The sequence below is a fragment of the Medicago sativa genome, chromosome 6 (genome assembly GCF_051527215.1).
Source record: "Medicago sativa cultivar Bolivia chromosome 6, Bolivia_mono, whole genome shotgun sequence".
Lineage (NCBI taxonomy): Eukaryota > Viridiplantae > Streptophyta > Magnoliopsida > Fabales > Fabaceae > Medicago > Medicago sativa.
In genome coordinates, this window is record NC_140754.1 from 54,127,337 (window position 1) to 54,199,425 (window position 72,089).

The 72,089-nt window shown below is 36.2% G+C and overlaps 1 protein-coding gene, 2 long non-coding RNA genes and 1 pseudogene across 3 annotated transcripts; 1 reads left to right on the top strand and 3 right to left on the bottom strand.

The window, feature by feature from the left end:
• Positions 1 to 564: 564 nt before the first annotated feature.
• On the bottom strand, positions 565 to 11,717 carry LOC146915699 (uncharacterized). Its single transcript, XR_015013417.1, has 2 exons — positions 11,603 to 11,717; positions 565 to 1,091 (listed from the first exon to the last, which is right to left on the bottom strand). It is a non-coding gene; the product is annotated as an uncharacterized LOC146915699 (long non-coding RNA).
• Positions 11,718 to 15,223: 3,506 nt separating this feature from the next.
• LOC146915700 (uncharacterized) lies at positions 15,224 to 22,212 on the bottom strand (annotated as a pseudogene).
• A 15,444-nt stretch (positions 22,213 to 37,656) lies between these two features.
• Positions 37,657 to 38,013, bottom strand: LOC146915701 (uncharacterized). The gene has a single exon (XM_085721416.1). The coding sequence runs from the start codon at positions 38,011 to 38,013 to the stop codon at positions 37,657 to 37,659; it is 357 nt and encodes a 118-aa protein (XP_085577542.1).
• A 5,675-nt stretch (positions 38,014 to 43,688) lies between these two features.
• Positions 43,689 to 45,389, top strand: LOC146915702 (uncharacterized). Its single transcript, XR_015013419.1, has 3 exons — positions 43,689 to 43,838; positions 44,941 to 45,039; positions 45,153 to 45,389. It is a non-coding gene; the product is annotated as an uncharacterized LOC146915702 (long non-coding RNA).
• Positions 45,390 to 72,089: the final 26,700 nt, after the last annotated feature.

The following is a 72,089-nucleotide window of genomic DNA, read 5'->3' on the forward strand; positions in this document are numbered from 1 at the left end:
TCAGTTTCAAAGGTGTGTTGGAATGTCTGCTGGCAGGTTGGTACAAATTGAATGTTGATTGTGCGCCCAAATAAGGGTGGAAGCTAGAGACTTTTGGCAGTGATTAGAGATGAAAACAGTAATGTTATGTCAGATAGTTGCTGTCAAAAACTGATTCAAAGTGAGTCGGACGAGGCAAAAGCTTTGGTGTTAATGGTTGGCTTACAATTTGAAAAGGAATTGTTTCTCTTAAACTTAATTGTGGAATCTGGTTTACTTAATACGATTAATGCCATTGCAGATCAATAGCAAAACCATTCTTATTTAGGTGTCACTTAATCGTGGAGTCTGGTTTTCATAGCTAATCACGTAGCACACTAATTAGCCAATTTTGCTACTTGCAATTATGATTTAGTTTGGATTGAGGAAACTCCTATTGGTATTTCTGTGCTCTAAGTTGATGCCAAAGCTTTGTTTAATGAATACTTTTATACATAAAGACAAAAAAAAAAACATTTGCATCTGGGCACACGAAAATTAAGACTGAAATTCATCCTACTTAAGGCATTTTTGAGTAGATAAATGTGCCATGGTTAAATTGACATTGTATGAGTTAGCATAGTAAATATCCCAGACTTTACCAGTTGGACTCTACTTACAATAGATAACAAAGAAGCCTTTCAAACTGACAGTTTTGCTTTGACTTTGGTAGCTATAAATTGCAGATGAATGACTTTAGGTTTCCCCTTGAAAATTGGACCTCCTAGGTTTGCAAAAGGCAAGGTACCAATTGCAAAACCTAGCAGATTAAGTATGTTTCGAAGTATAATAAAAGCTTGACAATAATTGATAACTTGTGGACTTTCTAGAACTGATAACTTGACCAAAACTATTAGCACATATATCTAGTAAAAACCTGCTTCAATGCTTCAAGATTGTCAAAAGTTTCCCCTAATTTGTGTACTCCTAGTCCTAGATTCTTATATGAGATAGACCATTCCTTCCTCCACTAGTTTGTTGATTCTTCTAATTAGAACCTCTTCTGCCAAGACAAATAAAAGAGGTGATAAAGGATCACCTTACCTGACACCTCTTGAACAAGCAAAATAACCCTGATACACACCATTGAACTTATGTCATATTGTAAAAAAAACCACTTTTAATAAATTATTTAATGAAAGAAATTTGTCTCATTCATGATTCTTATAATAAATCGTAACTAGTACTTCATCCATCCCAAATTATATACAAAAGATGTTGGAACAAAATGTGTTTAACAATAAACCTTAGAGAGTTTTGATGATAACAAGGTATTAAAAATTGTCAATTGGACTAGCTAATATTTGTTCCAGTGTACAGGACCACAGTCAAAAATTTACATCATATATGGGTTCTGAAGAACAAATGAGAGCTTAGAAATCAACAAAAAGGAAGCTTAAAGTGTCTGAAGAGAAGTGCTCCAGAAGACAAAAAGTGCTCCTGAAGACAAAGTGCTCCTGAAGCTGCGTTCATCAGAAGCTAGTTCAGAAGCGACTTCATTAGAAGCTGAAAATCACCAGAAGCTGAAAATCACCACTATCTCCACTACTCTGTAGTGTCCACTCTACAAGACAAGAAAAACAACTCCAAAATACAGCTCTGCCTGCAACAATGTTCCTTCATAATGGGAATGGATTTGAAATTGGTTCTTCATAGGACAACAACCAAATCCGGCAAAAGATCATTGGTGATTGATCAAAACTTCAAACAACTCTTTTTGATGTGCTGGCAATTTCACAACATCTCTTTCACACCTCTATATAAAGGAGTGAAGACTTAGAGATTGGTATTAGACTCAACTACAATTTACAAGTACCAAAACTCTGCTGAAATTGTTCTTCATTTCAAAAGCTCACTTAGAATTCCTGTTTTCAAGTTCATACCTTAGAAATTCTAAAGTGTTAAGAGTTTGTATTTGTTTTGTATTGTGAGCACCTCTGATTGTATATCAAGTGTTCAACTTCAAACATCTTTCTTTGTAATTTTGTTTGATAAGAAGTCTCTTGCAGTTGTGCTTGAGCATTAGAAGTCTCTTGATTGTGTTCAGGAGCATAAGAAGTCTCTTGCTTGTGTGCTTGATCAATTTAAAGTCTCTTGCTAGTTGTAGCAGTGAGCATTTGTAATTTGACATTACATTTTAGTGAACTCTCCTTGGAAGTGCAAGGGGGACTGGACTACTTCCGGCTTGTGGAAGGAACCAGTATAATTGCTTTGTGTCTTTCTTCCTTCTATCTCTCTGTTTTTATCCGCTGCATCTTTGTTTTGAATCCCACTTCAGAAGCAGTCTCACTTTGCTACTGATCAGTGTGTTTCAACTTAGGAGAAACGAAGAAATTTTAAAACACAATTCAACCCCCCCTTCTTGTGTTTTTCTCACCTTCAATTGGTATCTAGAGCCTTGGTCTGTTGTCTTAACACTTAACAGTGTAACAGAAAAAGATGAAGAACAATGTTGTTTAACATGTCTGGTGAATCTTCCAATCCTGGATCTGGTCACAATAATAACAATGCTGTTTCATATGACTATGGTGACAAGAAATCCAACTTTGGAAAGATTCCTAAGTTCAATGGAGATGCTGAAGAATATTCTTGGTGGAAAACCAACTTCTACAGCTATGTCATAGGTTTAGATGAAGAACTATATGGGACATACTTGAGGATGGTGTTGGTGACTTGGTTCTTGATGATGAAGGAGCTGCTATTGATAGAAAGAAACATACACCTGCCTTGAAGAAACTCTACAAGAAGCATCACATTATCAGAGGAGCACATGTCACTGCTATACCTAAAGCAGAGTACATAAAGATGAGTGACAAGTCCACTGCTATAGCAATGTTTGCTTCTCTCTGTTCTAACTATGAAGGAAACAAGAAGGTCAAAGAAGCAAAGTTCTTATGCTTGTACATCAGTATGAGTTATTCAAGATGAAGGATGATGAAACTATTGAGGAGATGTACTCAAGGTTTCAAACCTTAGTCTTTGGACTGTAAATACTGAAGAAGAGTTATGTTACTTCCGATCATGTCAGCAAGATACTAAGAAGCTTGCCTGCTAGATGGAGACCAAAGGTTACTGCCATTGAGGAAGCTAAAGATCTAAACACTTTAAGTGTTGAAGATCTTGTCAGTTCTCTCAAAGTTCATGAGATTAGTCTTAATGAAAATGAGCCTGCTAAGAAGAGTAAATATATTGCTCTACCATCTAAATGGAAGTCATCGAAATCTCTGAAGGTCATTGAATCTGAAGAAGAGTGATCTGATGGAGACTCCGGTGAAGATCCTGCAGAGAAGATGGCTATGCTTTCCAACAAGCTTGAGTATCTGGCAAGAAAGAATAGAAAGTTTCTAAGCAAGAAAGGTGGTTACAAGAGCTCCAAGAAAGAAGATCAGAAGGGTTGCTTCAACTGTAAGAAGTCTGGACATTTCATTGTTGATTGCCCTGATCTTCAGAAGGAGAAGTCAAAGGATAAGTCAAAGAAATCAAACTTCAACACAAGGAAATTCAGAAAGCAGATTAAGAAGAGTTTAATGGCAACCTGGGAAGACTTGGATAGTGAATCTGGGTCTGAAAAGGAAGAAGCTGATGAAGATGCTAAGGTGGTTGTTGGGTTAGTAGCTACTGAGACTTCAGAAGCAGATCCTGACTCAGACTCTGAAGATGAAAATGAGGTATATTCTAAAATTCCCAGAGAATAACTTGTTGAGTCACTTAAAGAACTCCTTACACATTTTGAAATGAGAACCAATGAGTTGAAAGATTTAAAAGAAAAATATGTTGATTTAATAAAACAACAAGAATTAACTCTATTGGATCTGAAAGCTTACGAAGAATGACTTATAGGCTTTGACTTCATTTGTAAAACTTATGAAGAAAAGCTAAAGTATCTTTGTCTGAAGCTACAAGAAAAGTGTAATGGAAAGTCTTTAAGCAAACATGAGATTGCTCTTGAAGATTTTATTATATCTGGTATTGACAGAAGCAAAGTTGTTTCAATGATTTACAGCATTTACAGAAACAATGGCAAAGGGATTGGATTTTCATGAGGGAAACCTAATGAAATCAGTCTCAAAGCATGATGTGAATGTATCAAGGAAGGATTGAAAACCTTCTTTGTACCTGAAGGTGCTAAGTTGGAAACTGCTGTTCAATCAGAACCTGAAGCTTCTAGCTCTAAGGCTAAGATTACTTCAAAGCCAAAGAACTCTAAGCCAACGGCTATGATTAACTCTGATTCTAAGACTTCAAAGATCAGGATTCTAAAGAGATCAGAACATGTTCCTCAGAGACTGGTGAAACCTGAATCTGAGGTCCTGAAGTCTAAGTTTCAGAAGAAGATAGTTACTGCTTCTGAAGTACCAAAACCAAAGGTTGTTAAATCTAAGGTAATGGTTAATCAGAAGCAACCAAACATACAGCACAAGGTACAAGAAGTGAAGAGTAAAACTTCTAGTACTAACCTGAAACGACCCACAAAACAATGGGTACCTAAATCTAAAAATGTCAATACTGCAGATATGTCTAAGAGCAAAGGAAAAGCAAAAATCATGGTACCTAGACAGCGGTTGCTCAAGGCATATGACAGGAGAGAAGTCTATGTTTCTCACCCTCACTATGAAAGAAGGAGGAAGTGTGAAGTTTGGAGACAACCAGTATGGCAAGATCATTGGTACAGGAACTATTGGTAACTCCTCTATCTCAATCAATAATGTGTGGTTGGTAGATGGTCTTGAACATAACCTTTTGAGCATTAGTCAATTTTGTGACAATGGTTATAATGTAATGTTTGAAAAGACCAACTGCACTGTAATCAACAAGGAAAACAAATCCATAGCATTCAAGGGAAAGAGAGTGGAAAATGTCTATAAAATCAATTTTTCTGAACTATTTGATCATAAGGTAATCTGTCTTCTGTCAGTGAATGATAAGAAATGGATGTGGCATAGAAGGTTGGGGCATGCTAACTGGAGATTAATCTCTAAGCTTAGTAAGTTACAACTTGTCAAAGGATTATCTGACATTGACTATCATTCAGATTCACGATGTGGTGCATGCCGGAAAGGAAAGATTGTGAAATCATCTTTTAAAACAAAAGACATTGTCTCCAGCTCCAGACCCTTGGAATTACTTCATATTGATTTATTTGGACTAGTTAGCACTGCATCCTTATATGGAAGTAAATATGGATTGGTTATTGTTGATGATTACAGCAGATGGACTTGGGTAAAATTCCTGAAAAGTAAGGATGTTGCTTGTGATGTATTCAGCAGCTTCTACACTCAAATACAGTCTGAAAAGGAAATGAAAATTTTAAAAGTCAGAAGTGATCATGGTGGAGAATTTGAAAATGAGCCATTTGAAAATTTTTGTGAAAAACTTGGAATTGTCCATGGATTCACTTCTCCTAGAACTCCACAACAAAATGGGGTTGTAGAGAGAAAGAATAGAACTTTACAAGAAATGGCTAGAACAATGATTCACGAAAACAATTTGGCTAAACATTTCTGGGCAGAAGCAGTGAATGCAGCATGTTATGTCCAAAATAGAATCTATATTAGACCTATCTTGGAGAAAACATCATATGAACTCTTTAAGGGAAGAAGACCCAATATCTCTTACTTTCATCAATTTGGATGTACATGTTACATTCTAAATAACAAGCTCTACCTAAAGAAATTTGATGCCAAGGCCCAAAGAGGAATCTTTTTAGGTTACTCTGAAAGGTCAAAGGCATATAGAGTGTATAATTTAGAAACACTATGTGTTGAAGAATCAATGCACGTTAAATTTGATGACAAAGAGCCTGGGAGTAAAACTCCAGAGCTAGATGAAAGTTTTGCAGAGATACAGGTTCCTAAAGATACTCCAGAACCTGATCAGATAGCTGAATCTGAAGATAGTCCAGAAGCTGAACCCACCTCAGAAGCACATGATGAAGCTCAAGATGGCTCTCAGTAAGATATCCAACCCAAGAATACATTCAAGCATAAGTCTTCACATCCTGAAGATCTAATCATTGGAAACAAAGATAGTCCTAGAAGAACAAGATCATATTTCAGACAAGAAGAGTCTATGATTGGATTGTTATCATAGACTCTTCTTGTCTGAAAGAGCAAGGTGAAGCACTTTCAGAAGAGTCTAGAACAAGATCATATTACAGTTGATGAAGCACTTTCAGATGATAGATGGATACTGGCTATGCAAGAAGAGCTTAATCAGTTTCAAAGGAATGATGTGTTGGATCTGGTACCCAAACCTCAGCATAAGAACATTATTGGAACAAAATGGGTATTCAGAAACAAACTAAATGAGCATGGTGAAGTAACCAGAAACAAAGCAAGACTTGTTGCACAAGGTTACAGTCAACAAGAAGGCATTGATTATACTAAAACATTTGCTCCAGTTGCAAGATTGGAAGCAATCAGGTTACTTCTTTCCTACGCAGTTAATCATGACATAATATTATATCAAATGGATGTCAAGAGTGCATTTCTAAATGGAGTCATTAAAGAAGAAGTGTTTGTTAAGAAACCTCCTGGTTTTGAGGATCTTAAGCATCCTGACCATCTTTTCAAACATAAGAAATCACTATATGCCTTAAAACAAGCTCCCAGAGCGTATGATAGACTTAGTAATTTCCTGATTAAAAATGATTTTAAAAGAGGCCAAGTTGACACAACACTCTTCGGAAGGACTCTTGAGAAAGATATTCTTGTTGTGCAAATATATGTTGATGATATAATATTTGGTTCTACTAATGCATCTCTCTGCAAGGAATTTTCTAAGTTAATGCAGGATGAATTTGAAATGATCATGATGGGAGAGCTGAAGTTCTTCCTGGACATTCAAATCAATCAAAGTAAGGATGGAGTCTATGTTCATCAAACAAAGTACACTAAGGAGCTTCTGAAGAAGTTCAAGCTAGAAGATTGTAAAGTGACGAACACTCCAATGCATCCAACCTGCACCTTAAGCAAAGAAGATACTGGATCATCAGTTGATCAGAAGCTGTACAGAGGTATGATTGGTTCCTTGTTATTCCTCACTGCATCTAGCCAGATATTTTATTCAGTGTATGCCTGTGTGCAAGATTCCAATCAGATCCTAGAGAATCTCATATGACTGTTGTGAAGAGAATCTTCAGGTATCTGAAAGGAACAACTAATCTTGGACTCCTCTATAGGAAATGCTTAGATTATAAGTTGGTTGGATTCTGCGATACTGATTATGTTGGTGATAGGATTGAAAGAAAGTCAACCAATGGCATTTGTCAATTTCTGGGTGATAATCTTATATCCTAGGCTAGCAAAAGACAAGCAACTATTGCTATGTCTACAGCAGAAGCAGAATACATTTCAGCTGCATGTTGCTGTACACAACTACTTTGGATGAAACATCAGTTGGAAGACTATCAGATTATTGCTAACAGTATTCCCATTTATTGTGATAATACTGCTGTTATTTGTTTGTCTAAAAATCCAATTTAGCATTCAAGAGCTAAGCATATTGAAATCAAACACGATTTTATCAGAGACTATGTTCAAAAAGGAATTTTAGATATACAATTCATTGATACTGAGAATCATTGAGCTGATATATTTACTAAGCATTTAACTGTTGAAAGATTTGATTTTATGAAGAAAAATTTGAACATGCGCTTTGTGTCTGATTAAAAGCTTGCTTGCTACTGAATAGGATTTTAGGTTCTGAAGTCAGTTCAGAAGCCATGTTTCATCAGAAGCTCTTTATTGAGGTTCTGAGGAAAATGTGCTTCTGATGATGACGTCAGCATCTGAAGTCCAGAAGCTGGGTTTTGTGCTTCTGAATAATAGAGTTAGTGGAAACGCTGGAAGTTACTTTTTGGTAACTCCTGGCCCACTAACTTGGCAGTTACTCTGAGAAGTTCTGACGTGGCTTATTCGTATGTGGTGTATAACTTAAAAGGGAAATGATGATTATAAGCTTTGAATGTACTAAACACGCGCCCCCTTTGTCATTAATGATGTGTTTGTTTGTCATTTTCTGAATTGCAAACGTTTTAATCAAAACACTTAGTCAATTCACACACTACTCACTTCACTACAAACACTTTCCTCTTTCAACCTTTGTTGCGAAGTAAGTGCAAATCTTAAAACCTAGAACCCTAAAATCATCTAACTCACATCAAGATATACCAGAATCAACATCCAGCATGCAACAACAAGGTGCTCCTAAATCTACTTCTCAAGAGGCCCCTGCCTACAAAATCAGAGGAAGAACCATGGAATTAGAAGAGTGGCAGTTAAAGGTTCAAGTAGAGAATCTTGTGGACTTTGAATCTTTAGCTTTCCATGGGTGTGACATCAGAAGCTACTACGAAGCTCAAGGTCTTATGCGTTACTTCAATATGTTGAATGGACCAACATATGAAGCTCTTGTAAAGCATTTCTGGGTAAGAGCATCACTATATGATAAAACTGCTTCTGAAGCTGAAGAGAAACAGAAGGTATTACTTGATCCCTCTCTGGCTGGGAAGAGAAGAGCAGAAATGGGTTTGGAACCATACACTGGCATGGAGATTAGGTCAAGCGTCCTGGGAATACCAGTCTTTATTGCTGAATGGCAAATAACATCTGTACTCAGGTTAGATGCTTCTGGTAAATACTCAGGAGTGGATATTGCAAAAGCCAGAAATAGCCCCTGGAATGAAATAGTAAACCAGTCCATATTCAACTCCAACATTCCAGGAAAATATGATGAGTTAGATATCAAGAAGAAGCTGCTCCTGAAGATTCAGAATGAGAATTTTCTCCCAAAAGGTGGTGGCAATGATCAACCTTCATTGGGGCAGAAAGTTTTCCTTCATCACTTCATTCAGTAGGACAAGGTGAATGTTGCGAAATACTTCTTCAAGTATATGATTAAGGAGCTGAAGGAGAGTCAGCTGAAGAAAAGGGTCTGGGTTCCTTATGGAAGACTCATATCAGAAATCCTTCATCAAGGAGGGATTCTGAGCTTAATCAGTAGTGTTGAAGCTTTCTCAGACCAGCAGCTTGACACTAAGACTGGGAAGTTCATCAATGCTCATACTCTCAAGAACATGAAGCTGATCAGTGTTGTCACCAAGCTCAAGACTGACTTGAGTGAAACTAAAGCTCAATCTGATCTGACGAAGGACTTCCCACCCATCTGCAAGAAGGACCCCATTGAAGTTCAGATGCATTTGATCAGAGACCACTTTGAGACATATGGCAAGGTCATCAGGCTGGATGATGTACCTGAGGAAATGAATGGTGGTGCTCTGCCAGTTACTAAGGGCAGAAAATCCAAGAGGAAGGCAACTTCAAAGGAAGAATACTTGGATGTTGAGCAACCTTCCAAGAAGGCAAAGAAGGATAAAGCTTCTGAGAAGCTTAAGATTGGTGGTTCTGCAATACCATCAATTGAGGAAGAAGTTCAGGACCTGGACACTGATGCGGTCCTGAACAGGAAGACCAGAAGTGGTAAAGCAGCTGCCTCTACTCAAACTGCTTCTGAACTTTCCCCTGTACCTAAGAAAAAGAGGAAGCCTGCGTTGAGGAAGATTAATGAGTCACCCTATGTGACTGAGGAAGTTGAAGGAGTTGAAGCTGCATCTGGTTTGGTAACAAGAGTGTTGAAGAAGAAGAAAGCTGAGGAGGCTGCAACACTTCAGATGGCATTAGAAACTGCACAAGAGATTGAAGCTCCTGCAGCCAGTCTAGTTAGAGCAGATGTTACTGCTGATGCTGAAGAAGTTGTGAAAGCTGTTGAAGCTGTGCAATAGCTGGCCACTTCAGAAGCAGAGAACTTAATGATGATTGTGAGTGCTGCTGAACCTGAATCTGCTGAACCAGATGCTACATCAGGTAACCCTGGTTTTCCTACTACAACTGTTATTAATGTAGAATCATGATCATCCTCACCCTTCCAATCCACCACATCATCATCCACATCATCATCATCATCCACTGATTCTGATGATGTACCTCTAGATCAACGTTACCCAAAACTTACAAAAAGCCAACCAACATCAACCAAGATCTACAAAAAGCCCTCTCAGACAATCCCCTTTGAGCCTGTGTATCCTGCAATCGATGAGAGAATAGGTGAAATGTCTGAGAAGAAAAACAAAGTCTGTGAAAGACTACCCCTCAATCACCTTTTCCAACCTCAAGTCATTCAACCTCCGAACATGGTTCCTTCTGATGAGATCATTGAACCCTCATCATCCCAACCTGCCTTAACCAACCAAATAGAAGACACAACTGTCTTAGATAACCTGGTCAGTCACTACTCTGGTGAACTACCAAGTGTTGAGCCAACCTTAGAAAAACAGGCTCTGCAGTGTCCACGTTACAAGACAAGAAAAACAGCTCCAAATTACAGCTCTGCCTGCAACAATGTTCCTTCACAATGGGAATGGATTTGAAATTGGTTCTTCATATGACAACAACCAAATCAGGCAAAAGATCATTGGTGATTGATCAAAGCTTCAAACGAATCTTTTGATGTGCTGGAAATTTCACAACGTCTCTTTTACACCTCTATATAAAGGAGTGAAGGCTTAGAGATTGGTATTAGACTCAACTACAATTTACAAGTGCCAAAACTCTGCTGAAATTGTTCTGCATTTCAAAAGCTCACTTAGAATTTCTGTTTTCAAGTTCATACCTTAGAAATTCTAAAGTGTTAAGAGTCTGTATCTGTTTTGTATTGTGAGCACCTCTGATTGTATATCAAGTGTTCAACTTCAAACATCTTTCTTTGTAATTTTGTTTGATAAGAAGTCTCTTGCAGTTGTGCTTGAGCATTAGAAGTCTCTTGATTGTGTTCAGGAGCATAGGAAGTCTCTTGCTTGTGTGCTTGAGCAATTTGAAGTCTCTTGCTAGTTGTAGCAGTGAGCAGTTGTAATTTGACATTAACTTTTAGTGAACTATCCTTGGAAGTGCAAGGGGGACTGGACTACTTCCGGTTTGTGGAAGGAACCAGTATAATTGCTTTGTGTCTTTCTTCCTTCTCTCTCTGTTTTTATCCGCTGCATCTTAGTTTTGAATCCCACTTCAGAAGCAGTATCACTTTGCTTCTGATCAGTGTGTTTCAACTTAGGACAAACGAAGAAATTTTAAAACACAATTCAACCCCTCGTTCTTGTGTTTTTCTCACCTTAAAAAAAAAATCATTCTATTTACTAGAAACACAATATGTAACATAAGACCAGAAGCATATGATTAAGCAATAAAAATCGCTTATATTATATTTACAAGAAACATTTTAAGCATAAGATTAATCAATGAAAATCACTTCTATTCTATTTACAAGAAATATTTTTAAAAACTTCGTTATCAAACTCTCCCACACAATCAATTTGTAAAAAACAAAACTTAAAATAGAAATGAAAGTCTTCTTCGATTAGCAAAAAATTGAAACAAATTGGCTAAATAATCAAATCAAAGATGCGACCATTGATAAATTAAAATCATATTAAATAAAAATTAAAGCCACCTTATCCAATAATCGAAACCCAAAAAATCAAAGTCTGAAAAACAAAATTAAACAAAATTATAAATTAGAGATGAATATGTTGAACCTGATTTGAGATACGGCAGTGATGTTCGGAGTTGGGTACGTGAGAAAGAGACGGTGACACAATAGAGAATGAGGAAGGTTGTTGACAGTGACTTTTTCTCAAAACCGAGAATAAATTCTAGGGGTGTTTATTGTCACACTAAGCTCATTAAGGTCGTTTATGTAAACAAGCTTCTTGTGAGATCGAACCTTTGAGTTTCCCAAAGAAACTCAACAAAAATTGTTACTGGAAAAACCAAAAACTCCAACAACCGTCTTCGTCATCCTCCTTTCCTCAATCAAACAATGGCTTCCTTTGCGACGCCCAGGAAACGCTTATACAACGATCTTTGGATTGCTTCTTTACTACTGGCATTAACCCCTACATCTTGTCCACCTAAATCAATATCAGGTGCAGGATGTCCCCCAACCATGGAAGAAGGCTTCCAACTCTGCAAAGAACTGTTGGAACTCAATTCCACGCTCCATTTTACTCACAACAGAGAAAACTCAACACTCTCTGTTGTGTTTGTTGCTCCCCTCCAACCCCAAAAGGATGTGTTGTGTGGGGAATGAATCCCACAGGCACTGGAATGATTGGCTCACAAGTCACAGCGACATACATAAATGACGATGTAATGGAGATAATAACACCGAATATCCAAGATTACAATATAATTGTTCATAGTAAGTTAGCCATTGAAGCATGGGATTTGAAAGCTGAAGAGAACGGTGGTCTAATGAAAATATACGCCTCCGTGAACAATTTATGATACAAATGTTCACAGACGCATATATTTTCATTAGATCATTATCCTCTTCAGCTTTCAAATCCCATGTTTCAATGGTTAACTTACTAGGAACATTCTTGGTAATTCAGTATTATTATCTCCATTACATCATAATTTCTGTATGTTGCTATGACTTGTGAGCCAATCATCCCTAAGCCTGTGGGAATGATTCCCCACGCAACACATCCTTTTGGGGTTGGTGGGGCAGCAAAAAACACAACAGAGAGTGTTGAGTTTTCTCTGTTGTGAGTATAATGGAGCGTGGTGTTAAGCTCTAACAGGTCTCCATAAAGTTGGAAGCCTTCCATTGTTGGGGGACATCCCGCACCTGATATTGATTCAGGTGGACAAGATGCAGTGGTTTATACCAAAAGTAGAGAAGCAATCCAAAGATGGACGTATAAGAGGTTTTCTGGGCATCTCAAAGGAAGCCATTGTTTGATTTAGGGAATGATGGAGGAGGAGGACGATTGTTGAAGTTTTTGGTTTTTTGGGAAATTATCAAGTTTGATTTTTATTGCCTAATCTTATACTACTGGTCTTATGTTACATATTGTGTTTCCATTTTGTAGCAACCATTAAAAGAATTTGTGATTAAATATACTTCGACCTGTTAAAAATGTTACATCTAGTTGCATCACATCTCTGATTAAGTATGTGGTTTCTTCAGAATTTTACCACTTCTGCCGCACGTTTAGAGAAGTTTTTGTTGTGGTTTTGAGAAGCTACTATTTGTAGCTTCTTTGTAAACTTGAATTCCTACCATCCTTTTGCCAAAACGTGAACTGAGCCATTTGTACTGTACTGTAATGATTTACACTTTTTCGATATCCAATTTTGATTGTGTTCTCACGATGGAGAGCCAAATATTTTTTTTTCTTATATAGTTTGGTGGTTGTTTTGTTCTTCTCTCATGTTGATGGTATAAAAATAATATAGAAATCCCAAATCTATATCTTGTTGATGACTATGTCAAATTAGTGTTGGGTTTATCATATAAGTTATAGTTATTAATGCATTCTCACCTGCATTTGAAATGACACTCCATGTCTAGGGTGGTCATCATCTTGTGATTTGTGGATTGTTGGATGCATTCTCATTTAGTTATGCATGGTTGGTTTTCCATCTATCAAGATGTAGGCATGGTTTGTGTCTAGAACACATGGTCTTAGCATTCTAATTGTGGAACTCTTGTCAAGGAGGAACATTGTTTCATACTCACTAAAATTTGGTGCACCTAACAATGATTGAGAGAGTTTTGGAACCTCCACCAAAACATATGGTTTAAAAGTCTAAGTAAGCAATGAACTTTCAGCATGGTCTCTAGAATATTACTGACTGAAGAATATTATATAAATTTATCCATAGGGTTTATATAATATGTATTATTGACTGTAGAAAATTTTTTGAAGTCTAATTGATATTAGTAACAGAAGATTCATTATATGTTTGAATGTAACCAGAATAAAGGTTCAGTCGTCATCGAAATAAAAGGGAGTGTATTTTATATATAATAAGTTTGTGAATAATATATGATCGATGAAAATAAAAACAGGGTAAGACATAAAAATTAAATCAACTTACTAAGGGTAACACACCTTGCATGAAGTGCATAGAGCATTCCACCTTCAAACATACGCACCAGATGCTCCTCAGCTGCCTATAAGATTTTCAACAAAAAAAAAAAAATTAATGAAAGAAGGATCATGTTCCATACAAAATGTAATATCAAAATAGATGAAAAAATATTTTATCCGTTCCTTTTTAATAGCTATTTAAGATGATTATTTTTTGGTGGTGTTCGAACTCCGAACCTTGCATATATTTAAAATGATTGCACACAAGTTTAGAATTACAACTGATATAAAATCGTTGATTAAATTATTACTATGCCCTTCACATATACACCAACTACAAACACTTAATTAAATTAAACTTAAATTCAAAACCAATAAGATACACAATTCATAAGTCACAAACTTAAGCAAGAGTCTTAACAAGAACTTAACAACTGTGCTGTGGAAAATTGGAAACACAGTTTTGAAAAAACGCCGAGACATAAACACTAAAATTTAGTTAAATTATAGATATATAATCAATCATCTGTTAGACTTTATATTATGGCTGTTAGATTTTTACAATTTGCCCTTTATGTTATTTATTTTTAGTAATAAATGGAGAAAGAAAAAGGGAAAGGGAAAATGGTTATGGGATAGTTATTGAGTGGTTATGGAATATGCGACCAACCTGTGGAATTTCTTGTAAACATATTCTACCATCAATAAAAGTCAGTTTCTGCAATTACTTGATCGTACTAAAGTACTTGTTTATCCCACCAATCTTAAAAGCAATATCGCCAATCCCACGATATCCTACCAGATTGGGATTCCTCCTATGATTAAGATCATCTGGATTGCCAAAGGTCGTAACGTGTCAGCCATATCATTTCTCTAATCTTTGATATCTTTCCTGAAATATCATATCAGCTACCGTTAACCTTGTACAAATGAGAATGCACTAGAAAATATTTTCACTAAGAAAATATACTAGTTAAACTCTCTTAAATTATTACCAGTGGTTGGATTAAACGCTGGTTCCTATATTATATAAAAATGTAAAGAAAGAAAACATTATAATTTAAAGTTATACAAAAACAAAATATACCAATTCATAAAAACATTCAAAATTCCTAAGTAGTAAGTTGTTACTAGTTAGCACCATCAAAACCATTTAAATTATATTAATCATCTTCTACTTCCTTCGACAAGGTAACCCTAAAAATAACTAAGCAAATGCAGAACAATTCCACTGCTTAAAGTGAAGTATTAATACAGCTGAAAGATAAGTCATACTTACCATCCATGAAGCAATTTTATTGAAGAAATAAGTTTGCAAACAGCACGACAAGAGACCAAAGCTCCACTTGCAAGTGGTGTATCACGAGTGCTCTAATAGAGAAACAAAAAAGTCAGAATAAAAAGGGGAAACTTCACAATACATTCAAGTAAATAAAAAATGATTTATACCACCCTGTGTAATTTCATCAAAATTATTACCAAGCTATGCAACTTTCAAAATAATTACTATTAACAATATACGGTTCTTTTAAAAAGATAACTATTTTCGATAATTTACATTTTCAAAATACTTGTGATCTCCAATGTATTAAATTATGATCCAAGTGACCTAGCAATACCTGTCACATATGACAGGACTAGTTATATCAGCAATACTAAAAAACGAAAACCTGCAAAACAAAGGTAGCCCCAGTAGCGAGCATTACCTATTTCACAAATCTCTTGACAGTCCAGTAGCCTAAAGTAGTTCCAGCCAAGATGATACCCAGTACTACAGAAAGAGAAACCAGCAAATCATAGAAGTAATGTATTTCATGAAGAATTAATGCCTGGTAAACAAACCAAATTATATATGATTAAAGACTGTTGAGAATGCATGTCTAGCAAACGAGCAAATGTGGCCCGCATTCTTCACTGGATCAAACAACAGGGTAGAAGTACACCTGTAAAATTGTTGAGTTTCCTCCACAAAATTAAATTATTATATACTGAAAGAGGAAGTCATTTCAACCTCCATAGCAACTATTTTCTGCTGACTGAAAGAAAAAAATTAACCCAAAGAAAAACCTTATTTTAACTGTAAGAAACTGAAAGATAAATAGACAGGTATTCATACTGGATTGGGCATCTCCTCACTCATCCCGAAAGTGTGAAAAATTGAATTTACGATCATAGAGAATTGGTGCAAAAGGAGTGATCCGGCTCCGAACTGAAACAATTGTTATGTGTTATAATTATGAGCATGAAACATGACGATCTGCAAATGAGCATCAGTTAAAACTGAATCAAACTCACCACTGATCCATACATGGTAAGATAAAATATATTTTTTCTTTGAGTTGGCAATAATTTCATGCCCTGCATAACAGTCAGAAGAAATTGTATAATATGTGTATAATACAAAGGTAATTGATATATATACCTGTAAAAGAATGATTATAGGGTTAATTATGTTTTTGGTCCCTACAAAATTGCAACCTTGTAAGTTTAGTCCTTACTTAATTTTAATAGCATTTTTAATCCCTACAAAAAAATTTTGCACTCAATATTAGTCCTTATTCAATCCAAATTTGTTTAATTTATGCTTAAACTCTTAAGTTTTTCAACAATTTTTTACAGGCATGTTAAGAACGTTATTAAAAGGTCCTCCGAAAAAAATATCGCAAAAATTTGATTTCTACGTCCATATTTTTGTTACTTATATCTTAAACTTTTGTCGTTTTAAAAAATTCATATTTAATTTATTTCATGTTAAAAAATTATAGATTTTAGTAAATGAACCTGTCATAGTGTTCTAAACTTGTATAAAAAGAATCGTTAAAAAATTTAAGAGTTTAAGGATAATTAAGCAAAATTTATTTTAGCAGGGACTAAAATTATAAGTAATTTTTTTTTTGTAGGGATTAAAAAAGCTATTAAAATTAAGTAAGGACTAAACTTAGAAGGTCGCAATTTTATAGGGACCAAAAACATATTTAACCCATGATTATAACTACAAGAACGATTCCTATAGCCATTGAACTACCATAATAAAATGGAACCCAACTGCTAATAATTGGAGCCAACAACAGCAACATCAATCCAACTGCAAAATTAACAAGGCTCAATTGCTGAAAATCTGCACGGTTTTTTATAACAGATAAATTAGCACCGAAAGTTCAAGAAAATAACAGCAATAAAGGCTAATAGAATCATATTTCTTTCTCCTTTTCCGACATGGAATAAACAAGCCTTCGTCAAGTGCAACTGCGAGTGAACCCAGTATTTCACGGTCCATCTCGACATCAACATATCTAGTTTCATAAGGTGACATAACCACACTCCAGATCCCTTTCTGATGACCCTCCATTCGTTCTTTTCACACACACCATCCAAGAGTATTATTCCTCATTTTTGTTTCTTAAAAAAAAAGAAGAGTATTATTCCTGCAAAGACATTATTAATAAGAAATAGCAATCTTTGACAAAATTCAGTAGAAGTGAGAACGAAAAGAGTATATGGTCCCTGGTGCGAAGCATGCATGCATCTGAGAGAAGGTGGCACTAAGAAAAAATATATATAGAATTTTATGTTGAGTAGAACATGTTTATGGTATGAACTTACCAAAGAAATCAAACTTTGATTTTGTTATCTAATCTTTTTGGAATCTAAAATGAAAGAGCCAAAGTAACATGGAATGAATTAGCATAACTTTCGAGCTTCAATATTGTGATACCAGAAACTTGAACGCACTCACATCGAATAATGTTTTTGAGCGCCTTGAGTATTAGACTGCCCCGATAGTAAAAAAGGAGATACATCCAAAACTGGTATCTCAATATCAATACCTGCAGTTGTAATGTTGAAATTAATTTTCCAAATATCTAATGTTTGCAAAATGCTTACTAAAGTCTTACAAGAAATCAAAGACCAAGTAAATTTTACAAACAATCAAATGTACTCAAAACATTAGATTTACATCTGACAATTCGTAAGATACATTTTGCAATATCTCTGATAAAAGAAAATATACGTATTTGATCATTTAGAGAGTTTTAGTTAGAGAACGACAAGGTAGGAAGCTATAAAAATCCATCACAACAATCTAAGACCTAAGTTTGTGAGGCAAGGCAACAATTAGGACTTAAAAATATACAACAATTAAGACTGAATATGCTTTGGGGATTGTTTTACAGTTTCCCATGGTGAAAAGTAACAATAGGAATAGATTGAGTGGTGTGAACAAAATGAAAGTATGGTGTGAATATATTTCGTCCTACTTGAATACAAAAATTAGGTTCCTAACAGGTATTTTCCTTGCAAATAAAAACTTGATTTCCTTAATACAATATAGCCTCACAAATGTGATCAAGAAAACAAAAAACAAGAGAATCAATAACAATTATGAAAATGCTTATACCCTATCAAGGAAAAGATTCTTGCAAACGAGATCTTCAATAGTGCTAATGTAAGCTCCTCCTTCGTATAGGGAGAATGAAAAAAGAGTTAAAAGAGTTCTACCTGATCTGAAATTCAACACTGGTGCTAGTAATAATAAACCTAATAGAAACAAATCCAAACACAGTTTTTTGTTTAAGAAAAAAACACAAAATTAGAATAGAAAATGACAGTCCCGATAATGTAAATTAAATAGGTTGTAGAATCAAAGGGTAATAAGTTAACTTTATCATGAAAGACGAATATGATGCTCTTATTGATAATAAGACGAATAGGACGTGGGATTAGGGATGGGAATAGGTCAGGCCGGCCTACAGGGGCCAACGGCCTAGCCTACGACAGGCCAGGCCAGGCTTTTTTCTTAAATATGGAAGGCCTGAGCTATTTTAGAAGCCTATTTAGCTTAAAAGGTCAGGCCACAGGCTATTAGAATAGCCTTTTAGGCCTAGCAGGCCGGCCTACTTATGTAAATATGAACAATATTATTGATTATTAAATTATATACTCTAATTTGAATTAAATTATAAATTTGCGAACCTTTAAAGTAATTTAAGCTTATTAGTTTACATTATTTTTTCGCACATTTAAATTATAAATTTTTTCGCACATTTAAATAGCGAAACAGAGTTTAATATCCTCGTTGTATTAGTTCACTAGTCTTTTTAACCTTGGATCACATTACTTATTTAAAGATGTTCATATGAAATAGGCATTTTGTTTGTTCCATCAAATGTTATTCAAATACATTAACCCAACTGTTTATACTTTTAATATATTGGTTGATGCCCTCTGTAAGGAAGGAAACGTTAAATAAGCTAAAAATATGATAGCTATGATGATGAAAGAAGGTGTGGAACCTGATCTTGTTACATATACTTCGCTAATGGAAGGGTACTGCCTAGTAAATGAAGTAAATGAGGCCAAACATGTGTTAAACATTATTTCTCGAATGGGAGTGACTCCTAATACACATAGCTATAATATCATGATTAATGGATTGTGTAAGATTAAAATTGGTTGATGAAACATTGAGTCTCTTTAAGGGAAATGTTTAATATCCTATGCTTGACAGCTTGTTGATGCGATGGATGATAATGGTCAACCCACTGACATATTCACTTACAATTCTTTAATAAATGCTTTATGCAAAAACAATCATGTTGACCAAGCTATTGCATTAGTCAAGAAAATTAAAGACCAAGGCATTCAACCGGAGATGTGCACGTACAATGTACTTATCGATGGACTATGTAAAGGATGACGACTTAAGAATGACCAAGATGTTTTCCAGGATCTTTTAATTAAGGGTTATAGTGTAAATGCTTGGACGTATAATATCAATGATCAATGGACTTTGTTAAGAGGGTCTGTTTGATGAAGCAGATGCCTTGTTATCAAAAATGAAGGACAACAGTATCATTCCTAATGTTGTAACTTATGAAACTATCATCTAGGCTCTCTTTCATAAAGATGAGAATGAAAAGGCGGAGAAACTTCTTCGTGAAATGATTGCTAGAGGCCTATTGTAATTAAGATTAATACTTGGTAAATGATTTCTCATTATATAATTGGTTATTTTGAATTTCGATGACAATTGTGCAATCATTATGATTTCTTTATTTGTTTTGTAGAAGATGAACTACTGAATGATCTCACTATCACTTTAATTTTAATAAAAATTGCATTATGTTCATTACAATATAGTTATCCTTTATCTTGTCATAGTTACCATTTATCTTTGCAATGCTCACAAACCAAATTGAGAAGGTATGAGCTTTGAATGTTGATATTCCTGTATATGGTGATGTTGTATATGATTTATTGATTGTTGAGATGAAGTATAAGTCTACACAAATTACAAATCATGTATCTTGGCAAAATGAGTTATTCACAAGTCTGCTTATAAATATGTATTTGATGATCAACTTTATTATAAGAGGAAAAAGAAAGACAACTTTGACATTTATAGTGTGAATTTATCTCTCCATAGAAGTAATATATCCAGCAATTGCAATAACTAATCCCTATATTTTGGTTTGCATTTAACTTCCCTTTTGAGAGGTCCATTTGTGGATCAGACTCCTCCGTTAAACAATAGTGGACTGGTGGTAGTAAACAGTAGCGTGGCTGCTTATAGAGGGCACTATTCATGTATGTGAATGGACTATCCGTCAGATACCCTCTTATATAGAAAAGGTATAGCACTGAAGTCCTTCATGTATCTAATTTGAATGTAGTTGCTGCTGCAGCTGTTTGGTTTTGGGGTCTACTGTGTTTGGGACTTAGTGTGTGTGCGGGGTTTTGGCTGGTTTTTTATCTTTGTTTCTCAGTTTCGGGGATGTAGATTTGTGGTTTTTTAGGCTTTGTTGGTTTTCAGCGTTGCCCCAGTTTTGTATCGGCGGTGACTGTGTTTGTTTTGTGCGTTTTTGTGTTTGCTGTCGTCCCTGTTGTGCAGGCTGTTTTTATAGCCTCTATTGTATCGTGTTGTTCTTTTTGCTTGCTTGTACGTGTTGTTCTTGCGGCAGCATTGTAACACCCATACTAAACGTATCTAGAAAGTTTAGCATGTGCATTAGTTTAGTATTGGATACATTAAATTTTTATAACAATAAAACTTCGAATGAATATGTTATACAATCAAAATGCGTTCGTACAATATTTATACAACTCAACTTTTCTAAAAGATATTAAATGCTTCCTTGCATATTCTTAACATCCTGCGGCGGGTACGAAAGATCACTTGTTGAAGCATCCATTCGGCTACTAGCTTGCTAATCCAACCTGTTAATCTGAAACAAATAAGGATTGGGATGAGACATAATGTCTCAGTGAGTTCCACCTAATCCTAGGGTATAGGTAACCTCGGGGGTAACCTACGGTAACCACGCGTCTACAATAAAACCTGGCGGTTGATTATATGTGTGTGGTCATGTTTTCCTAGATGGTAGTGCATGCTAGACCCATCATAGGTACTTCTTAACTTGTTATTGGCTTCTCTTCTTATACGTGTCATGACGGTCAAGGGGAAACTAATACCGCAATGCCAAGCTACGCTCATAGATATCTTTCTTTGCTTGCTTCTACTTGCTGGAATACGTTGTATCTAACAACATATCATATCTTATCACAAATGGTGATTCTTGCTATCTTATTAATTCTTGACGATCTACGTCAAAGCTCTACTTGTTCTTGACGATCTACGTCAAGGAACTATGACAAAACATATAAATGTCTAATAATTATGCATAGTCAGATTCATCATTATGTCAGTGTTTAAGAAACAAACATATCTGAGTTCATTTTACGGATTAGTCCCGGGTGGAGTAACCCTGGTAGTTAATCCCTCACTACTGGTGAAAGTCCCAGCTAAGGCACACCAGACTCCTTCAGTGACGTGCGGCTCCCTCACGGCTTAACCGTTCCTCTCGGAGAACCCCTTGAATCCATCCTTAGAAGGATTACAAGAGACACGGCACCTACTCTTACTTACTCAGTGACATGCGAGTCCCTTATGGCTTACCCCGTTCCCCTTGGAGAAACCCCTTGTATCCAACCTTGGTAGGAATACAAGAGACATGGCACCTACATCTTTAAAAGTCTTAGTCTTATGCATGCATGAAGGTTAAACCTATTCATACTATCTCTTTTACCTCGGATCCTTAAACGATCGCACTAGAGGTAAACTATATGCTTGCTTAACTTACTTTGTGAATAGATATCTAATCGACTCACGTCTTGCCATACTCGTATGGAACTCCAGCTCTTATGCGAAAATGATATTCAATATCACTTTGCGTCTTATCAAGCATATCACTAATGCATATCATTCTATTTCTTTGCTAACTATTCTAGTTCTCAACAAGCTATGTCAAGGCTCTATAATCTTTCCCTTGCTTAATAAACAACTTGTTATCCCCAATTCATATCGTATCATGTTATTCTCTCGTGTACCAAGCATCACTAAGCATGTTAAATACTTGCTTTATTCTTGAGAAAACTCTTTTAAAAGATCATCTTATAGGACCTTGGTTTGAGGGGTTTACTTTTATAAAAGATTGTGCAAAGAAAGCTGCTCGAAAGATGCCAATACCTGCCTGAAGCGAGCAAACCATGTGTGACCACACAGTCTGCTCACCATGGCGAGTAACTTTACTGGGGAGGCGAGCAACTGCTCGCTATGGCGAGTTGGGGGCGGGCAGGACCCTCAGTTCTGTTGTCTAGCTCGCCTAGCGAGCTATCTGCTCCCTGTGGCGAGTTATGACAGTCCCGCACTTGTAAAAATGGTGTTTTTGGCTCAAAAACCTCAAAACCAAGTGTCCCTAAGCATATTTGAACATATTTGATCATAGAATACTTGTAAAACACTCATATGACAAGTAATAACATGTTTAGTAATCATGGCAAGAAAATGGGTGACTAAACTCATACATAAACGCTAAAATTTCATAGTTTTCATACTTTCCATACAAGACATAAACATAATCCCAAAGGGTAGGAAAACTATCTATGGAACTCACCTAGTCATGATGTGAACTTTATTCCCAAGCTTCCAAGCGCAAGCAACCAAAACCCTAGCTTGATTCACTTGCATTCTTAGCTTATGTCATTCCAATCTTCATACTCTTTCTTGCAAACCAAGACACTTGATCATGTTGAGACCTTAACATGTACAAGCTCAAGCTTCAAACATAACCTTCACTCAACCCCAATCAAACCCTAACTTCTTGAATCCATTCTTGAGAAGAGAAGTAGAGAAACCAATCTTAACCCAAGGTTAAGAGACCACAAGGGAACATAGTTTAAAAGCTTACCATGATATGATGAAATTTTAGGAAAGATTGGTGGAGAAGAAGAGAGGTTGGCATGAGAGAAGAGAAGAGAGAAGGAGGAGAACTCTTGCCAACCTAGAGAGAGAAAGGATAAGGGAAAATGAGATATTTTCCACCAAAATCATATAAATTATGCCCTTGCCTCAAGCGTGTTAAATCCAACACTGATACATTATCTGTCAAACTTTCTTATTGAAATATTTACCCTCTGGCACAATCGACTGGTAATATTCTGATACTGACTGGCGGGATATTACATTCTACCCCATTAAAGAAATTTCGTCCTCGAAATTTAGAAATCATCTACCAATCACCGCGACTAAAATCCGTCTCCTTTGGTTCCATACATAAAGTCTGATCATCCCCACTCCCAAGGAGTTCTAACATACTTTCCTCCTCAAAACATGTAACTCATCCTCATTCTTTATCCGCATAACGAATATAGTCTCTTAAATCTTAAAATTCTGATGAGTCCAATATTCCAAAAATGATCATTTTTCCTCCCAACTCACAAAATTGATTTGATAATTTGAACTTTAAAATTCTTGTGACTCAAAATGCAATAAAACAGAATGAAAAATGGATATTTGGGCTAAAATGGATAAATGGCAGAATTTTGAGCCAAACAGATTTTGTAGATAAAATGGAGAAATGGAATGGAAAGAAAGGGACGCCACACTCTCTAATCCAAGAAAGTGATAAGTCTATGGGATTGAGGATCACCACAAGAAAGGATTCTTGATATGATCAAAATTGGTCCAATCCAGAACCAAAGAGCAATTGCTCAAAAACACACATAGTGTAGTTTTTCACTCAAAATAGTCTTCTTTTATTCATAATTTTTGCCCCTTATATATATGAAAGAGGTCACATGCTGTAATACAAGGAATATAACTCATGAAAACACTAAGAATTCAGCCATTAGTCTAACATTAATGCCTAGTGCTGAATAATTGCAATAATGGTTACAAATTGATTTTGAATGACAATTGTGCAGCTATAATTGATGTGGGGCGGCTCTCAAGATGCTCAAAACGTGTCCATCTGATTTACTCAATGAGTGGGCTGAAAGAAAACAATTCATTGTGCTTTAATGTGTGGCAGCACCACTTCCTTCTTTCCTTTCATGTCATGTGCTATTTTTCTTCCTCCCATTGATGTTCTTGATTTCTTTTCACTATACTTTATTCAGCATATTATTTTCTTTCTAAAGTAAAGCAAGCACACCATTTAAAGCTTATGAAAGCTTTAAAATGGATAAAACACACTAGAAATTCAAACTTGGTGTTTTTGGCCAGAACTGGTCCCTTACACTTTTATTACGACAAAAAAATAAAAAACATCAAAATGGGCAGCAAGCAAGCCCTCCATCCATTCCATTGTGGCCCTCATCATACTCCCCCTCTTCAAAAGAATTCGTCCTCGAATTTGGAAGCTATACAACCTCCAAGTTCAAACACAATTCTTTCAAATTTTTGTGGTACCTTCTTTGGGAATACATCTTCACATTCCTGCAAGAGAAATTTAGTACAACTTGGAAAATTTTGAGTGTTAGTCAACAAAGCCACCTTTTTGCAAAGTAGTAAATATAGGGGCTGTTTGTTCATGACTATTTCTTGATACTCTCCTTTTTTTTTCAAGCAAACTCTCTTTCTTTTCTTTTGATTTTTCTTTTTCTTTTTCTCTTTTTTCTTGCTCATATTTTTCTTTCATTTTCTTTTGATCATCTCTAACCTCACTAGGACTCAATGGTGCAAGACAAATCTTTTGACCAGAATGCATAAAAGAGTACTTGTTGGTTCGGCCATCGTGAAGAACACTTCTATCAATTTGCCAAGGTCTCCCTAACAACAAATGACTAGCCTCCATTGGTACTACATCACACAAAATAGCATCTTCATACTTACCAATTTTAAAACAAACCTCTACTTGTTTATCACAAAGCAGTTCTACATGTTCATTAAGCCATTGAAGTTTGTAAGGCCTTGGGTGAGGTTTTGTTTCTAATTCCAATTTAGACACCAAACGTGTACTAGCAACATTAGTACAGCTACCTCCATCAATAATTAAAGAGCATACCTTCCCTTGAACAAGGCATCTTGTGTGGAAAAGAGTTTCCCTTTGATTTGATTCCTCCTCCTTAGCTTGATTTCCCAAAAACCTCCTAATCATGAAAAAGTCTCCACTTGGTATTTCTTCAGCCTCCTCTTCAACATACCCATCATGATTCTCTACTTCAACGTGTTCATTCTCCTCAATCATCATAGTTCTCTTTGTTGGACATTGAGAAGCTATGTGACCTTGACCTTGACATTTGAAACACTTAACACTTTTGTTAGAAGAAGTACTTTGAGAAGGGTTTGTTTGTATACCTTTAGGATCAGCCATGGACTCCTTTGGAATTGATGACGAGGCTCCCTCCTTCTCTATTTTATCCTTCCAACTTGAAGAGTTAGAAGAAGAACTGTTTCTTCTAACTTGGCCTTTTCTTTCGAGTTGTTGTTCCACTTTGACAGCTTGATGTACCAAGTCATCCATTTCAACATAGTGATGAAGTTCAACAATGTCACTAATGTCATGATTTAGACCATGAAGAAATCTAGCCATGGTTGCTTCATTGTCTTCTTCCACATTAGCTCTAATTTTCGCAATCTCCATCTCCTTGAAATATTCTTCAACACTTTTTGAACCTTGAGTAAGTCTTTGCAATTTGTTGTGCAAATCTCTATGGTAATAGGAAGGTATAAACCTTCTCCTCATGATTCTCTTCATCTCATCCCAAGTATCAATCGATTGTTCTCGATACCTTCTTCTTTCTTTGATCAATTGATCCCACCATACTAAAGCATACTCCTTGAACTCAATGGAAGCAACCTGCACTTTTTCAACATTAGAGTAATTATGGCAATTAAAAATTTGTTCAATTTTAGTCTCCCATTCTAGGTATGCTTCTGGGTCACTCTTTCCAACAAAAGATGGGACTTTAATTTTTATGCCTCTTAAATGATTTTCCCTTGGTCTCCTTCTAGGCCTCCTCTCATCCTCATCACCACTGCCATCATTAGAATTTTGAGACCTTCTTTTTAACTCATCAACTCTTTGTTGGAATTGTTCAGCTTGTTCTCTTAACAGCCTCTCAAAATGCTCACGCATTGCTCTCATTTGAATCGTCATAGCTGCTGTTCTAGGTGAAGGTGGATCAGACATGATTGTGAAATTTTGTGAAATTAGTAACAAGTGTTTAAAATGGTCCTTACCACTCAAATTTCTCTTTTAGTTCTTTAAAGAAACCAAAAACAATCAACAATCCCAAAGACTTAACACAAAGAAAGACACTAAAATAAGAAACAAAGGATAAAGGTTGACTAGAAACGAAAAAAAAAAATTAGAGTGTGGCAAAAACACAAAAAGGAGCAATTTTTTTTTCTAATATTTTTTTTTTTGTTTTTTTTATATGAATATCAATATTGGACAGAAAAAAAAAAAAAATAAGGAACAAGAAGAAAGACACTTTACCAAAGTTTGGCCCTTTTTAGAACCTTGCTCTGATTACCACTTGATGAGTCCAATATTCCAAAAATGATAATTTTTCCTCCAAACTCACGAAATTGATTTGATAATTTGAACTTTAAAATTCTTGTGACTCAAAATGCAATAAAACAGAATGAAAAATGGATATTTGGGCTAAAATGGATAAATGGCAGAATTTTGACCCAAACAGATTTTGTAGATAAAATGGAGAAATGGAATGGAAAGAAAGGGACGCCACACTCTCTAATCCAAGAAAGTGATAAGTCTATGGGATTGAGGATCACCACAAGAAAGGATTCTTGATATGATCAAAATTGGTCCAATCCAGAACCAAAGAGCAATTGCTCAAAAACACACATAGTGTAGTTTTTCACTCAAAATAGTCTTCTTTTATTCATAATTTTTGCCCCTTATATATATGAAAGAGGTCAGATGCTGTAATACAAGGAATATAACTCATGAAAACTCTAAGAATTCAGCCATTAGTCCAACATTAATGCCTAGTGCTGAATAATTGCAATAATGGTTACAAATTGATTTTGAATGAAAATTGTGCAGCTATAATTGATGTGGGGCGGCTCTCAAGATGCTCAAAACGTGTCCATCTGATTTCCTCAATGAGTGGGCTGAAAGAAAACAATTCATTGTGCTTTAATGTGTGGCAGCACCACTTCCTTCTTTCCTGTCATGTCATGTGCTATTTTTCTTCCTCCCATTAATGTTCTTGATTTCTTTTCACTATACTTTATTCAGCATATTATTTTCTTTGTAAAGTAAAGCAAGCACACCATTTAAAGCTTATGAAAGCTTTAAAATGGATAAAACACACTAGAAATTCAAACTTAGTGTTTTTGGCCAGAATTGGTCCCTTACACTTTTATTACAACAAAAAAAATAAAAAACATCAAAATGGGCAGCAAGCAAGCCCTCCCTCCATTCCTTTGTAGCCCTCATCAAATTCTCTTCGGAATTGATCGTTCTACTAAATCATCATGGTTGAAACTTGCACTTGCTACATGTGTACCGATTATCTTGGAATCACACTTTATCTACTTAGCATAGCCATGTATCTAAGTAACTTTTCATTATCTAAAACACTCGGGATTTGCCTTTAACTGGAGTCCTACCGGAAACCAGGTTTGCCCTACAGTGCTCAGTTGCATTTAAAACATCTTAGCGTGTAAACACATAGTTCATACGTCATCTTACTTATCGTACCTTGAGACACATGCCTCTTACTTACATTACTCATATAGACGATCCCACGAATCTCTTATCTCTTTTCAAAGCCTTAGGAAATCTTCTGTTTTATTTGCGATCTCATTGCACCCGACTTAATGGGTAACTCTTATAGATTGACATGGAGAAGTGAAATCAAAAATGTTGACTCTTCTGACAATTTAATAACCAGTGTTGTGGTTCACATGCTCTTGAAACTTTCTGCTAAAACCATTTGCACTTGCATTGAACACTCTTAACACAAATCCGTGCATCCTGTATGTTATTTGTATCATACTGACATTGTTGATTCCATGACGTTTGCACACTTTCAAGTGTCGTTTCTTGTTAAATGATAACGATACATGTTCCAGCACCTTGTTTTAAGAAATTTTTCTAAACTTTGGTATACGGGTTCTTGGAACGAATAGACACATGACTAAAAAGAGTTATCATTTCAAAACCGAATTTGTAATGGTACTACAGAACCACAGGACGAGTCTCAATATTTTTTTGAAAAAGGTTTTACAACTCGCCCTAAGCTTGCCTATAACAAGTTGGTCCTGAAGCCTATACGTCTTAAGTGAGCTTACTCGCTTAGGACGTACCTCTTTAGTTTCAACAATGTAAAATTTCATGTTTTAGAATATACATCATTCCCAAGTTCCTTAATACCTATCTTAACCTTAAAAGTTATAAAATCAAGGTTTGACTTATTCTAACAAGTATCGTTTCACTCAACAAGTGTTGTATACGAGGGTATGAAGCTCATTGCATAAAACTCAAGAGTTGCATCTCCTTTCGTGATATCATGCTTAACTTTGAATGTGGATTCTTCCCTTCTTAACTGATATACATTACTGCATAACATAAACCATAGTAGATCCTTGACCCACTTGATGTTAACTTGTTCCTCTTCTTCAGGAATACTAAACTCAAATCTTCAAAATATCTTACTCGGATATTACTCAAGTGTTACCATCTTTTCCAAATATCGGTCGTCATACTTGTTTCTTCGATCAATACTCGGATATTACTCACATGTTGGCTTAAACCAATATTCTAATCCGTTAGTGCGAGGGAATTTTCCACATTCCTGTCCACCTCTTGTTTACTATCTTCTTGAATTATTCTCAAGATCTTCCATGTTGCAATCACGTCACAACTTTACACTTACCATTGCTTGTAAGATTAAAACTCACAATAAACTTATCGTATATTTATAATACTTTACTCGGGGATAAATCTTACGTTCTTGCTATTTGGGTTCCCCTCTTGATATATACATATCATACTTGAACTTGTTTCCGAGTAATCTCAAATTCCCATAGTAGACTCATCTTGAACTTAAATATACATTCCTCAAACATCTAACCTTGTACCTCAGTATTCTCGCCTACTATATTTCGCTTAATCATTCCTATTCTTGCTCGTTAATTTTTCTTTCTAAGAAAACTTCATAAACTAGCACACGGGTCATTGACGTTGATGATTTCCCACTATAAATATATGTATAAATACTAAATCTAGGCCCCAGTTGTTACTCTAAAATCATAGACCGAGTTGATAACACATATGTGTCATCAAATCTTGGTTCTAGTGAGTTTAGCCCACTCAACGCGAGTTGTAACAACCGGTACCTACAATACTTCATTTTAATTTTAAAACAAAAACATGCCAACTTCAATCACCCATATGCGTGCATCTTTCTAAACTCAGGTAAACTTTATGAATCAACATCATAACGAGTCTTAGCAAGTCAATTAAGCAAAACATAGGTTTGAGAGATACTCATAGCTCCACATAATCCGAGAACCTTGTGATTTCACGTAACTCTTCACCACTTTAACTTCTTTTCTTCATGTCTTCATATTTGTGACATTTAATTAAATTACCGAAACTCCTAAACCCTTGGTCTAAACTCCTTCTTGACTCTTGACCCATTGACTTCCAAAGTTACCTTACACCGTATCGATTTCGTTAATGATTGCCCATGCCTTTTCCTTTCAAAACCCTAGGATGTGATATGCATTCGTCACTTGTTGTCATAAAAGGTTTTCGTCGCATAAAAGATTATTGTGGAGACAACCCCCAATAGGTAATGTAAACCCTAGAGACGAATCGACAGTTTTCAGAAAAACTGAAAATTTCGCCCCCAAGCTCGCTATTGGTGAGCCTCTTCAACTCAAATTTTCCGAAAAACATTTTTCGTATGAAAATTCCTATTTCTAAAGTAACTTAATGCACATCATTCTTTCCTAACATTGTAAAATATTCTATAACATATTCATGGCAAGCACCAACCTAATCCTATACAATTCTCGGCACGTTGGAAATTAATGCCTCATTCCTGATAACGTAAAACTTTCACTTGAATCCTTAACTTCTTCCACTATAAGTAGCTTGCTTCTCTACGTTGCCGCTTAACGTAACTACCCGAACACTAGAATCTTGTCTATAGCTTCAATCACATACACTATTTCTGAGAGCCTACTAACTCCGTCAACACACGCCGACTTCCCTCTATCTTGTAGCCTTGCGTTTACTTTTCAGAATACAACCCCTTTCTATATAATAAACCCATTCCAACAACGACTCTTATCGAAACTTCATATCATACTCAGATATTCCCAAACTTTATACTTACGGGTATACATAGTATTACTAGCATCTTATCCAACGATATCGAAACATCCCTGCTTAACATTGCCTTACAATCCCGGAGGATTCATACTTCTACTTGCTTAATTCACCGACCACCTACTGGCACGATCAACTTCTTACTAATACTCATTCCGAGTTCTTGCTTCTGAGTTCACACATTCCAGTGCATCTTTATCACATTCTTCGTTCCTCCATGGTCTTATTCAGCTCTCAGGCATCCGTTCTAATCGTCGAATGCTAAATTGAGTTCATCAGGCTCAACTAACAACAACAACTAGAACATTTACCCGGAACCCAATGGCCCCACTACCTTAGTTGTAACTTAATGACCCAAGGCACGATCTGAATCGACCTGCTCTGATACCAAATGTAACACCCATACTAAACGTATCTAGAAAGTTTAGCATGTGCGTTAGTTTAGTATTGGATACATTAAATTTTTACAACAATAAAACTTCGAATGAATATGTTATACAACCAAAATGCATTCGTACAATATTTATACAACTCAACTTTTCTAAAAGATATTAAATGCTTCCTTGCATATCCTTAACATCCTATGGCGGGTACGAACGATCACTTGCTGAAACATCCATTCGGCTACTAGCTTGCTAATCCAACCTGTTTATCTGAAACAAATAAGGATTGGGATGAGACATAATGTCTCAGTGAGTTCCACCTAATCCTAGGCTATAGGTAACCTCGGGGGAAACCTACGGTCACCACGTGTCTACAATACAACCTGCCGGTTGATTATACATGTGTGGTCATGTTTTTCTAGACGGTAGTGCATGCTAGACCCATCATAGGTGCTTCTTAACTTGTTATTGGCTTCTTTTCTTATATGTGTCATGGCAGTCAAGGGGAAACTAATACCGCAATGCCAAGATACGCTCTACGTATCGAGGCCTAATCATAACATAAACATGACACGATTCTAAAGCGGATGATTGGGGGAAACCTAAGTTCGTCATCGGCATATCTTTACTTGCTTCTACTTGCTTGAATACGTTGTATCTAACAAGATATCATATCTTATCACTAATGGTGATTCTTTCTATCTTATTACTTCTTGACGATCAACGTCAAAGCTCTACTTGTTCATGACGATCTACGTCAAGGCTCTATGACAAAACATATAAATGTTTAATAAATATGCATAGTAAGATTCATCATTATGTTAGCGTTTAACAAACAAACATATCTGAGTTCATTTTACGGATTAGTCCCGGGTGGAGTTACCCCGGAAGTTAATCCCTTACTACCGGTGAAAGTCCTGGCTAAGGCACACCGGACTCCTTCAGTGACGTACGGCTCCCTTACGGCTTAATCGTTCCCCTCGGAGAACCCCTTGAATCCATCCTTGGAAGGATTACAAGAGACACGGCACCTACTCTTGCTTACTCAGTGACATGCGGGTCCCTTACGGCTTACCCCGTTCCCCTTGGAGAACCCCATTGTATCCAACCTTGGTAGGAATACAAGAGATATGGCACCTACATCTTTAAAATTCTTAGTCTTATGCATGTATGAAGGTTAAACGTATTCATACTATCTCTTTTACGTCGGATCCTTAAACAATCCCACTAGAGGTAAACTATATGCTTGCTTAACTTACTTTGTGAATAGATATCTAATCGATTCACGTTTTGCCATACTCGTATGGCACTCTAGCTCTTATGCGAAATGATATTCAATATCAATTTGCGTCTTATCAAGCATATCACTAATGCATAGCATTCTATTTCTTTGCTAACTATTCTAGTTCTCGACAAGCTATGTCAAGGCTCTATAATCTTTCCCTTGCTTAATAAATAACTTGCTACCCCAATTCATATCGTATCATGTTATTCTCTCGTGTACCAAACATCACTAAGCTTGTTAAATACTTGCTTCATTCTTGAGAAAACTCTTTTAAAAGATCATCTTATAGGACCTTGGTTTGAGGGGTTTACTTTTATAAAAGATTGTGCAAAGAAATCCGCTCGAAAGATGCCAAAACCTGCCTGAAGCGAGCAAACCATGTGCGACCACATAGTCTGCTCGCTGTGGCGAGTTGGGGGCGAGCAGGACCCCTAGTTCGGCTGTCTAGCTCGCCTAGCGAGCTATCTGCTCCCTGTGGCGAGTTATGACAGTCCAACACTTGTAAAAATGGTGTTTTCTGCTCAAAAACTTGAAAACCAAGTGTCCCTAAGCATATTTGAACATATTTGATCATAGAATACTTGTAAAACACTCATATGAGAAGTATTAACATGTATAGTAAGCATGGAAAGAAAAGGGGCAACTAAACTCATACATAAATCCAAGAATTTCATAGTTTTCATACTTTCCATACAAGACATAAACATAATCCCAAAGGGTAGGAAAACTATCTATGGAACTCACCTAGTCATGATGTGAACTTGATTCCCAAGCTTCCAAGCCCAAGCAACCAAAACCCTAGCTTGATTCACTTGCATTCTTAGCTTATGCCATTCCAATCTTCATACTCTTTTTTGCAAACCAAGACACTTGATCTTGTTGAGACCTTAACATGTACAAGCTCAAGCTTCGAACATAACCTTCACTCAACCCCAATCAAACCCTAACTTCTTGAATCCATTCTTGAGAAGAGAAGTAGAGAAACCAATCTTAACCCAAGCTTCCTCAAGCTTAAGAGACCACAAGGGAACATAGTTTAAAAGCTTACCATGATAGGATGAAATTTTAGGAAAGATTGGTGGAGAAGAAGAGAGGATGGCGTGAGAGAAGAGAAGAGAAGTGAGAAGGAGGAGAAATCTTGCCAACCTAGAGAGAGAAAGGATAAGGGAAAATGAGATATTTTTAACCAAAATCATATAAATATCCTTTTTCGTGAAATTACAATTATGCCCTTGCCTCAATCGTGTTAAATCCAACACTGATACTTTATCCGTCAAACTTTCTTATCGAAATATTTACCCTCTGGTACAATCGACTGGTAATATTCCGATACTGACAGGTGGGATATTACAGGCATTGTTAATGAATTTTTTTGGCAGGTTAAAATAACATGAGTGTAAGTGATAAGAATGGTAATTGGTGACCAACTATGTCGAGGAATGGACAAAACTTGATTCATGAACCCAAGCTATCATATTTCTTCCTTAATGAATTTATAATAACTACGATAACAGAGAAATAATATAACACCTTTGTTGATTAGATAGCTACAAGTAACTTGAACTATCTTGCTAATATAGCAGAAATAAGTTCCAATATTGAGAAGGTTTCAGAAAAACTTAAAACTTGATGACACAATGTATATTCCAAAATCATAATCTTTTTTAGGAAAAAAACAAAACTGTGTTACACATTATTTTTACACCACTAACGGGTATAAGCTACCTAATTGATGTTTTATTGTGTGCTTTACACTTGAAATATTTCTTTGTTCTCAACCGCGTGTCTAGATTTTTAAGATAATAATCTTTTAGCTGGCTTGATTACATAATGTTAATATAAGTTACCTGCATAGACTTCTTTGATAAAATGATTTTTCTAAAAATCCTAAACAAACACTTAAAAATTAAAAAAAAAGAGTCATTTTTTTAAGAAAAATAATAGATTTTTTTTTTTTTGAAAAAAACTTAAACAGACGGAACCCTTGTTGCATTTGAATGTCACCTTGTGTATTACGGATAAAAAGCTGCTGCTCACTTTTAGTTTCACCTTGAGTTCCTATTGAAAACATTTTTTTTTTATCAAAGCAATGAAAATAAAATACAAACCAGGATTAAGGCCTGAACCTGTCTACACAAAAGAGAGAAAGGAAGCCAAATGATAGAGTAGCCTTCCATGAAAAGCAAAGGGCTGCACATACCCCTAAAGAATTCTAATCAGATATAGCATCTATTATGCAGAATATATGAGTGTCAAACCTTCCTAATCCTCTAATCACAATATTTGGGATTGCTTTTGATAATACCCTTTTTGGAACGAGTTTGTATGTGCTCACTACTTGTGCTTATTGGTGAAAACATAGTATAAGGATCACTTAATCATTTGGGAAGATTACTTAATCATTTGGGATATGTATAATTTAGACTTTGTTGGTGATTAGGGTGTCATTTATGCCCCTAGTATAAGGATCGCTTTGTTGTTGATGTTCAAGGAAGGAATACAAACTGAGAGTTTGACTTTCTTATCCAATGCTAGCAGCTCCACCAATTACCGTGCCCTCATTGCCAATTCTTTTCTATGAATTTTATATAAGGGAAAGAATCACATAAACTAATGTTTCTTTAATTTCTAGAATATATTTATTGATCTTGTAGTCATACATGCACTCCGTTAAAGAATAGTTGTTTCTTTAAAGTTTGATATGCAACTTGAAAAATAACATTTAGCTCTGCCAAATCTCAATGTCTTCTTGTCATCTATCCTATTAAAACTATGTCAATAATAGACATGGATGTATGCGTAGGTTTCTTGTCTTCAAATAACTTTTTAACGTGATTATTAAACAAAGTTGTCAAACTCATGAATCTATATGCACTCAAACAGGATCCCTAGACTCAACTTGTAAACTCACAAGTATATGGAAAATTAAAAATGACTTTAAAAAACCCTGTAAATTTCACATATGTTTACACAAACACACATAATGTTGATATAAACACCCAATATTAGAGAAAAGATAATTGCAATCTTAATCAGATCACACACAAATATGTTTATGGACTGATCGTCATTCTTTTTGAAAGAATTTATTGAAAATCTTTAACAACCTTCAATCGGCAATCACATGAACATACTTAATAAATAGAAAAAACATACTAAAGGGAAGAAAGGGAATGTCGTTGGTGGAAACGAACACTGATTACATGAAAACAAACAGAGCAACAAAAATTACATGAACAATGACAACAAACATAGCAACGATTATAAGATTCACAAAGGACAAAGCAACAACTAATGAATAGCGAGTCTATGCGGGTTTGTACAAGTTTAAACAAATATAACATAAAAATGATTCTATGTGCGATTACACTCATTTTTGTCTTCTAAACTCGTAAAAATTTACTCACGAGTTTGACAACCATGATTGATATTGCATGAGATAAACCTATGAACTACATGTACAAATAAAATGTGTAAATGCTTGGAAACAATGGAATTTATGCACAAATTTCGTTTGTCAAAAACAAATGTATGAACTCTTGGTGGGGTCAAAATTAGGCATATAAAAAAACATGTACCTAAGGGTAAAATACAAAAATAAAAAATTATTATTATTATTTTATTTAAAATTAATTAATTTTTATGACCACATCATTAGATACACGTGTAGAACTTTTGGACAGTTTCGTGTTTTTGCGAAAATAGTACAGTTTGACCGTCTTGCAAACGGTGTTGAGAAGTTGAAGGAGAGGGTGTCTCGGTGGATGGAGTGGGGAAGATATTGGGGGGATGGATGACTAATGAGGGAGAAAAAATTTGTCGGGGTCATGATGGAGTGGGCGAGGGAAAAAAAATTGTGAGTATGGGGAAGAAAGTGTTAGAGCCTGTGTTTGGGGTCTGCGCTGCAATATCATGACCAAGAAGACGAACACGATGAATTGTTCACTCAAATTTCAAAGCGTGTGTGGGACACACTAACCTTTAGGTTAGATTCTCCCCCACCAGTTATTCCAAATGGATGCAAAGGGTTATACCAGTGAATCCTCTTCAGGATACGATGGAATCCTTAACGTGACTTGCACATTCACACCAAACGTATCAACAATGGTAGTTTACAGAATAAAGTTATGTCGATTTCTATCGTGCACTTGAGAAAGGAAATAATGATTTAGTATGATTTTGGGCAGAATTTAGACTCACAAGAATGTGATGTTCCATTTTTTTCGTTATATCTTTCTGTCTCCAAAGCGTCTCTATTTATAGAGAAACTTATGTCCTTTGGAGAAGGGAAACAACCCTTTGAAAGATTTTATTCATGGATGGTTACATTAATTGTAAATCATTGCACATTAGTTGATGTCACGGGAGATCTCGTGTGGCAAAAGCAGGTACCCCCTGAATGTCTCAATTCTTGCATGGAGATTGCAGCGAGATAGGTTGCCAACAAAAACTAATCTTTTAAGGCGTGGCATAATTTAACCCGCGGCGATAAGGTGTGTGGCTGGGTGTGAGTTTGACAAATCTGCACCTTATTTGTTTCTGCATTGCGATATCTTTGGTTCTTTATGACAGCATATCAGTACTTGGATTGAAGTTTCAGGAGTTGACCCTTATAATATTCATGATCATTTCATTCAGTTTACTAACTCCATAGGAACTTGGAGGACTCCAAATTGAACACGTTGATACACTATCTCTTCACGTCACTTTCCATGATCACAAACTAAAATGAAAGAGGATTTTCTAATCTATGAAGGAATTCTATAGGAAACTAATCACAGTCCCTAGTCCTAGGTAGAATATATTATAAATTATGACAATCATGATGAGTTAGAGAACTTATGAGACCCCTGAAGAGGTTCGAGACAATTGGTGAGATATATCAAATAAGACATGAAAATTTACGATGACAAATTTTTCGTTACCTCCGTCCCCATATATAAGATTCTTTTGTCAAAATCACAAGAATTAAAAAAGTTGATATTTGTATTAAATTTGTTTGTAATCACTATTAAATCAGTTCAAAACAGTCCAGTTCCATTCGAAACAATTTAGTTCAGTTCGTTAACTGAAATTCAATTTCGTTTGTTTTTATTTTTTATTTTTTTCAATTGTATCAATAATAATAGTTCGGTTTAGTTCAAAACAGTTCAGTTCAGTTTGAAATAGTTCAATTCTGTTCGAAATGCAAACAGTTCGGTTCAGTTCAGTTATTTTAAATTTAGCAAACAGTTCAGTTTAGTTCGGTTTAATTTTCATCCTGAACTGAACCATACCTACCTTATGCATAATCAATGCTCTTAGTACACTAATTATCATTCTCCTTATTTAAAACAATGAGTGAGTCCCCTTTTATTTTTTTTTATTTTTTTGAGGGAAAATAACTTATATCATTTCATTTAAAATTACATCAGTAATACATGTTGGAATTTCATCAAAGATGTGGAAGCTAGGTAATAATGTGGCTGCCTTAGCTAACTCATGAGCAACCTCATTTGCTTGCCTCCTAATAAACTCGACATGAGAGTTTGTTAAAAAGGTATTACAAAACTGGATACTTTTATCCATAATGGATCCAAATTCGGTGTTATCTCCTTTGCCTTTGTTAAAATAATCAGCTACTGTTTTCGAATCCACCTCAAAATCAACATTTGTGAGCTGAAGTTCATTGATCCACCGAATTGCATGATAAAGTCCCAAAGCTTCTCCAATGTCAACTGGACATAGTGGTGAAAACCACATGGTCTTGGAACGAACGTGGTTTCCTTCTTAATTGCGAATACACATGCCTATGCCTACTTTATTACCGGATGTGGAGAAAGAGGCATCGACATTGCATTTGAGTCTACCACTCCTTGGTTTCCTCCATCAGGTACTACCTTGCCTATTGTCCGTATTCTGACCATCCTGAGATTGAGGACCTGTGCTTGTAGGTGAGTGAACCTGACCTAAGAGACCCTGCTTTTGAATATAATGTCTGGTGCATTATCAAACTGATTCAAGGATGGTGCAATCAAATGCCAGACATTTGCAGCGTTCCAAGCATCTATGGCAGTCGTGCAATGAAACAATATGTGATAGCTATCCTCATGTGGATCATCACACTTAACACAAGCTGATGGACAATTAACTCCTCTACTTATCAACCTTACCCTTGTAGGGAAGCATTCTCTACACACTTTCCACACTAAATTCTTCACTCTTGGGGGTACTTTCAATCTCCATATACCACTCCAATATCCTGGTTTCCGCATATGAGCATTGTTTGCAATGTCTTCAATACATATACGGTAGGCACTTTTAACCGAGTAAAAGCCATTTTTCTCGGCCTTCCAAATCAAACCATCGGTATGCACTTGTGGATATAAAGAAATATTCAAAATACTTTGAGCTGTTTCAGCTAAAAATAATTGCCTTATTAGTTGTTCATTCCAGACTTTAGTACTTTGATCAATCAAATGCCCCACAGAGTAATTTTGAAGGTCCATGGCACCAGGGCCAACAAGAGGGATACTCAATCCTGTCTCTATCCAAGGCTCACCAATAACAGGAATATTAAATCTAGAACCAATTTTCCAACGAGCACCTTGCCTGACAACCACCTTCGCGCTATGGATACTGCGCCACACAAAACTTGGGTTATGCCCCAATTTCGAATTCAAGTAGTTGTTGTTTGGTAATACTTGGATTTGAAGAGTCGTGAAACTAAACTATCTGAATCAGTTTGTAGCTTCCAACCCTGTTTTCCAAGCATTGCAGCATTAAAGGCTGCCAGATCTTTGAAGCCCATACCTCAATGGTTTTTGTGCACTGATAACTTTTCCCAGGACAACCAATGCAGACCTTTGTTGCTTGCACCTCCATGTCCCCACCAGAATGCATTCATCATCTTTTCAATTTCGTCCAATAATGTATTTGGTAGTCTGAAGATACTCATAACATATGAAGGAATAGCTTGAAGGATAGACTTGATCATGACCTCCCTCCCTGCTTTGGATAAACACTTGCTGCTCCAACTGCTTATCCTTTGCCACACTCTATCCTTGATAAAACTAAACGTTGCTTTTTTGTTACGCCCCACCATAGATGGTAGTCCAAGATACTTTTCGGTGCCTAAAACCGCACGCACCCCTAATATGTTTGTGATAACCTGTTGGAGTGGTTGCTCAACATTCTTGCTATAAAATATTTCTGATTTGGGGAGACTAATCGCTTGCCCTGAAGCTTCCTATACTTCAATAAGATTTGCTTCATCACATTTGCCTGGTTCTCATCTGCTTTGAAGAACAAAAAGCAGTCATCGGCGAAGAGTAAATGAGAGACTACTGGAGCAGAGTTGCAAATTCGAATCCCTTGGAGTTCTCCTCGTGATTCAGCATTTCTGATTAGAGCTGACAAACCTTCATCACAAAGAATAAACAAATATGGCGACAAAGTATCACCCTGCCGTAATCCTCTCCCTGGGATGATAGGACCTACCATGTCCTTGTTCACAATAACTGAATAATCAACTGTCTCAACACACATCATAATCCAGCTAATCCACTTATCAGAGAAACCCATCTTATGCATCACATCTTTAAGGTAGGACCAATCTATCCTATCATAAGCTTTACTTATGTCCAGCTTTAGTGCCACACTTTTGTCCTTTCCTCGTGGTTTAGTCTTCATGTAATGTACCACTTCTATTGCCAGCAGTGCATTGTCCGAAATAGATCTACCCGGTACGAAAGCAGACTGTGTATCTGCAATACACTTATGCAGAATCAATTTTAGACGGTTGGCTAAGACTTTAGACAGTAACTTGTACAACACATTACAGAGTGCTATTGGCCTCCAATCTTTCATAGATCTCTGATCTGAACCTTTTGGTATCAAGGCTATGTTTGTGGAATTTAGAGACGGCAGAAATTGACCTTCATTAAGCCACTGACAATATTCATGGAAGATATCATCACTACACGTGTTCCAAAAATGTTGATAAAATCCTGGATTAAAACCATCTGGTCCCGGACATTTGTCAGGGTGCATAGAAAACATCGCTTCTTTCAATTCTTTAATACAAAGAGGGGCTGTCAGTTGCTCGTTATCCTCTGTACTAATGACCTGACTTAACAAATTGACGACCGAATTACGAGAGCTCTCATTTTCCTGAAATAATTCGTCAAAGTAATATTTTGCAATTGAGCGCATTCCCACCTCATCAGAAATACGCACACCATCATCATTTTCCAGCGCTAAAATCTTATTAACTTTTTTACTAGATGTTGCTGCAGCATGAAAAAACTTTGTATTCAAATCCCCATCACGATACCAATGCGTTTTGGCCCTTTGCCTCCAATACATATCATCTTGGATGAGTAAATGATCAAGTTTCTTCCTCAAGGTCTCAAAATGAAGTTCATCTTGAATTCCTCCAACACCTCGACTCCGGTTCAACTCCTTTCGACACACTTCAATGTCTATACGAAGTTTGTTGCAATGAGATTTACTCCATTGAGAATGATCTTCCGCACAGGCTGACAACTTATGAATGACATCTGAGCCACTATTACTCTGCAAGCTATCTTTAACAACCTCATTCACTCCTTCTTCTATTCTCCATGCATTCTCAAACTTGAAAGTTTTTTTAATTCGAGTAGGGTGCACCACTGGTATTCTTTCAAATAAAATTGGAAAATGATCAGAAGAAGGGGCAACAAGATTCTCCAATCTGAGATGTGGAAACAATTGCATCCAAGCTTCATTAGCTAGCGCTCGATCTAACTTTTCCTCCATGGCTCGAGGGGTACCTAAACTTTTGAACCAAGTGTACGGGTAACCCTCCATATGAATATCAATGAGACCAGCTTCCTGAATAGCTTGTCAAAAGCCACGAATAAGCCAATTTGGCCTAATTGTACGATCTTTTTTCTCTTGGGCATGCAAAATATCGTTGAAATCACCGAAAATGCACCATGGGAGATTGATATTCCTGACAAGACTTCGAATAAAATTCCATGATTCCCTTCTTCTCCCACTTTCTGGATATCCATAAAACCCTGTGAGAATCCAAGGGCCATTGTTACCCTCTTCAATTCTTGCACTAATATGGTTAGACGAATAGTTGACAATATTGCAATTAATCGTTTTTCGCCAAAACAAAGTGATGCCTCCACCTCTTCATATCCTATCTGGAGCAAAACAATAATCAAAACCCAATAAATAACGAAATTCCTCGATTTTATTAGTGTGGATCAACGTCTCACTTAGAAAAAGGATTTTGGGATTGTTGTACCGTACAAGGAATTTGATTTTTGGAACTACACTCGGGCTTCCCAGGCCCCGACAGTTCCAACTGACGAGACGCATTTTTCCCGACAGGCCTGGTGACCAGGACCCGTCAATATATCATTACCCTTAAAAATGGGATTATTTCTAAGAACAATTACATCATTATTATTTCTAGCTCTTTCTACTTGCATATCCTCCTTTCCTTGATCACCTTCTTTAGCAATATCAGTTCTGGGCCTCTTTTTAGGCCCTTCTTTGAGCTCCTCATGCTGCCCACCAGTTCTGTTGGCCCCACGTGCACTAGCCAAAAAGGAACTAGGCTGCACAGGGATGCGTGCCAGTGTAAACTTGCGTTGCTTGTTATTTGGTTGGATGTGAGCTGCTGCTTTATCCTTCCTGACTGGCTTGGCTCTGCTTGGCTGCACATTTTTATCTTTATTGGTGGTAGAGTCAAAGAGAGCACGATAATCCACAGCCTTAAAAACAGGGGACATCACTGTTGATTGCACATTAATTACATTTTGTCTGTTCTCCACTGTTTGCACCTGTAAAAGAGCTTTACTCACCTTAAAAGCAACATTATTCTCTGCTGACTTATTGCCAAAAAGCTGTCGAAAATCAAGTGCTGACATTTTCTTTTTATCATTAAGCAATACTGGCTGCAATAAAGGCTGACCGTGTGGGGCCCTTGTCTGCTGAAAATTATTGTGTAAGACAAGCTGTCCTTGCTTTCCTGCCCTTGTCTGTACAAGCTGCCCCCTCCATTTCCTTGATCACGTGGGACCGGTTTGTCCCCCTCCTTTCCTTGTACATGTGGGACCATGCTTCCCCCTTCCCTTCCTTCTTTCCACGTGACTTCATTCTTGCCACCATGTGACACTTTATTGTTTTCTCCCACCATTAAACTTTGTGGGCTCAACCTAGCTTCTTGTGCTTCTTTTTCAATCAGTGCCCAATATGCTTCTGCACCCCGGCCATATTTGAACAAGAATCTATCCCTCTCTGTCATACATTCTACCAACGCTTGATTAATTTGATCCGACTTTGTAAGGTTCGGAGCAAAAACATCGTTCTTATTTTTGACCCGCTCATTTTCAGACCCATTAGTGTTAACTTCTGTAGGGTCAATCTGAGTCCACCACCTTACTAAACCTGCTCTGTCAGACCTTTGACATTCTGTGAATTTATAGAAAGTTAATGCCCTTGTCTCCAAACTAATATCAACTTTAACACGCCCATAAATGCTATGCATGGACTTTCTGCAACCGTCATTTGAATTTGAATGACTACCTTGATTAACATTAAATGTTGTCCCCTCATCTCGTCTGCTGCCGGAATTCTTTCCCCGACCACCAACCAGCCATTTGCTTGCCGGTTTGTCACCGCCGACGGCCTTATTTTCAGCATGCAAATAAGGACCCCACTTCTTTCCACTGCTGGAAGCATTAGCCTCGTATTTGTGATTGCAAAAATTTTCAGTTTGGCCAATTAAACCACAAATGAAACAAAACTTACCAAGATGTTCATACTTGAACACAAGCCTTATATCTTCTCCACCTTCTCTTTCGATCACAAGGTCCTGCTTCAAGGATTCTTCAAGCCCAATCTCCACTCTGACCCGCATGTATCTCCTCCATGGACCATAGTTATTTTCCTCGTCATATCTGACCATTTTTCCTATGTGACTCCCGACCAGCGCTCCGACCCTTGCATCCATGAAGCCGAATGGGAGCTGATGAACTTGCACCCAAATTTTTGTTGAGTTCATTGGAACGACAATAGGATCTTCTCCGACCATAACTTTCTTCAATATTATCATATTATTATCCAGTACCCACGAACTGCCTGCAAGAATTATGTCCCTTTTATTTGTCAAGCTCATAATATTTATGAGTAAAAAAGAGAAAGAAAAAAAAAACTCATTGATTTAGTCAAACTACTACCCTTATCAGCACAAAAAAAAAAAAAAAAAAAGTACTTCCCCTATTAACGTGTGCAGTTACGCTTAAAAATAGGTAGTTTATGGACACCTTATGGCTTATACCTGTAACCTTCTCCTCATAATATTTCCCTTAAATTCGAAGAAGGAAGCCTTGATGCATTAATCTTATTATTACTCTCATAGAGATTTTGTTTCGGTAATCTCCGATCTCAAATCACAAATGATATATTTTCTTTTCTTTTGATTTTGATAATTTCATTTTTTGCTAACTTCATTTTCTCTCTTTGTTCATAAAATGCAGATGAATTCGATTGTTTCAAATGTTAAAAGCTTTCAGGAGAACCATGCTTAGGTATTTTCAAAGCACAAATTTTATGTGTTTTGTATTCTAGATTAGGTTCAAGTTTAAGTCTCTAATATTTTTTTTTCTTGGTTTGAAATTAGTTTCTTCATATATATTATACAATGATTGCATTGGGTGACCAAATTTTCCATCCGGTTATATGGAGAAACCACATCTAAATCCAAAACCAAATCAAATAACCGCATATTTACACATAAAAACTAACCAAATTATTATAAAATGGTAGGTCATCCCCTTTTATAAATCCATATCAAGTTTTCTGTGTTGGATGTCCATATCCAATAATATTTTTTTCTTACCATACCATGTTCATGATTCTTCACTTCTGTTTGTGTTTCCTCGACTAAGTTTCGAAATCAGAAATTGCAAATGATAAAATTGTTGTTTTTAAGGACTTTAATCCATATGCTTTTAGGTGTTTTTAATTCATCATTTTCTAATTCATAACCATGCTTCAAACCTTTGAATCCGATAAATTTCTGTATCAATTTTAAAATTTGTAACTGATTTAGAATTTTATTTAGTAAAATATTAAATTTCAATGTTCTCTCAAAGATTTCATTATTAAGTATCAATATCATGATTAACTTTGTTTTTTTGTACATCCTCAATTTCTTCAGTTATCAAAATGATCAATTTGAACCTTGCAACTGTAGTCATGACTAAGTTGTTCTTGTGGAGCACATTCTGACCTTTAAGAATTATTTATTTATTAAACTTGTTTTTAAAGCAAAAAATGTTTTTTTTTAATTTGTTGTTTTCCTTTTTTATTAAAAATTTATATTGTTTCTAAAATTTGGTCTTATAAACTGGTTTTAAAAAGAGAAATAACTAGTTTTTAAACCAATACATAGCCGACTTTAATCTAGATTTTGAAAAAATCCCGATATTTTTTATAAATCAAACCATATCCATTTATAAACCACAAAAATGGTTTAGAACTTTTTTTAATCCAGATACTTTTTTTAAATCAACCATATCCATTTATTTATTTAAATAGTGAGTTTGAGGGTTTAAAACTTTTTATTACAAATAGTTGGTAGCTTATTTCTCCTCTTATTTTTCTTTTTGCGGTGTTTTCTTTGGCTAGGTGAATTTTTCTTTGATATAAATGTAGATGGATTGGAGGTTTATGATGTTATAATGGTTTAAGGAGAAGCATGCCACATTTTTTCTAATTGCTTATGAGGTATTTTTAACGTGCTTTGTGTGTTTTATATATTATCATGTTATCTCCGTAAAATTTTACCACTTGTTAAACCTTTGCACATTTCTTTGGTGATACATTATTGTTATGCTTAGGTGCTTGGAAGAGGCTACTGATCATTGTGGTACATTCTACAGATACTTGATAACACAGCCATGGTATCGGATCCTTCCTTTGAAACTTTGTTTTGAAATATATATATTAATTTTCTATTTTAATGGTTGTTTAGTTTTCCATTTTATGGGGTTGAGTAAGTGTATCCTCTCCTATAAAAGAAGCTCCCTTGTCATTGAAATAACATACTCTCAAATTATAGAGTAACTTCTACATGACATCAATTTCTATGATTTTAAGGGCCTTGCTTCTACATATAACCATCGGTTGTTACTAAGGTTTCTTTGGTGGTGAAATCTTTGTCCAAGAAAATATGGTTTATCATCTTTATTGATGATCATATTAAACTTTTTTGGGTGTATTTAATAAAGAAAAATCATAGGTATGACAAATTGACAACAATTTTATTAAATTGTTGTAGACTCAATTTAATTCAACCATACAAATTTCTAGAACTAACAATGGAACTTAATATTGGGAATTCTTTTTAAGGAAAATGGAATTGTTCATCAAAGTACATATGTTTATCACTCCAAACCAAATGGAATTGCATAAAGGAAAAATAAGCACATTGATTAAATGGAATTGCTACGACCTTACATATTTTCAAATAAGTTCCAATATATATATGGGGCAATAATCTTAATCATTGCACATTGATTAAATCACATGTCATCTCCTGTTTTAAACTTTCATACTCCTCTTGAAACTTTTTTTAAATTCTTTTCAATTGTCCCTATTTCAGCCTAGTTGCTTCTAAAATTATTCGGATGCATTGTCCTTGTCCATGAACACAAACAAATAGGCAAACTTGAACCTTGTGCTATTAAATGTTTCTTTGTTGGATATTCCCTTACTCAAACGAGATATAAATGTTTTAATTTGATCCAAATCTTTGTTGGTTACTCTGGTGTTACTTTTTAAAAAAGAAAATAATATAACATGTTTTTAGGGCAATTATCTACATGGGGATAAATCAAATGAATTTTCATCTTATTTTCTTTGAGAGAGTTTCTTATAGAAAAAAAATAGTTTATCAGATATTTTTACATCATCTACACCTAAAGAAAATTCCCCGGATAATTTAAGTGAACCTAATCCTTTCATGAGTGAAGATGTAGTAAAATCAAGGGAAACAAACCCAAATTCTAACAACGAGTTTTTGGAACCCGATGATAATCAAGAATTAAATCAAATGTCACTACATTAACATCCTTATAATGAAACGGAAAGAAAGTTTGGAGAAGGTAACATAACTTGAAAATGATGAACTATTGAAAGAAGGAGCCTAGAAAAACAAAGAAAGGTAAAGATAATCTTCCTCATGATTTTCATGATCTCATTATTAATGTTTCAATAGCTCATATGAAACATGCTAGAGCTTGCACTAATAATTCCATGTCTAGGTTCATATCATCTTCAAATTGATCCTCTTTTAATACATTTACTCAATTGTCTTGTAATGAAATTTCAAAGAATATACTGGAAGCTCCAAATATTACAAAGTGGAAGGAATCTCTATTTAAGGAGATGAGAAAAAACTAGTATGACTCTACCAGTTGGAAAGAAAATTGTGGGCTCTAGCTGGATGTTTATAGTAAAATACAATTTTGATGGTTTAATATAATTATATATGATAAGTGGTTGGTAAAGAGTTAAGATCCTTTTCATTTGTTACTCTCTCCATTTCTTCCATTTGAAAAGATAAAGACACAGTTTTAAAAAAACACAAATAATTAATAGTGATGGGACCCATTTAGTAGTAGGAACCACTACATAAATTTTTGTATCTATCTCTCATCAAATGAGATTATCCATTTATTTTAAACAAATGGAGATGATCTTTACTCGTTGCTAAAAGGTTCACTCAATTGTATGACATAGACTATTCGGAAACTTTTGCTCTTATGGCAAAGTTGAATACTGTCAAAATCCATTTAACATAATTTTGTGTGTGATTTATTGTTATCATTGATAGGAAAAATTGGCACATATTATTTCTTCATTCCTTCAAGAATCATGCATAAGCTTTCTAAGTTGTGCATATTTGTTTTTCTTCGGTTCATACGCTTGTGTTTTCTTATTGCAAACCCAAAGTTATCTCCTTAGCTTTGTTATTTATCTTGTTATTCTCTAATAATGATTTGTAACTGAGAGTCCATCTCAAACTCTACTTTGATATTCCCTTTTGCAGAACCAACACTATGTATATGGCTGCTTCCAACAACATGCCAATTGCACACATGCAATAATCACTAGATTCCCATATCTTTATGGGATTCAAGATTCCAAAGCCTCGAAATATGTTGATAATTCTCATGATAATTAAAGTATCCAAAACTATAGTTAAAGATCTTTTAGTAATGTCTATACTTATGATCCTTTTCTGGCATAAGAAACAATGCATAGATTAGTTTAGTAGTGGCAAGACAAAACAATATACGTACCAGTTTAGTAGTGCCAAGACAAAAAATGACAATTCCAATATTGCGATGTAATCTGAATTCAATATTTTCTTATTCACTTCTAAGTATAATGGAAATTATCCAACCAACAAATCTAATCATATAGCCAAATGCTTTGCAACCAACATGAAGATGAAAGCAAATTGGATTAGATGATGGAAAATTGTTCATAAATTTTGCTTTGAATACTTCATTGGCATGAAAAATTGTCTAGCTTATTATATTTGTTGTTTCATGAACTTTTTTTTTCCGGGCAGTATGAACATTTTCTTGTGCTCATGCTGCCCGGAAGAAAATTTCTCATGTAATAATAAATATAGTAGGTTGGGCTATTTTGCATCCCATTGAAGTATTCATAGCAAGATACGGGAACAATTTTCCATTGTTGATCCACCTTGGTTCTGTTTTCATGTTGGTTGCCAGATATTTGGTTATATGCTTTGAGTTGTTGGTTGAGTAATTGACATGATACATGGAAATGAATTAGGAGGGGATTAAACTCGATTTACATCGCAATATTGGAATTACCCTTTTTTTATTCTTACCACTACTAAACTAATCTCTATATTGTTAATGCCAAACTAGGATCATAAGTATTGATTTTACCACCAGAAGATCTTTCACTATAATTTTCGATACGCTATACTTATCATGAGAATTATCAATCATGTTCAGAGGCCTTAGAATCTCAAATCTTGAAAAGTTATGGTCTAGAGATTATTGCATTGTTGGTAATTGTCGGGTTGTTGGAAGTAATTATACAAACCTTTTGTTCTACAAGAAGGAATAACAAAGTAGGAGATGATTAAGGACTCTGATTTTGTTCAGAACAATATTGGGGAATGAGGAAAAGAGAAATATCAATGCTCCATGGCTATAGCTTTGCGTTTAAAACCAATAAGGGAAATCTAGTAAATTTTCCTAAAACATATATATAGGCTCAGCACAAGATACCAAATAAGAGATATATGTTGAGAATTGCACTAACTTTTTTGTCCACTTCTGTTCCACTCTTTTTGTAGAACCTAAATGTATCATTTTTCTGGGTTGGGGGTCAATGTCAGCTCTGGGTGATTGTTGTTGTTGAGCTGAGAAGGGTTTGTGTGGTTCTGGTGGTAGTTGATGGGGGCTTTCTGAAACAATTTTCTCAGAAGCATCTGCTTCTAGGGTTGTCTCAGAGGCTTTTTTTGAGTTAGGTTTGACATTTTCTGGTGGAATCATGTTGAGGGGTTGAATATTGAGAGGTTGGGGGTGATGGCGAAGAATACTATCAATGACTTTGTCTCTTATCTCAGCTATTTCTTCTAGCTTTTCATTGATAATATGACCCACTGGCTCATAAGTGCTTGACTGAGAGGGTTTTGTGTTGGTCTTGGTTGATGTTGGATGACTTTTTTACTAGTTTTCGAAAAAAGTAGTCCTATGGGTATATCATCATCAGAATCTGATGATGATGAGGATGAGGAATCTGATGATATATTGACTACCACTTCTGGTTCAGAATCAGAATCCTTCTGAGCAGTTTCACTTGCCATCAGCATCAATTTCTTAGCTTCTGAGGTCACTGACTCTTGTAGCTCAGATGCGATTTCCAAGACTTTTTCAGCTTCTGCCTTCTTCCCCTTTAAATCCATTAAAGCCAAATCAGAAGCAGCTTCAACAACCTCTGCTTCTTTAACCACATAAGGAGATTCCCTAATCTTCCTTATTGCTGGCTTCCTCTTCTTCTTTGGTATAGCCGGTTGATCAGGTAGCACCAAAGATGCAGCCACTCCCTCAATTGGTGGCATTCCAGAACCACCAATCTTAAGCTTGTCAGAAGCGGGTTTGGCTTTCTTTGCAGATTTTTGAACTTCTAAGTACTCTTCTGCAGTCATCTTCCGTTTTGATTTTCTCCCTCTTGATTTTGTCAGTACACCACCATACATCTCCTCAGGTACATCTTCCAACCTGATTCTTTCGTTGGTTGCCTCAAAGTTCTCCTTGATGTAGTACATCTGCACATCAAGAGGATCCTTCTTGCAGATAGGAGGAAAGTCTCTCATGAGAGCAGACCTTGCGTTGGATTCACTCAAATCAGATTCGAGCTTAGTGACCTCTCTGATTAGCTTCATATGCAAGAGTGTATGAGCATTGATGAACTTCCCAGTCTTAGTGTCAAGTAACTTATCTGTGAAGGCTTCAACTCTGCTTAATCTGTCCAAAACTCCTCCTTGATAGAATATTTCTGATAAGAGCCTTCCATAAGGAACCCAGGGTCTGTTCTGTAGCTGACTCTTTTTCAGACATTCTATCAAATACTTGAACATGTATTTTGGCACATTCACCTTTTCTTGTTTGATGAAGTGCTGGAGAAAGACCTTCTGAGCCAAATTTGGTTTCTCACTTCCACCACATGGAAGCAAATTCTCATTCTGAATCTTCAGAAGCATCTTCTTTTCCATGTTTAAGTCAGCATATTTTCCTTCCTTCGTGGAATTGTATATAACCAAATTAGCTTTTTCTTTCCAAATGCGTTCTTCAGCAGCACTTGAAAGATCAATTCCAGAGTATTTTCCAAAAGCTTCTACACCAAGTACGACTTCTATTTGCCATTCAACAATCCTTACTGGAATTCCACAGATACTTGACCTGATTTTAACACCAGTAAATGGCTCAAGTCCCATTTCTTCTCTCGTCTTTCCTTCAAGTTCTGGATAAAGCAAAACCATTTGCCTTTCTTCAGTTATAGATGCTTCTTTGTCAAATACCTTAGCTCTCACCCAGAAGTGCCTAACCATAGCTTCCTTGACCTAAAAGAGTATTAGTATTTTCCACAATCATAAATTTTTTATTTTATTTTGATTCGAACTTTATCATTTGCCTCACGTATATTTAGTTAGGTTTTAACAAATTTATAGAGAGCCATAGTGTATATATTGAAAATAATCAACCTTCAATCTAGGCATACAAACACAATACAAATATTTTGTAGAACTCTAATCCAATGTCTAAATTTTGAGTTGTATGGAAAACACACCAATAACAACTTGATGTGTGGTGTAAGGGATAATTAAGCAACCAAAATCAAAGTGTATGGAACAATTATAAACACAAGCCAAAAGTAGAAAAACAGCAAGAGAAAAGAAGAGAGAACACAAAAGAATTTGTTGACCTAGTTCGGTCCAAATTGACCTAGTCTGGGGGAGAGAGCAGCCCTCCGTTCCACTATATGATAAGTAACGTTACAAAGAGGTATTGAGTTACAAGAATCAGTCTCCCGCCTAATTCTACCCAAATCTCAGCCTCTTCCCGTAACAAAGAGACTCTATCCTAATAGTGTTTCCCAAGGTGAATCAACCTTCAAACCCTAGTTTGTTGCCAAGAGACAAACTCTATACAAACCCTAGTTTGATTTCTAAACCCTTGTTTCAGCCCCCTCTATCTCAAGGTTTACACTGATACAATGCCTATATTTATAGTAAAAGAAACTCCCATAAAATTGTACCACATCTGGCCCAAAAAATACGTTTCTGAAAAATAACAGCACGCAAAATCGGGCGCCGATTTTTCCAGCACCAAACTGCTCCCAAAGACAGCCAAAATCGGGCCCCGATTTTGCCATTTGGGCCCCGATTTGTACTTTCAGCAAATATCAATTTTGGCCTCCAAACTCCAATTTTGAGTCACTTTCACAACAATCTCCACCTTGACTCCAAATTAGTGATGATGCCCATTTAACATCAACACCTTGCTGCTCTTTCCCTTGCTTCCCACTACACCAAGTAGCTCCACAAGTTTACACCCTAACCTCTTCAGCCATCGGAATGTCTTCCGCCTTCTCGAAGATGCTTCTAGTCCACGCTAGGAATTTCAGGTAGTTCTACAAGACTATACCATAACCTCTTCAATACGAGACATCCCCCGCTTCCTTGAAGATCTGCTTGTTCCCAATCACCCTTGGCTTTTAGAGTAATCCACAAGTATACACCTCAACCCCTTCAGCCCTCGGAATGTCTTCCGCCTTCTCAAAGGTCCTTGCAGTTCAACTACTCTAGGAGTTTTAGGTAGTTCCACAAGCATTCACCATGACATCTTCAACACAGGACATCTCCCGCTTCCTTGAAGGTCACCTTGCATCAAATCACCCTTGGCCTTTTTTTAGGGTAATCCCCAAGCCGTGCTATACATTCTTCAACCTCCAGAATGCCTTCCTTCTTCATGAAGAAATCCCTTGCTCACCATAGAGCATAGCACCCAAGGTCCTCCATAGTCGTACCATTACCGGTGTGTTCAACTCCACCTCAAGCTGAGCATGCTCTACCTCAACTAGCAAATGCGTACATCCCACTATGTCTTCAACCTTGAAACTCCACCTCAACAGGTAGATCATGAGTATTGTTGCCTCCGCCTCTCCAGACTGATCATGAGTATTGTTACCACCGCCTCTCCAGGCTGATGTTGAGTGTTTAATGTCTATCCAGACGACCACCGCTCCACTAGGCATCACTCCCAAGATGACCAACATCACCTTCTTCATCCTCTAAACAACACCACACCATCAGAGCACCCGTATCCCCAAGACGCACCTCAATGTTCTCCAAATCACCAATGATTTTGTTGAACTCCACAAGTAGCTCCACGACGGCCTTTAACTTTACCATCCTGAATAAGTAAAGTTGTTGCCTTAGGAATTGCCGACGAGTCAAAGACTTTGTCATATTCAAATATTCAAACTTTGACCACATCGATGCCGCGGTTGCTTCCTTTGCTACTTCTCTCAAAACTTTATTCCCGAGGCACAAGACAATGGCACTCCTGGCCTTGTCCACCATCTCGGTCTTCTCCGCTCGTGACATGGTGACCAGTAACGAACCTTCACCCTTCAAAGCTTTCTCGTACTTTTGTTGTATTAACACCGCTTCCATCTTTACCTTCCATAGCCCAAAATCGTTATCACCGGTAAACTTCTCAATATCCCACTTCGAACCCATGGTACTTGATTATCCTTTGACCCTTGCCCCACGGTGGGCGCCAGTTGTTGAGAATTCGATGAGAAAACACACCAATAACAACTTGATGTGTGGAGTAAGGGATAATTAACAACCAAAATCAAGGTGTATGGAACAATTATAAACACAAGCCAAAAGTAGAAAAACAGCGAGAGAAAAGAAGAGAGAACACAAAAGAATTTGTTGACCCAGTTCGGTCAAAATTGACCTAGTCTGGGGGAGAGAGCAGCCCTCTGTTCCACTATATGATGAGTAACGTTACAAAGAGGTATTGGGTTACAAGAATCAGTCTCCCGCCTAATTTTACCCAAATCCCAGCCTCTTCCTGTAACCAAGAGACTCAATCCTAATAGTGTTTCCCAAGGTGAATCAACCTTCAAACCCTAGTTTGTTGCCAAGAGACAAACTCTATACAAACCCTAGTTTGATTTCTAAACCCTTGTTTCAGCCCCCTCTATCTCAAGGTTTACACTGATACAATGCCTATATTTATAGTAAAAGAAACTCCCATAAAATTGTACCAAATCTGGCCCAAAAAATACGCTTCTGAAAAATAACAGCACGCAAAATCGGGCCCCGATTTTTACCATTCGGGCGCCGATTTTTCCAGCACCAAACTGCTCCCAAAGACAGCCAAAATCGGGCCCCGATTTTGCCATTCGGGCCCCGATTTGTACTTTCAGCAAACATCAATTTTGGCCTCCAAACTCCAATTTTGAGTCACTTTCACAACAGGGGAGTTTACGTGTTGGTGCTATTTGCCTCTACCTTATGTCATTTTCTTTTTTAATCGAAAAATAAGGAAGGATTGAAACAAAATCAGTTACTTAAACATATGCTTATTGGTTTACGTTTGACTCAATGCATGGTATTGATTTATTTCATGATGTCACATATATATTCCTAATTTCCATTTAATTACTGTCCTTCACATCTCTTTATTTTATTTAGAGAAATGCATAATAGAATAGAAGGGTATTTTCTAAGAAAACCACTAATGATGTGTATTCTACATGTCAAAAACTGCATAAGTCAAATAATACCATTTGTCTTCTTCTTTCTCCATGCTCTTCAATGGCTCTTATCACCCCAAACAATATTTTGAAATTATTCACCCTGATTTTCTCCCAATTCTCAAAATATAAAACCCTTGTTAGCTATTGTGTGTGGATCAATCCCCCATGGTTCTGTTTTCCTTATAAGTCGAGGGTACCTCTATTTCCGTGTTCCTCTGTGTTCTGCTTGTTAGCGCATCAATGGAAGCTTGAACAACAAGCAACACAAAAAACAGTTTTCTTCGTTTGTTAGGTTTTTGGTGATTTGTGATTTTGGGAGAGAATGAGAAGAAAGAAAGAATAGAGTTTGTGAAATTATGATTGCATTCATTGTAAAAGAATCACACTATACAAAGGTTTATATACAAAGGGTTACTTAAGAAACAAGTTGTTTTCCAATTGTAACCAACTTTAACAAACCGTAAGTTGCTCTTTTCACACCATAAATTGCATAACAAATTAACTAATTGAAAAGCATGTGATCTTAATCAAAACAAACTTGATTAAGTCACTAAACACACTTATTCTAAATTGAATTAAAACTAACATCCTCCTTTAATTCAAGTTTCCACTTCCTTCATGCCAATCAAGCTTCTGAGCTTCATGAACCTGTCAACCTTCAATGCCTTAGTGAATATGTCTGCAAGCTGCAGCTCAGTGGAGCAGTGAACAATCTGCAGTGCACCTTTGTTTACTTGCTCCCTCAGAAAATGAAACTTAGCCTCTATATGCTTGCTTCTCCCATGCAGAACTCGGTTTCTTACCAAGCTTATAGCAGATTTGTTGTCTATGAACAACGCTATAGGTCTGCTAACCTCTATCTCCATCTCCTTGGGTACATTTTCAAGCCAGACTGCCTGACATGCTGCCATACACCCTGCAATGTACTCAGATTCACATGTTGACAATGCTATAATTGGTTGCTTCTTAGCACACCATGAAATTGGAGCATTTAAAAACTTGAATAGGTACCATGAAGTGCTTTTCCTATCCTGCTTGTCTCCACACCAGTCAGCATCAGAATATGCTATCAGCTCCATAGAACTTTCATTCAAACACTTTGGAAATAGAATACCATGCTGCAGTGTTCCTTTGATGTATCTCATTACCCTTTTGGCTGCTAGCAGATGAGATACTCTTGGTTCACTCATGAATCTACTGACTATACCAACTGCATATGCAATATCAGGCCTACTATTGCATAAATACCTCAATGACCCTACAATTTGTTTGAACAAAGTAGGATCCACTGATTCTTCTTCTTCATTCATCACCAGTTTTACATTTGTCTCAGCAGGTGATGATGATGGATTAAAGTCTATCATATTGAACCTTTTCAATATATCAGATGCATATTTGCTTTGATGCATCACCAGACCCTCTGCAACTTCAGTAAATTCCATGTTTAGAAAATATGTCAATTTTCCTAAATTTGACATTTCAAACTCATTCATCATTTGAGTTTTCAATGCTTCTATTTCATTCACATCACTACCAGTCACTATCAAGTCATCAACATATAGACAAATGAGTAGTTGATTACCTTCAGTTCCTTTCTTCACATAAACACCATATTCAGACTTGCAATTGACAAATTCTTCCTGCACAAGAAAACTGTCAATTCTCTTGTTCCAAGCTCTTGGTGCCTGTTTCAATCCATAGAGAGCTTTGTGTAATCTATACACCATATTCTCTTCCCTTTGATTTTGAAACCTGGTGGCTGTGTCACATACACTTCTTCATCTAAGGGACCATTTAGAAAAGAAGATTTTACATCCAAATGATGCATTGGCCAGTTCCTGCCACAAGCTATATCAATCTCACAGACTCTAGTCTTGCGACTGGAGCATACACTTCAAAGTAGTCCATACCAGCCTTCTGCATGAATCCCCTAGCCACTAATCTTGCTTTGTGCTTGGCTACTTCACCAATTGGCTTCAGTTTCAACTTGAAAATCCACTTCACATCTATTGGTTTCTTGCTTGCAGGCATTTCAGTCAGTTCCCATGTGTTGTTTCTGTTGATTGAATTCAACTCTTCAATCATTGCATTCTTCCACACATCTTCATTTAATGCTATTACATAATTGATTGGTTTTGCATCTGCTAACAGTGCAAAATGCACAAATTCCCCATCTTCATTAACTAAATTATCTGGAGTAACTTCATGTCCAGCTAATCTAGTTGAAGCAAATCTCTATCTAGCTGAAGTTCTAATGACAGGATTTTCTTCAACTTGCAGTTCAGGTTGAACTTCAGTGTCAAGTTGAACTTGTTCAACTTGATCATCTTCTACAATTACTATGGGTACTGTGTGACTGGAACTCTTCTCTTTCTTATGACTTACACCTGGTGTCAACGGATCCTACATACATACACACACAGATATATATATATATATATATATATATATATATATATATATATATCAAATCAGCACTCCAAAATGTTCAACGTTAGACAAATCATTACACTAATATATTTAGGCGTATCAAAACAATCACCATAAGTAAAATTAAAAATAACTTTAACCTAACAAAATCACAGAGAGCAATAATGCATGCATTGAAAAGAATCAAACTTCAATCTAAGCTTACAAGCAAAATACATATATTTTGTAGAACTCTAATCCAATGTCTAATTTTAAGTTGCATGGGAATGTGCCCTTACCTTAGACGTTTTCAATGATAGTGCTTTTAGAGAGTATGTGGTCCGATTTCACGAACAAAGGCTTCAAGTTTCTCTAAGGCTTACACTACTCCAAATCAAAATAAAAAACATTACTCATCATTATTCTCAAAAGAAAACAGTACTCATTGCACTAGTATAGTATTCAAGTACAATTGAGTTTTGGTCTTTTTGTTTTTTTCTTTCACAATGCATGTAAATTCCCAAAAACATGACTCCATCGTGAGGAACCAAAATAAATATATAAGCATACTCTTAAAATTATATGAACCAGATATAAGACACCACAAAGAAATATGATTTTAACCGATCACTTAAACACCACACAGGCATCATACAGACATAAACCATTTCACATTAGCATGTACATGACCTAAAAAAGTATTAGTATTTTCCACAATCATAAATTTTTTTATTTTATTTTGATTCGAACTTTATCATTTGCCTCACATATATTTAGTTAGGTTTTAACAAATTTATAGAGAGCCATAGTGTATATATTGAAAATAATCAACCTTCAATCTAGGCATACAAACACAATACAAATATTTTGTAGAACTCTAATCCAATGTCTAAATTTTGAGTTGTATGGAAAAATGCCATTACCTTGAACGCTTTCCTTTCAATGATAGTAAGAATATATGATCCGATTTCACGAGCAAAGGCTTCATGTTTCTCTAAGGCATACATAAAAACGTCAATGATGAGGAGGCGTTGTTTGTGACAATTTCAAATGATGGATATTCATCCAACAAAAATGGTCTGTAAGGATCGGTGATGAGAAACTGGCTTGATATAGAGAGGGAATTGTTGACCGAGTATGTAGAAAAAGGGGATGTTGAGAATTCGATGAGAAAACACACCAATAACAACTTGATGTGTGGAGTAAGGGATAATTAAGCAACCAAAATCAAAGTGTATGGAACAATTATAAACACAAGCCAAAAGTAGAAAAACAGCGAGAGAAAAGAAGAGAGAACACAAGAATTTGTTGACCCAGTTCGGTCCAAATTGACCTAGTCTGGGGGAGAGAGCAGCCCTCCGTTCCACTATATGATAAGTAACGTTACAAAGAGGTATTGAGTTACAAGAATCAGTCTCCCGCCAAATTCTACCCAAATCCTAGCCTCTTCCCGTAACCAAGAGACTCAATCCTAATAGTGTTTCCCAAGGTGAATCAACCTTCAAACCCTAGTTTGTTGCCAAGAGACATACTCTATACAAACCCTAGTTTGATTTCTAAACCTTGTTTCAGCCCCCTCTATCTCAAGGTTTACACTGATACAATGCCTATATTTATAGTAAAAGAAACTCCCATAAAATTGTACCAAATCTGGCCCAAAAAATACGCTTCTGAAAAATAACAGCACGCAAAATCGGGCCCCGATTTTTACCATTCGGGCGCCGATTTTTCCAGCACCAAACTGCTCCCAAAGACAGCCAAAATCGGGCCCCGATTTTGCCATTCGGGCCCCGATTTGTACTTTCAGCAAACATCAATTTTGGCCTCCAAACTCCAATTTTGAGTCACTTTCACAACAGGGGAGTTTACATGTTGGTGCTATTTGCCTCTACCTTATGTCATTTTCTTTTTTAATCGAAAAATAAGGAAGGATTGAAACAAAATCAGTTACTTAAACATATGCTTATTGGTTTACGTTTGACTCAATGCATGGTATTGATTTATTTCATGATGTCACATATATATTCCTAATTTCCATTTAATTACTGTCCTTCACATCTCTTTATTTTATTTAGAGAAATGCATAATAGAATAGAAGGGTATTTTCTAAGAAAACCACTAATGATGTGTATTCTACATGTCAAAAACTGCATAAGTCAAATAATACCATTTGTCTTCTTCTTTCTCCATGCTCTTCAATGGCTCTTATCACCCCAAACAATATTTTGAAATTATTCACCCTGATTTTCTCCCAATTCTCAAAATATAAAACCCTTGTTAGCTATTGTGTGTGGATCAATCCCCCATGGTTCTGTTTTCCTTATAAGTCGAGGGTACCTCTATTTCCGTGTTCCTCTGTGTTCTGCTTGTTAGCGCATCAATGGAAGCTTGAACAACAAGCAACACAAAAAACAGTTTTCTTCGTTTGTTAGGTTTTTGGTGATTTGTGATTTTGGGAGAGAATGAGAAGAAAGAAAGAATAGAGTTTGTGAAATTATGATTGCATTCATTGTAAAAGAATCACACTATACAAAGGTTTATATACAAAGGGTTACTTAAGAAACAAGTTGTTTTCCAATTGTAACCAACTTTAACAAACCGTAAGTTGCTCTTTTCACACCATAAATTGCATAACAAATTAACTAATTGAAAAGCATGTGATCTTAATCAAAACAAACTTGATTAAGTCACTAAACACACTTATTCTAAATTGAATTAAAACTAACATCCTCCTTTAATTCAAGTTTCCACTTCCTTCATGCCAATCAAGCTTCTGAGCTTCATGAACCTGTCAACCTTCAATGCCTTAGTGAATATGTCTGCAAGCTGCAGCTCAGTGGAGCAGTGAACAATCTGCAGTGCACCTTTGTTTACTTGCTCCCTCAGAAAATGAAACTTAGCCTCTATATGCTTGCTTCTCCCATGCAGAACTCGGTTTCTTACCAAGCTTATAGCAGATTTGTTGTCTATGAACAACGCTGTAGGTCTGCTAACCTCTATCTCCATCTCCTTGAGTACATTTTCAAGCCAGACTGCCTGACATGCTGCCATACACCCTGCAATGTACTCAGATTCACATGTTGACAATGCTATAATTGGTTGCTTCTTAGCACACCATGAAATTGGAGCATTTAAAAACTTGAATAGGTACCATGAAGTGCTTTTCCTATCCTGCTTGTCTCCACACCAGTCAGCATCAGAATATGCTATCAGCTCCATAGAACTTTCATTCAAACACTTTGGAAATAGAATACCATGCTGCAGTGTTCCTTTGATGTATCTCATTACCCTTTTGGCTGCTAGCAGATGAGATACTCTTGGTTCACTCATGAATCTACTGACTATACCAACTGCATATGCAATATCAGGCCTACTATTGCATAAATACCTCAATGACCCTACAATTTGTTTGAATAAAGTAGGATCCACTGATTCTTCTTCTTCATTCATCACCAGTTTTACATTTGTCTCAGCAGGTGATGATGATGGATTACAGTCTATCATATTGAACCTTTTCAATATATCAGATGCATATTTGCTTTGATGCATCACCAGACCCTCTGCAACTTCAGTAAATTCCATGTTTAGAAAATATGTCAATTTTCCTAAATTTGACATTTCAAACTCATTCATCATTTGAGTTTTCAATGCTTCTATCTCATTCACATCACTACCAGTCACTATCAAGTCATCAACATATAGACAAATGAGTAGTTGATTACCTTCAATTCCTTTCTTCACATAAACACCATATTCAGACTTGCAATTGACAAATTCTTCCTGCACAAGAAAACTGTCAATTCTCTTGTTCCAAGCTCTTGGTGCCTGTTTCAATCCATAGAGAGCTTTGTGTAATCTATACACCATATTCTCTTCCCTTTGATTTTGAAACCTGGTGGCTGTGTCACATACACTTCTTCATCTAAGGGACCATTTAGAAAAGCAGATTTTACTTCCAAATGATGCATTGGCTAGTTCCTGCCACAAGCTATATCAATCTCACAGACTCTAGTCTTGCGACTGGAGCATACACTTCAAAGTAGTCCATACCAGCCTTCTGCATGAATCCCCTAGCCACTAATCTTGCTTTGTGCTTGGCTACTTCACCAATTGGCTTCAGTTTCAACTTGAAAATCCACTTCACATCTATTGGTTTCTTGCTTGCAGGCATTTCAGTCAGTTCCCATGTGTTGTTTCTGTTGATTGAATTCAACTCTTCAATCATTGCATTCTTCCACACATCTTCATTTAATGCTATTACATAATTGATTGGTTTTGCATCTGCTAACAGTGCAAAATGCCCAAATTCCCCATCTTCATTAACTAAATTATCTGGAGTAACTTCATGTCCAGCTAATCTAGTTGAAGCAAATCTCTATCTAGCTGAAGTTCTAATGACAGGATTTTCTTCAACTTGCAGTTCAGGTTGAACTTCAGTGTCAAGTTGAACTTGTTCAACTTGATCATCTTCTACAATTACTATGGGTACTGTGTGACTGGAACTCTTCTCTTTCTTATGACTTACACCTGGTGTCAACGGATCCTACATACATACACACACAGATATATATATATATATATATATATATATATATATATATATATATATATATATATATATATATATATATATATCAAATCAGCACTCCAAAATGTTCAACGTTAGACAAATCATTACACTAATATATTTAGGCGTATCAAAACAATCACCATAAGTAAAATTAAAAATAACTTTAACCTAACAAAATCACAGAGAGCAATAATGCATGCATTGAAAAGAATCAAACTTCAATCTAAGCTTACAAGCAAAATACATATATTTTGTAGAACTCTAATCCAATGTCTAATTTTAAGTTGCATGGGAATGTGCCCTTACCTTAGACGTTTTCAATGATAGTGCTTTTAGAGAGTATGTGGTCCGATTTCACGAACAAAGGCTTCAAGTTTCTCTAAGGCTTACACTACTCCAAATCAAAATAAAAAACATTACTCATCATTATTCTCAAAAGAAAACAGTACTCATTGCACTAGTATAGTATTCAAGTACAATTGAGTTTTGGTCTTTTTGTTTTTTTCTTTCACAATGCATGTAAATTCCCAAAAACATGACTCCATCGTGAGGAACCAAAATAAATATATAGGCATACTCTTAAAATTATATGAACCAGATATAAGACACCACAAAGAAATATGATTTTAACCGATCACTTAAACACCACACAGGCATCATACAGACATAAACCATTTCACATTAGCATGTACATGACCTAAAAAAGTATTAGTATTTTCCACAATCATAAATTTTTTTATTTTATTTTGATTCGAACTTTATCATTTGCCTCACATATATTTAGTTAGGTTTTAACAAATTTATAGAGAGCCATAGTGTATATATTGAAAATAATCAACCTTCAATCTAGGCATACAAACACAATACAAATATTTTGTAGAACTCTAATCCAATGTCTAAATTTTGAGTTGTATGGAAAAATGCCATTACCTTGAACGCTTTCCTTTCAATGATAGTAAGAATATATGATCCGATTTCACGAGCAAAGGCTTCATGTTTCTCTAAGGCATACATAAAAACGTCAATGATGAGGAGGCGTTGTTTGTGACAATTTCAAATGATGGATATTCATCCAACAAAAATGGTCTGTAAGGATCGGTGATGAGAAACTGGCTTGATATAGAGAGGGAATTGTTGACCGAGTATGTAGAAAAAGGGGATGTTGAGAATTCGATGAGAAAACACACCAATAACAACTTGATGTGTGGAGTAAGGGATAATTAAGCAACCAAAATCAAAGTGTATGGAACAATTATAAACACAAGCCAAAAGTAGAAAAACAGCGAGAGAAAAGAAGAGAGAACACAAGAATTTGTTGACCCAGTTCGGTCCAAATTGACCTAGTCTGGGGGAGAGAGCAGCCCTCCGTTCCACTATATGACAAGTAACGTTACAAAGAGGTATTGAGTTACAAGAATCAGTCTCCCGCCAAATTCTACCCAAATCCTAGCCTCTTCCCGTAACCAAGAGACTCAATCCTAATAGTGTTTCCCAAGGTGAATCAACCTTCAAACCCTAGTTTGTTGCCAAGAGACATACTCTATACAAACCCTAGTTTGATTTCTAAACCTTGTTTCAGCCCCCTCTATCTCAAGGTTTACACTGATACAATGCCTATATTTATAGTAAAAGAAACTCCCATAAAATTGTACCAAATCTGGCCCAAAAAATACGTTTCTGAAAAATAACAGCACGCAAAATCGGGCCCCGATTTTTACCATTCGGGCGTCGATTTTTCCAGCACCAAACTGCTCCCAAAGGCAGCCAAAATCGGGCCCCGATTTTGCCATTCAGGCCCCAATTTGTACTTTCAGTAAACATCAATTTTGGCCTCCAAACTCCAATTTTGAGTCACTTTCACAACAATCTCCACCTTGACTCCAAATTAGTGATGATGCCCATTTAACATCAACACCTTGCTGCTCTTTCCCTTGCTTCCCACTACACCAAGTAGCTCCACAAGTTTACACCCTAACCACTTCAGCCATCGGAATGTCTTCCGCTCTCGATGATGCTTCTGGTCCAACTACGCTAGGAATTTCAGGTAGTTCTACAAGACTATACCATAACCTTTTCAATACGAGACATCTTTCACTTCCTTGAAGATCTACTTGTTCCCAATCACCCTTGGCTTTTAGAGTAATCCACAAGTATACACCTCAACCCCTTCAGCCCTCGGAATGTCTTCCGCCTTCTCGAAGGTCCTTGCAGTTCAACTACGCTAGGAGTTTTAGGTAGTTCCACAAGCATTCACCATGACATCTTCAACATAGGACATCTCCCGCTTCCTTGAAGATCACCTTGCACCAATCACCCTTGGCCTTTTTTTTAGGGTAATCCCGCAAGCCATGCTATACATTCTTCAACCTCCAGAATGCCTTCCGTCTTCATGAAGAAATCCCTTGCTCACCATAGAGCATAGCACCCAAGGTCCTCCATAGTCGTACCATTACCGGTGTGTTCAACTCCACCTCAAGCTGAGCGTGCTGTACCTCAACTAGCAAATGCATACATCCCACTATGTCTTCGACCTTGAAACTCCACCTCAACAGGTAGATCATGAGTATTGTTGCCTCCGCCTCTCCAGACTGATCATGAGTATTGTTACCACCACCTCTCCAGGCTGATGTTGAGTGTTTAACGTCTCTCCAGACGACCACCGCTCCACTAGGCATCACTCCCAAGATGACCAACATCACCTTGTTCATCCTCTAAACAACACCACACCATCAGAGCACCCGCATCCCCAAGACGCACCTCAATGTTCTCCAAATCACCAATGATTTTGTTGAACTCCACAAGTAGCTCCATGACGGCCTTTAGCTTTACCATCCTGAATAAGTAAAGTTGGTGCTTTAGGAATTGCCGACGAGTCAAAGACTTTGTCATATACAAATATTCGAACTTTGACCACATCAATGCCGCGGTTGCTTCCTTTGCTACTTCTCTCGAAACTTTATTCCCGAGGCACAAGACAATGGCACTCCTGGCCTTGTCCACCATCTCGGTCTTCTCCGCTCGTGACATGGTGACCGGTAACGAACCTTCACCCTTCAAAGCTTTCTCACACTTTTGTTGTATTAACACCACTTCCATCTTTACCTTCCATAACCCAAAATCGTTATCACCGGTAAACTTATCAATATCCCACTTCGAACCCATGGTACTTGATTATCCTTTGACCCTTGCCCCACGGTGGGCGCCAGTTGTTGAGAATTCGATGAGAAAACACACCAATAACAACTTGATGTGTGGACTAAGGGATAATTAAGCAACCAAAATCAAAGTGTATGGAACAATTATAAACACAAGCCAAAAGCAGAAAAACAGCGAGAGAAAAGAAGAGAGAACACAAAAGAATTTGTTGACCCAGTTCGGTCCAAATTGACCTAGTCAGGGGGAGAGAGCAGCCCTCCGTTCCACTATATAATGAGTAACGTTACAAAGAGGTATTGAGTTACAAGAATCAGTCTCCCGCCTAATTTTACCCAAATCTCAGCCTCTTCCCGTAACAAAGAGACTCAATCCTAATAGTGTTTCCCAAGGTGAATCAACCTTCAAACCCTAGTTTGTTGCCAAGAGACAAACTCTATACAAACCCTAGTTTGATTTCTAAACCCTTGTTTCAGCCCCCTCTATCTCAAGGTTTACACTGATACAATGCCTATATTTATAGTAAAAGAAACTCCCATAAAATTGTACCAAATCTGGCCCAAAAAATACGTTTCTGAAAAATAACAGCACGCAAAATCGGGCCCCGATTTTTACCATTCGGGCGCCGATTTTTCCAGCACCAAACTGCACCCAAAGACAGCCAAAATCCTGCCCCAATTTTGCCATTCGGGCCCCGATTTGTACTTTCAGCAAACATCAATTTTGGCCTCCAAACTCCAATTTTGAGTCACTTTCACAACAAGGGAGTTTACGTGTTGGTGCTATTTGCCTCTACCTTATGTCATTTTCTTTTTTAATCGAAAAATAAGGAAGGATTGAAACAAAATCAGTTACTTAAACATACGCTTATTGGTTTACGTTTGACTCAATGCATGGTATTGATTTATTTCATGATGTCACATATATATTCCTAATTTCCATTTAATTACTGTCCTTCACATCTCTTTATTTTATTTAGAGAAATGCTTAATAGAAGAGAAGGGTATTTTCTAAGAAAACCACTAATGATGTGTATTCTACATTTCAAAAACTGCATAAGTCAAATAATACCATTTGTCTTCTTCTTTCTCCATGCTCTTCAATGGCTCTTATCACCCCAAACAATCTTTTGAAATTATTCACCCTGATTTTCTCCCAATTCTCAAAATATAAAACCCTTGTTACCTATTGTGTGTGGATCAATCCCCCATGGTTCTGTTTTCCTTATAGACTAGGGTACCGCTATTTCCGTGTTCCTCTCTGTTTCGCTTGTTAGCGCATCAATGGAAGCTTGAACAACAAGCAACACAAAAAACAGTTTTCTTGGTTTGTTAGGGTTTTGGTGATTTGTGATTTTGAGAGAGAATGAGAAGAAAGAAAGAATTGAGTTTGTGAAATTATGATTGCATTCATTGTAAAAGAATCACACTATACAAAGGTTTATATACAAAGGGTTACTTAAGAAACAAGTTGTTTTCCAATTGTAACCAACTTTAACAAACCGTAAGTTGCTCTTTTCACATAATAAATTGCATAACAAACTAACTAATTGAAAAGCATGTGATCTTAATCAAAAAAAACTTGATTAAGCCACTAAACACACTTATTCTAACTTGAATTAAAACTAACATCCTCCCTTAATTCAAGTTTCCACTTCCTTCGTGCCGATCAAGCTTCTGAGCTTCATGAACCTGTCAACCTTCAATGCCTTAGTGAATATGTCTGCAAGCTGCAGCTCGGTGGAACAGTGAACAATCTGCAGTGCACCTTTGTTTACTTGCTCCCTCAGAAAATGAAACTTAGCCTCTATATGCTTGCTTCTCCCATGCAGAACTCGGTTTCTTGCCAAGCTTATAGCAGATTTGTTGTCTATGAACAATGTTATAGGTCTGCTAACCTCTATCTCCATCTCCTTGAGTACATTTTCAAGCCAGACTGCCTGACATGCTACCATACACCCTGCAATGTACTCAGATTCACAGGTTGACAATGCTATAATTGGTTGCTTCTTAGCACACCATGAAATTGGAGCATTTAAAAACTTGAATAGGTACCCTGAAGTGCTTTTCCTATCCTGCTTGTCTCCACACCAGTCAGCATCAGAATATGTTATCAGCTCCATAGAACTTTCATTTAAACAATTAGGAAATAGAATACCATACTGCAGTGTTCCTTTGATGTATCTCATTACCCTTTTGGCTGCTAGCAGATGAGATACTCTTGGTTCACTCATGAATCTACTGACTATACCAACTGCATATGCAATATCAGGCCTACTATTGCATAGATACCTCAATGACTCTACAATTTGTTTGAACAAAGTAGGATCCACTGATTCTTCTTCTTCATTCATCACCAGTTTTACATTTGTCTCAGCAGGTGATGATGATGGATTACAGTCTATCATATTGAACCTTTTCAATATATCAGATGCATATTTGCTTTGATGCATCACCAGACCCTCTGCAACTTCAGTAAATTCCATGTTTAGAAAATATGTCAATTTTCCTAAATTTGACATTTCAAACTCATTCATCATTTGAGTTTTGAATGCTTCTGTCTCATTCACATCACTACCAGTCACTATCAAGTCATCAACATATAGACAAATGAGTAGTTGATTACCTTCAGTTCCTTTCTTCACATAAACACCATATTCAGACATGCAATTGACAAATTCTTGTTGCACAAGAAAACTGTCAATTCTCTTGTTCCAAGCTCTTGGTGCCTGTTTCAATCCATAGAGTAGCTTTGTGTAATTTATACACCATATTCTCCTTCCCTTTGATTTTGAAACCCGGTGGCTGTGTCACATACACTTCTTCATCTAAGGGACCTTTTAGGAAAGCAGATTTTACATCCAAATGATACATTGGCCAGTTCATGCCATAACCTATAGGAACTATCAATCTCACAGTCTCTAGTCATACTACTGGAGCATACACTTCAAAGTAGACCATACCAGCCTTTTGCATGAATCCCCTAGCCACTAATCTTGCTTTGTGCTTGGCTACTTCACCATTTGGCTTCAGTTTCAACTTGAAAATCCACTTCACATCTGATGACAGTCAGTCATTCACTATTTTTAGAGTCTTTTTAGTTAAGTTTTTAGTCTATTATTATTATTTTAGTATTTAATTTAGAGTCATTTTGAATAAATTGTCGTTCTTGATTTATTGAGTCAAGTAGTATATTTTACTATTTGTTGGTCCAATAAGGTGACATATTAATGAGTAACAACTAGTACTAAACCATTTGTCTAGCCTAGCAAATAATGAAGGTATGAGAAGAAATATCTTATATGCATAATTAAATGAAAATTTGGGCTTTTGACCAAAAGCAAAGTTGTTTGACCCGAGAGAAGAATTGAAGGCAATGAATGATATAAAAGTCACAACACAAAGGAGGATATTAATTCACGTTTTCGGCAATCAGGATTGGAAAAGAAAGGAGCTGCATTCACGCTACAGGAGAAAAGGAAAAAAGGCTTGCACATGGAGATGAAAACGAAGAACAACACTGATTGAAAGAAAATTGAGGAGCAACGTCGACAACGACATAACTCTATCGGTTTATTTTCTTTACTATGTTGTTCATATATTTGATCATGTCTAGCTAATTTCTATTGATTAGGTCAAGAGATGATTCTGTACTAGCTCATGTGATGTAACCTGAAACTCTTACGTTTATGAATGTCAATCTAGTTTATTCAGTATATTTTGTTCTTAATGCTTTTATGATTCTGACCCAATATAATTGTTCTAAGAGAATATATGACTACTGACACTAGCGTGTATCTCGGAAATATTTATGCTGTTCTATCTAACGGACAATCTAGGGATGAAGCGTTGTTAGATAGTGATAATTGAATTAACAGACTCAATAGCCTTTGATGATTATAGGTTCACCTAAGGAATTAGGGAATTATGATTAGACGAGAGGACTTAGGGTCAAGGGATTGACCTAAGTTAATTTGTTAATTCGTCTTTGACTTTGTGACATTCGTAGGCTTAAGAAACAGGTTACTAATGAGTGATGTATAGATGAATCGAATGACCTAGTCATTTCTCTAAAAATTATTTCTAAACCAAGTTTATATTTCAGTTATTTAATTATCATTGCAACCAAAACAAATTTACCTAAGGCAACCCCCTTATTTACTTACATCTTAAAAGTTAATGAAATTGCCAAGTAGAGATTAGAACAGTCCCTGTGGATACGAAATAAATTAGTACACTTGCTAATTTTCTATCAAGTTTTTGGCGCCGTTGCCGGGGACTGTTAAATCATTTCAACTTTGCAATTTTGTTTCTATTTAGGATTTTTGTCATTTTTTTTTGTATATATATTGAAAAAAATTGAAAAAAAAATATTATGATTTATGCTCTTCATATCTCATTGTACTTTGCTGCTAAAGAATTTATCTAAGTTTTGCAGCTATGATAGACAGGTTAGTAGACATGTTACACCTTTATGACACAGAGGAGATTGTTACGTTGGAGTATGAAAAACATTTGCTTTCTTGGAAGATAGAACAACGGGACAATCAAATCTCAAGATTAAATGCGAGATGTGATCATGAGGCGCATCATCAGGGTACAGATTGCGAAGGGCTGAAAGAGCTTATCAACATCGATTACAATACTCAGCTTCAAAATATTTTAGATGATTTCTTGATATTAAATCAAGTTTTATTTGAGAAATTTGAAGTTCAGTGTGGTGATCTTGTTGGGAAAGTGAATGAATGTGAGAAGTAGCTGGTTGAGATGGAGACTGAGTGTCATGTTGTGGTGGAAGAAAATGCACAAGTGAGGAGTGTTGGTCTCTACCTGAAGTCTCAACCAATGGGGTTGAAAGAAATCATTCCTTTTCAAAGGTATATATATTCTTCTTTATGGTGGGAGAGCTCAAATACTGAAAGTCTAGCAGTTGGATCATGGGAGCATATGCTTCTTTGTATGAAGTTCATGGAATTCCTCCCAAACAAGAGGAAGAAAAAAGATGATATATTCTTTCTTTCATATTTGCCACCCTAATAGTGGCTGAGGCGTCAAACTTAATGACGTAAAAGAAAGCGCTTGGTGGGAGGCAACCCATCCTTTATTTTTTTAATGTTTTTTATTTTGTAGGTATTTTTATTCAGTAAAAAAAAATGAAGAAAAAAAACAAACAAAAAAAAAAGCGAAAAGATGGACAAAAAAAAAATCAAAGTCCACATCAGTTCTTATTATTATTTTTTCAATAACTTGTCAGATGTCAGTCGTGTCAGTTTAATTCCCTTTTTCAGTAACTTTAATTGTTTGCTTGTTTATTATTAATGAATTTTCTTGTTTCTTGACTTTTTCCAGTTTAGTAACAATTGCTTATTCAAGTGGTATTCCAAAAAGTTCACAAGGAGGTAGTGACTTGAAATTCAAATGCGAAGTGTACGGCAGTTAAAGATAGGTAGTCACAACTCCCAGAAATCTAAACTGTAAGGTTCATGGCCAAATTTTATTTTTTCAATTTACTTATATAGAGTGTTCCATGCTTTTACATTTCTAGAACTTGCATTGTTTCTCTACTGTCGATTGATCTTTGTCATTAGCACACTGAGACAAAAGTGCTTGGTCCTGTGAGCCTTGTTGAAGCCTACCCTGATTTTAATTGTTATATTTTATCCTTTTCTTAGCCAAATTGAGCCGGTAGGTTTAGAACTTTTTGTTTGGTGACAAACTGCATTACAAGCTTAGAGACTTTTAGGACTTGTCCCATATTGTTTTTTTTCTGAGTTAGGCATTGTAGAATGTTGCTAAATAATAAGTTTGGGGTTGCTATTGGAATTTGCAACCAACTAAGTTTGGGGTGGGGGTACTAGAGAACAAAGAAAGAACATTATCATGAAAAATACACACAAAAATGGTGTATAAAAAAAAAAGAATGAAAAAGAATGAAAAAGGGACAAAACATTGAAAATCCGAGTAACTTTAAACTCGATTGTCCCAATAGTTACAAGTGTTCTCTAGTACCTTTACAAGAATTGTTGTTCCAAAGGTGAATGATGGATTGAATTTGTGCTTTAATTTCCGTAGGAGTGCGTAACTCAAATTTTGTGTAGCCTACTTATCCAAATATTATCCCACCTTCACCTGAGCCCCGTTATAACCCTTTAAGACCTCAAAGTGTGCATTGACATTGATTTTGATTGACGTTTAGAAACTTTTCAAGCGTATGGTAATATGTAGATTGTATGTCGACTGTGTGTGAACCCTTTTCATATTGTTGCGTGGAGTTGTGAATTGGTGGATGCGTACAAGTCAAACTAGCTCATCTTTAGCTAGTAAGGTGTTGAACTTTTGGGTACTATCGCTTGATCAGGTAATTGTTATTTTACTGTCGATTGTCAATTTAACAAGTTTGTTCCTTGAGGACAAGTAACGATTCAAGTTTGGGGTTGTGATGACAGTCAGTCATTCACTATTTTTAGAGTCTTTTTAGTTAAGTTTTTAGTCTATTATTATTATTTTAGTATTTAATTTAGAGTCATTTTGAATAAATTGTCGTTCTTGATTTATTGAGTCAAGTAGTATATTTTACTATTTGTTGGTCCAATAAGGTGACATATTAATGAGTAACAACTAGTACTAAACCATTTGTCTAGCCTAGCAAATAATGAAGGTATGAGAAGAAATGTCTTATATGCATAATTAAATGAAAATTTGGGCTTTTGACCAATAGCAAAGTTGTTTGACCCGAGAGAAGAATTGAAGGCAATGAATGATATAAAAGTCACAACACAAAGGAGGATATTAATTCACGTTTTCGGCAATCAGGATTGGAAAAGAAAGGAGCCGCATTCACGCTACAGGAGAAAAGGAAAAAAGGCTTGCACATGGAGATGAAAACGAAGAACAACACCGATTGAAAGAAAATTGAGGAGCAACGTCGACAACGACATAACTCTATCGGTTTATTTTCTTTACTATGTTGTTCATATATTTGATCATGTCTAGCTAATTTCTATTGATTAGGTCAAGAGATGATTCTGTACTAGCTCATGTGATGTAACCTGAAACTCTTACGTTTATGAATGTCAATCTAGTTTATTCAGTATATTTTGTTCTTAATGCTTTTATGATTCTGACCCAATATAATTGTTCTAAGAGAATATATGACTACTGACACTAGCTTGTATCTCGGAAATATTTATGTTGTTCTATCTAACGGACAATCTAGGGATGAAGCGTTGTTAGATAGTGATAATTGAATTAACAGACTCAATAGCCTTTGATGATTATAGGTTCACCTAAGGAATTAGGGAATTATGATTAGATGAGAGGACTTAGGATCAAGGGATTGACCTAAGTTAATTTGTTAATTCGTCGTTGACTTTGTGACATTCGTAGGCTTAAGAAACAGGTTACTAATGAGTGATGTATAGATGAATCGAATGACCTAGTCATTTCTCTAAAAATTATTTCTAAACCAAGTTTATATTTCAGTTATTTAATTATCATTGCAACCAAAACAAATTTTCCTAAGGCAACCCCTTTATTTACTTACATCTTAAAAGTTAATGAAATTGCCAAGTAGAGATTAGAACAGTCCCTGTGGATACGAAATAAATTAGTACACTTGCTAATTTTCTATCAACATCTATTGGTTTCTTGCTTGTTGGCATTTTAGTCAGTTCCCATGTGTTGTTTCTGTTGATTGAATTCAACTCTTCAATCATTGCATTCTTCCACACATCTTCATTTAATGCTATTACATAATTGATTGGTTCCGCATCTGCTAACAGTGCAAAATACACAAATTCCCCATCTTCATTAACTAAATTATCTGGAGTGACTTCATGTCCAGCTAATCTAGTTGAAGCAAATCTTTATCTAGCTGAAGTTCTAATGACTGGATTTTCTTCAACTTGCACTTCAGGTTGAACTTCAGTATCATGTTGAACTTGTTCAACTTGATCATCTTCTACAATTACTGTGGGAACTATGTGATTGGAACTCTTCTCTTTCTTATTCCAATCTCATGCTTCATTTTCATAGATTTTAACATCTCTGCTAATTACTATTGAATGATTTAGAGGATGATATAACCTATATGCACCTGTTTCATGATAACCAACCAATATCATAGGCTCACTCTTGTCCCCCAACTTTCTTCTCTTTGCATCAGGGATATGCATATAGCATAATGAACCAAACACTCTTAAGTGTTTTTCTGACTGCTTGCAACCAGCCCAGATTTCCTCAGGAATTTCATCAAGATTCTTAGTGGGGCATCTGTTCAAGATGTAAGCTGCAGTTCTCATTGTTTCACCCCAAAA

Excerpts from the sequence above, each read along its gene's own strand:
- LOC146915701 (XM_085721416.1), bottom strand. The coding sequence starts at position 38,013 with ATGTGGTTTTCACCACTATGTCCAGTTGACATTGGAGAAGCTTTGGGA.